A 72,089-nucleotide genomic window follows, 5' to 3' on the forward strand; every position below is an offset into this window, starting at 1 on the left:
AAGATGTAGGATTGCTAGGTCTCAAGTAAAGTCTTGAACACACTCTATGATCCTAGTTAACATATAATATCACATATATGTATCCAATTAGTCTTTAAACAACTAATAAACAAAGTTAAGACACCCTAGGACATGCTAAACACCTTATACAAGTGTTATAAGTCCCAAGGATTACATCTAAGTGTTGTAGGGAAAGGCTAGTGTCTTTGGGGTTCAAGGAAAACTCCATTAGGGAGTTTACGGTTTTGTGGTCACAAACAAAAGAGTTTACGGTCGTAAAATCTTGAGTTTACGGTCGTACACTCACACACTTTTGACCATTTGTTGTTTGAAGCCTTAAAAGTCCCTAGAAGCTTTTCTACTTGAAGTATGTGACTAAGGAAGGAACCAGGGCACCATTTCACTCCTATTTGGAATTTACGGTTTCTAAACCATTTTCCTTTGAGTTTACTACCTTAAACTCATAAAGTTTATGGTATTTTGGGGGGTTTCAAGTCCTTAGCTCATCAAAGAATGAACCATGCTAGTTATTAAGGCATAGGAAGGAAATTAGGTCATTTATACATACTTTGGGGTGTTTACGGTTTTGGGAGCTCCCCAAACCATAAACACATATAAATGGGAGATTTGTGTGCATTTTTACGTGGTAAACACATCAAGGAAGGATCTAGACATGTCCCCAAGGAATTGTGAAGGACTAAGGCACCTTAGGGCACCCTTTGGCACCTTTCTTGGTGTTTACGGTTTTGGGAGCTTCCCAAACCGTGAACACCTTGTTCTTGGTGTTATTGGGACATTTCCTTGATGTAAAGATGTATAACAAGCTTTATAAGACTCTAGGATAGAAGTACTTACTATATGGAAGCTTGAAATGAGATAAAAGTCCAATAACACTAGTGTGTGTTCTTGGTGTTTTGGAAATCTAATCAAAACATGAAATTTGATGGATTAAAAGATGCATAATCACTAGTTGTTATGATATAACAACTAATCAAGCCAAGAAGTACTTACATTTCTCGGGAAATTGGGTGAAAGACAGGATGGTAGTTGAGAGTTTTTGGAGTTTGCTCTTGAGATTGCAAGTACGAAGTGATGTATTTTGGGGAGTAAACTCATGCTTAAGGCATGATCTTAGGGTTTTGGATGAATTTTCGGCCCAAACATAAAAGTTTGGCCGTGAATTTCTTAACTATGTGGTACTTGTGGTTTTGGAATTTCAAGATTCGAGACAGCACTTCCTTTCAGCTGTTCGTTTAAAGAATAATTATTAAAATAATCAAACGAACTTTAAATTTGCTAAAAACAAATAAAAATGAACTTGACTTGTAATTTGAAGTGATTGACTTTAAGGTTTGACCGAACGAAAATTTCAGGTTGTCGCAGGCACCACTGAGATGATCTTCATATTACACCGACATTTTTCTCTGTGGACACCCGAAACCACATAAAACTTCCAAAACCAAAATTTTAACCAACTCTTTCATCGCTAAAATACTCCTCCCAAATACTCGGAAACTCTAGTGGTCTGACCCGTCGCCATACCGCTCACTTGAGCAATCACCCTGATATCCACTCCTCGAATATCAACCCTGTTTACTCACTGACTCTCTGATTCTCATAAGATCAATCCAACAATTGACTATTGCTCGCCCCACTGGTCATGATAAATCATCCGAATCATGCCCCAGGAACGAAAGGGCTCACACCCCATCGAGGCATATTCACTAGACTGCTATTAGAACCCACCTGAACAAAGTATCCCCTACACTCTGCCCTTGGACATAAAAGAAATAACCACGCTTGCTCGGAAGTGTCCTCAGACATCACCATAATTAGCTTTAGTTCATTTCTCATATCCCCATTGATACTGAGCACCACGTCAACTTTTGACTCCACAACTGAACCTCCAAAGGTCACCCATAACATGATCCAAAATATCTCACTAACTTCCTTCCCGCATCAAGTATCTCGGCCCAATGACACACAACTCACAAAATTCTCTTTTCCTCATATGAAAACTATCATCCAACCGAGGATTGACTCTACCCTGACCTCTGATGTCTTCTGCGCATATCACCTGCGCAACTCGCGGTATCCCCGTACCCGGGTACTATCTTATGCAGGTTTTAGACGTCCGACGACAACAATACCCCTCATCCAAGAATTCACCTCAGAATTCTAGAATCTCATCTCATTTACCCACACGCCATCAATGCCAAACTCAACTCAAGAGTTTGGTTCGTCCTAAAGTTGGAACCTCGTGTCCTAATGAAACATTCATCTCATGACTCAACCTGCTCCCCGCACAAATACCACCTTTCCAATCCCCTTATGTTGCGACGATCACCACTCAAATCAAAATATAATGATTCCCGTCAAAGACGAAGACCCCAGTCTCGCAACGACCAGGCTCTAAAACTCAATACTAGGGCTACTCAAGCCTAAAACTCTTTTGCATCATCCACTGATCGTAGAACACTCCATGATCACACTCTCTTGCCGTCTAGTGAGTACTATGGCTCCCCGCAACATCACGATAACCTCTCGATGACTAGTGAGTACTACGGCTCTCCGTAGTATCACAACACCCTGTGACTAGTGAATACTACGGCTCCCCATAGTATCACAACACCCTCTGAATAATGAATACTACGGCTCCCCGTAGTATCACAAAACCCTCTGACTAATGAATACTACGACTTCCCGTAGTATCACCACTCCCTCTCTCTGATTTTGTGAGCACTACGACTCCCTGTAGCATCACAACACCACACTACGTCCACTATCGCATGCTCGTAGACTATCATAGATAACTACACATACTCAATCCCAAATATGCATCTCGACTCTACCGGAAACCGTCATAACAAAATACCTACCTCTACAGAGATCCAAGTTCTTAAATAATCCCTCTTGATGTCAATTCTCGAAGGGCTCCCACCGGAGTCGTAAATACATGATACACCACTAGTCGTCTCAACTAAAGATTCTAAATAATTCCGAAAGCAAGACACTATACCCGGATACCGCGGAACACCATTACAGAACATCACAATGTCCTGCCTCAACCACTGATCTCCTACTCCCAACATCATACAGATACAACAATACATTCCCTCTGAACCCCATAATTAATTCTTCATTTTACCCGATTCGCAACTTTGGTATATCCAAACACTCAATTGGAATACAGAGAAAGCACTAACGATTCAGAACACGTTGATGATCCTCCAAAACCCTTTCCTCTACATCTCAAAATCCAAGTAAGAATACATATACCGGCCTGGAAGTTGGCCGCTCGATCATCTTCTATCTACCCCAAAAGGTCATACATCATCAATACTTTGACTCAGAAGTTCTCATCTACCAATACCATCCTTACGAGCCTCCCACTTGGAGCAGTCCTGACCCCCACCAAGTTCTTGACCATTGGCCACCTGCGTGGAGACACTCACCCACATTCATCATCTCGCTCTGCACATCTCCTCGACCACCAATAACTCTGTTCTCATGAATTCGTACCGCAGGTATCTAAATACCACTTTTTAGAACCGCTCTTGAACAAATATCTGCTCCCTTCAATACGGTATCTGGTTCTCCCCCACTTAGGGTTCAAACCATCACCAACTGGCGCATAAGCCATCCCACCAACTGTTTCCACAAGATACATTGCCCCAGCCCTTGGATGGTGCTACACAATGCTCGATAATCTCTTTTAAAGAGATCAAGCAACCTCAAATACTCTGAATCTCAAATACTTTGAATCTCATATGAAATCCTCGGTAAGTTTTCATCACAGCTGCCTCTACTCGTTCAAAGTCTCATAACATCCCCAATACCGAACGTCTCAACTGTCCAGTAATATTACTGATTCTTAGACTGAAACAATAAGTCATCATACTCCTCAATCTCGACTTCTCAACCCACGTTCCAAAACATGAATCATCACAAGAACAAGGATTCTATTCCCACCCTCAACACCCCTCAAGACAGAAGAGCCACCGCCCTGATATACTCGTCTGGATTACCCGCTGATCCCGCTACCACACGCCCTACCATACTCAATTAGTGTGTAATGTGGTCCTTGAACATCTTAGTCGCCACTGACTACCTGCTCATGGTAAATCATTTCCTCGCGGCAGACATGCTGCCTGATACTCTGGTGGGAAAAATCATCATCAATGTCAACCTGCAGGGTTTACTCCTAAACCCTAAACTGAAATCTCACGGCTCTCCTGTTTCCCACAGGAAACATAAATAGCTCCCCTCAGTCACAGAAGGTGACATCTCCTCTATCGGCTGATTGATCACTCGGACAGCAATCCCCCCCATAAACGCCGTCTCTACTAATCCCTAAGTCTTGCGACTACATTTGACATCTTACCAAAAATACTCTGAAATGCTCTCGACCTCCCTCTCAAGGGATGCCTCTTCGAACTCAATCATGGCCCTCAGGCCTAAAACCCCATCGCATCCCATTTTCACCTAATTAATCGTTACCGGATAACCGAAGAACCACAAGTGTCATTCACTACAAACCATGATACTCGGCCCATGACATCTCTTATCAATCTGCTAAAACGTATGGTACCCGAACCATAACATCACTCCTCAATCCTCTCCAATGTATAGTACTCGTACCATAACATCACTCATCAATCTGCTCCGATGCATGGTACTCGAACCATAACATCACTCCTCAATCCGCTATGGTGCATGGTACTCGAACCATTACTCCTCAATCATCTTCGATGTATGGTACTCGAACCATAACATCACTCCTCAATCTACTACGATGCATGCTACTTGAACCATAGGATCAGTCCTCAATCCGCTACGATGCATGGTACTCGAACCATAACATCACTCCTCAATCTGCTTTGATGTATGGTACTCGAACCATAACATCACTCCTCAATCTACTATGGTGCATGGTACTTGAGCCATAACATCACTCCTCAATCCACTATGATGGATGGTAATCAAACCATAACATCACTCCTCAATCTGCTCCGGTGTATGGTACTTAAACCATAACATCACTCCTCAATCCATTACGATGAATGGTATTCGAAGCATAACATCACTCCTTAATATGCTCTGATGCATGGTACTCCAACCATAACATCACTCATCACTCTACCACTTAGAACCTTCAGAATACTCCCTATATCGAGTATGGGTCCTCTGCTTTTGGTAGTACGGGCCCATACTACCTACCACATCTACCCATACTCTCCACACGGACCATCCCAGAGCTCGTAAGTAGCTACTCAATCTTATCGTTCACCAATTCTGTCACACATGCTCGCTCCATAGCGAAAGGCTCTACTCTACCAGCATACTCATCTAACTAAGATTACTCCATAGGCTCTTCCTAGGTTCTCACACTTCTCCGCCATCAGCTGCTGAAGAACTCCTAACGATGCCAGCCATTTACCTCATGAATATCATCATATTCACTTAGTAGTTGTCTCCCATCATCGAGAGTTCCACAAAGCACGAAGTAAGCAACATTCGAGCATCGAAGTACCTCCTCCAGCACATAAAACCTCTTTAGGTTATTGTCCACTCGTCCTCCTCATACTCGAAGGATATCACCAAACTCAACAACTTCACCCCACGTGGGCATCGGGCTACCCTCTCGGCATGCTCCTCCAATGCTCATATAGATACATCCTCTAGATTTCTCCTCTACTCGAATCCCTAAAGGATTCCTGTTGGATACTCTTACTCATCACATACTCAAAGCGCATCACAAATAATAGCAACTCCTAGGCTAAGGCATCATAAATCAGGCCACTCTAGTCCTAAAATATGAATTACCTAGCTTGTCTCTAGCATGCATAATATCTCATAAAATGTCTTACAAATATCTCATAACAAAAAAGTAAAGGTATTTTGGGAAATCACCGTTCGGGCTCTGGCTGACTGTACACACTGCTCCTTCTCGTTTTCTCTTTGAACTGTTATTTGCTTTAGAAAAATCATTTCTTTGAAAATTTTCTCAATTTCTCAGTTTGAGTCCATATTTACCCGAAGGTGCATCCGAATCTCTCAAACCAAGGCTTCGATACCAACTTGTAACACCATAAATTTCAAAAAAAAAATCATTTAAAATAATCGTTTAATTCTTAAAACACTTTCCATTGAAATCTCATCTCTGTTTAATTTACAAAACATAACTCCATATTCAATTGCATAATAAACCAGGATCCTCAAAACATAACTCTTCCTCTTGGGTATACAATCGAGCTGGTGATGTCCCGTGATCCTGAGAAAACCTGAAACACATAACACATAACACGGTAAGCACGCACATAACACGGTAAGCACAAAGCTTAGTGAGTTCCCCAAAATACCACACATAACACATACTAGCCACTCGAGGCTATAACTCTGTGGGCCCTTGGGCCGTGACTCTGTAGACTTTCTGGTCCTAACTCTGCGATCCTTCTGGTTCTTACTCTGATATACACACGACATAAATCACATTAAAATAATGCAGTGCAACACATCATATAGATAGCATACAAGATACTCTATCAAATAACTCTGGTTACCTACTCAAGGTAAAGTACAGTGAGAAGACTCACCTCGGATACTCGGTAAACCTCATACTCTGAAATACTGTGCTAGCCTCCGCCTATTCACAAAAATAATTTCTCTAATTAATACAACTTGTAAAGGCTAGGCTAATCCTTCTCTATAAGTCCTCTAAGAAGGGTAAAAGACCATTCTACCCCTCTAATGGCTCATAAGAACAAATGATTGACCGAACCCTAAAAGTCAATGAATTCAGCTCTAGTCAACGGTCAAACTTTGACTAGACTCGTCGAATGCACATGAGTGACTCAGCGAGTCCATGCTGGTTCTCTGAATCCCTTTTGGAACCTCTCAGGCACGACGAGTTCCCTATCTACTCGTCGAGTTACTCAGCAATGAATCACGGGGCAACCCCGACTCGACTCGTCGAGTCTGCCAATGGACTCGGTCAGTTGCTCCCATGACAACACTCATCTGACCTTCTGAGGTTAGATCCGTTCCTCTAATCCATAGATCTGACTTCCCTATTGACGGGTTTTATACAAACAATCCTATGTGTGCATGCAACCCTAGATTTGGATCTATGTTTTCACTATTAGATATACAACTTATGAACACATGAATAAAAACCTAAAATATGTTGCTATTTTCGAAATTCACATATAAGGTTAAATTACATATCTCTTGTTGCTATATTGTAATAACAACTTAAATCTTCAAACCCTAAGTCTTGAAAGCAAGAACCATAAGTGTAGTGCGTCTAATGGCTCACAAACACCACAAGCAATTGGAGAGGCTATAAAGAGAGATGAGGAGAGATAGAAATTGGCCTAGGGATCTCTTGGAACAAGTGGGACGATTTCTCAAGGCCTAGGGGTCTTTATATAGGTTTATGATTAGGGTTTCGGTCCTTATCCTTATCTAGTTATTTGCCCACCAAGCAACCATAAGATAAGCCTTGAAGAGCACTTATCCCTTGGACCATCGACGATTTTAAGGATATCCTTATCCTTGAATTCGTCCATCCTTTAACAAGGATAACCATTGGCCTACTTTGCAACTATCATATAATTACAATTCCGCCCCTCTAGTTTAATTAATTACACTTGATCACAAAATTAATTCCTAATTAATTATTGACCAATATTAATTAAACAAATATGATTTCTCCTTTAATATATTATTCTTATAACATATTAATAAATCATAATAACCTCTTTCTCTATTTATTTCTCCATTCAAGTTGCTTTTGTGAAGGCAACCCAAAAGGACCATGCATAACCGGGTCAAGTATTTACCAAATATGGTTACAGGCTTAGACACTAATCCAACAGTCTCCCACTTGGATTAGTCTAGTAACCACACATATAACATACAATTCGATTAGCAATCGTAGCTCTCAAAGACACTGTCGTACTCTGATCTTATCAGTAATCTATCCTTTAGATAAGGGATCGTATAGTCCTCTGTTTAGATATTGTGCGGACAATTTCATGGAACTTATTGTTAGGCATTTAGTTTCTCGATCTCAGATTCATTTGACATAAAACTTAATCAATCTTAATTTAGTTTCATGCACTATTCGAATAATTCGATTATTCTTAATAACTCAATTATTTAGGAAGTCAAAACATGCAAATTTGAAACAACAGTTAAACAATTGACATAAGACAGTAACCTTACTTATAAACTATACTCCTTTATTTAATCATCAAATGTCAATTACATTTATCCATTATACGTTTCTAAAACAATCTAATCTAAACTAATATCATCCTTCAGCCCAATGCTCCTAGCGTGCTGCAAGTGCTTAACCCTACTCAGTCCCTTCGTAAGCAGATCTGCTGGGTTATCTTCTGATGATATCCTGTTAACCACGAGGTGTCCTTTTTCTACTCGATGTCTAATAAAATGATACTTTCAGTCGATATGCCGAGATTTACCATGATCCCTCGATTCCTTGGTCAAGGCAACCACTCCTTCATTATTACATAAAATTTCCACAGGCTCCTTTATGGCAGGCACAACTCCAAGGTCACCAATGAAGTTCTTCAACCATATCGCCTCCTTGGACGCTTCGCTCGCTACAATGTACTCTGACTCACACGTTGAATCGGCTACAGGTCACCAATGAACTTTTCCAAGTCACTGCTCCTCCATTTAGGGTAAAGATCCAGCCTAACTGTGAACGGTAGTTATCTCTATCAGTCTGGAAACTTTCATCACTATACCCTCGCACCTCAAAGTCATCACTCCCTCCGACGACTAAAAACCATTCCTTAGTCCTCCAAAGGTACTTAAGGATATTCTTAACCGCAATCCAATGAGCTTTGCCCCGGGTTCCCTTGATATCTACTGACCATGCTCAAGGAAAAGGCCACATCAGGTCGAGTACAGGTCATAGCATACATGATCGAGCCAACTACGGAAGCGTAGGGTACTTGGCTCATCTCTGCTATCTCAGCTTCGGTACTCGTACTTTGAGTCTTACTCAACTTGGCATTACTCTGTATCGGTAGTTCTCCCTTCTTTGAGTTCTCCATACTAAAACATTTTAGCACTTTATCCAAGTAAGTGTTCTAACTAAGTCCTATTAGTCTCTTACTTCGTTCTCTCGCTATCCTTATTCCCAAAATATAGGAAGCCTCTTCGAGGTCCTTCATAGTGAAGCACTTCCCGAGCCAGGACTTAACCTCCTACAGAGTCGGGATGTCGTTTCCTATGAGCAGTATGTAACAACATACAAAACGAGGAAGCTAACTATACTCCCACTGGCCTTGACATACACAGATGATTCATCTTCGCTTCGTACAAATCCAAACTCTTTGACTTTCTCATGAAAGCAAAGATTCCATCTGCGAGATGCTTGCTTAAGTCCATAAATGAACTTCTCAAGCTTGCACACTCTATTGGGATGCTTCGTATCGAGAAAACCCTCTTGCTGAGCCATGTAAACATCCTTAGCCAACTTCCCATTAAGGAAAGCGGTCTTGACATCCATCTGCCAAATCTCATAATCATGAAATGCAGCAATGGATAGCATTACCCTAATAGATTTTATCTTGGCAACTGGTGTGAAGGTCTCATCATAGTCAACTCTGGGAGTTTGAGTAAAGCCCTTTACCACCAATCGTGCTTTATACGTATACACATTCCCATCCATGTCGGTCTTCTTCTTGAAGATCCATTTACACCCAACCTTCCTACGTCCGGGAACATTGTCAACCAAATTCCAAACTTGGTTTTCATACATGGATTGAATCTCGCTGTCCATCGCCTTTTTGCATTTAGTAGACTCCGGGCCTGCCATGGGTTCCTTATAGCTATTAGGTTCATCTAGATTTACTAGTGTATCCTCACTAATATACGTTTCTCCTTCGGTGGTAATATGAAAACCATAAAAATGGGGTTGAACTCTAACTCTTTCAGAATGTCTAAGAGGTAAGGATTGGTCAATTGGTTCAACCGGAGTTTCTTCCTCCGGTTGAGCGCCAACGTTAGAGGTTCCTTCATCGCTCGATTCTTGAATCTCTTCAAGATCGATTTGCCTCCCACTATCTCCTTGGCTTATGAGTTCTCGCTCTCGGAAAACCCCTCTTATCGCAACGAAGACAACATTGTCACTCGGTCTATAGAAGAGATATCCAAAGGATCTCTGCGGGTAGCTGATTAAAATACATCGCTCACTACGAGGTTCGAGCTTGTCGTGAGTATCTCATCTTACGAAAACTTCAAAACCCCAAACCTTGATATGTGTCAACGAGGGAGCTTTCCCTATCCACATCTCGTGAGATGTTTTGGAAACCTTTTTTGTAGGGACTCAGCTAAGGATATGGGTGGCAATCTCTAAGGCATACCCCCAGAATGAGATAGGTAGTGAAGCACGACTCATCATAGAACGAACCATGTCTAACAGGGTTCGATTACGCCTTTTTGCCATACCATTCAATTTTGGTGTCCCAGGTGGCGTCAATTGCGAAATTATTCTGCACTCCTTGAGATAGTCGTGGAATTCAAGACTTAGGTACTCTCCTCCTCAATCGGATCGAAGCATCTTGATTTTCCTGCCCAATTGATTCTCCACTTCTTGCTTGAATTCTTTGAACTTTTCAAACATTTCTGACTTGTGCTTGATTAAGTAAATATACCCATATCTACTATAGTCATCGGTAAAAGTCACATAGAAGCGGTTTCCATCATTTGTGGTGGATCTAAAGGGTCCACATACATCGGTATTTATGAGATCCAATAAACACTCACCCCTTTCACAAGTGCCAGTGAAGGGTGACTTGGTCATCTTTCCAAGTGAACAAGATTCGCATGTGTCATCTTCCCTAAGGTCGAATGACTCCAACACTTCATCCTTTTGGAGTTGGGCTATGCGCTTCTTGTTAACATGTCCAAGACGACAATGCCACAAAGATGCTTTATCCATTCTATTGGAAGAATCCATACACAACACATCATTTCCTAGGTTATCTACAACCATAACAGTTTCATAAATTCCATTACAAGGCATTGCTTCAAAATATAAAACACCATTTAGATAAGCATAAATAGAACCATTCTCATTATTAAATGAATATCTAAATCCTTGTCTAAACAAACCATGAAAAGAAATGATATTTCTTGCCATATCTGGCGAGTAGCAATAATTATGTAAATCTAAACCTAATCCATTACTAAGCACTAAAGAATACAATCCAATCTTGGTGATAGGTGACGATCTTTTGTTTCCCATGATTAGATTTATCCTTCCATACTCCACATCCCTATTTCTTCTTAGCCCCTGCAAATCAGAACAAATGTGGTAACCACATCCTGTATCAAGAACCCAAGAAATAGCATGAGTTGAATCATTAGATTTAATAGTGTATATACCTGCATAAGATGGATTGATCTTTCCATCCTTGATGGCTTGCAGATATTTCGGGCAGCTTCTCTTCTAATGCCCTATTTTGTGGCAATGATGGCACTCTGCCTCCTTTGGGTTAGAGTTAGGCTTAGCAGGATCAACCTTGGTCCCACTAGAAGAGGAACCTTCTTGAGACTTTCCCTTGTGGTGGCTCTTTGACGGAGCCTTCCTCTTCTTGCCTCTTCTTTGCCCAATTGTCAAAACAGCAGCAACGGGAGGATTAGGAGTTGGTGCAACAGACTTGTCCTTTAGGTTGCTCTCAGCAGTCCTTAGGAGCCCTTGGAGTTTGCTTAGGGTGACCTCTTCCTTGTTCATGTGGTAGGTCATCCTAAATTGGTTGTAGCACGAGGTCAAGGAGTGAAGAACAATGTCGATAGCCAAATCTTCCCCAAAGTTGACATTCAAATTGCGAAGACGATCAACATACCTTTGCATCTTTTGCAAGTGCACGGTTAGAGATTCTCCACTTCCCATTTTAGCAGTGATCATATTCATAATGATTGCATAGCACTTTTGCCTTGTTCTTTGGTGATATCTCTCCATCAAGTCTATATGCATCTCGTAGGGATACATGTACTCATAGGACTTTTGGAATTCGGAGTTCATTGTGGCTATCATGATGCAATGGACTTTCGTTGCATCACGCTCATGCGTCTCAAAGACAACCATCTCTTCGGGAGTAGCAGTTTCAATATTGATCTTCTCGAGATTCTCATCGAGAACATACTCTTTGTCCTCGTAATGAGCGATAGTGCAAATGTATCTTATCTATTCGCCAAAGTTCGATCCATCAAAAGTCACTTTTTGAGAAAGGCTCATTAGCGTGAATGAGCTAGTAGCAGCGTTGTTTGCATTAGACATCTACAAATAGAAAGGATAATGTTTGATTAGAATTGAATCCCTAATTAAACACCCAAAATGAAAAATTAGGGCTAGGATCCAACAACATTATTCACATATTAGAAAAGGGATGCCATAATCCAACACGCAAATAATTTGGAGGTAAGTGAATGACGATTCACTAATTCTTCATCATAAAAAACATAGGCTTAGGTTTTAAATGTATTGAGAATTCCTAGATTTTCTTGGAGATTCATTGAACTTTTCAATGGTATGTTTAAATCTCGATATGCCCCTCTCGTTTGTGATTGGGATGTCAAGGATCACAAAGTGGGTGTGAATAACCATGCAAATCTACATGGTGCCTTGATTGTTACAATCACCTATTCAATGTGCCGGTAAACCACACACGCTCCATCGATATATGACAAACAATAAATCACCCTTTACCACCTTTGCTTAGAACCAATTAGTGTACCGGTAAACAACACACGCTCCACTAAATTCTTAGTAAGGGTGCAAAGTATAATTTCATGGGAATGCATCAATTTCACGTTTGCCTAAAGTAACTAGGATTGAGAATTTTTTTAAAAATGTTTAGTTACTTTATTTATATTAATTATAATTATTAATGAGGAGAGGATTTCCCTATCCTACCAATTCGGCTAACGACCCTCCACCAGTCAAGCAAGCGGTGGGGTGTGCGTGTACACCCATTAAGCGCCATTTTATAGGCAGCAACCTTATACCCACCTTATAGATCGGCTTCGAGAATGAGGCCAATAACGCCAAGACTAGCATTTTAATTATATATATATATATATATATATATATATATATATATATATATATATTAAGCTTGTAATAATATAATAGTATAGGGTGTATTTTAAACATTTCAAAATACTAGGGTTTTAATCATCTTCAATTTAAAATTTTTGAAACTTAATACCATTCAAATTAAAATTTTAAACATTGAAACTCTTGATTTAATAATTATCTCCACTTAAACTATTAATTAAAATTATTAAATCATAAGGGATTATTAAATCTTAAATGATACTTGCCAATTAATAAATCAAATTATCCTAATCCCTTTTATCCCTCTAATTTTCAAAAATAATGGGAGGGGATAATTCAAAATCTTTAATTACTATATTTAACAATTAAGAGATAATTACAAGATATGGGATTATTCAAATCCCTCAAAATTAGGATCTTATCTTGGGGAAGGAGGAAAATCTCCAAATCTAAGGGCTTGCAAACCCTAGAACTCGAAATCTTGAGATAAAAGGAAGGGATTCAAAAAACCCTTCAAGATTTTCGCAAATTAGGGTTAGGAAACCCAAATCTTGAAATCTTTAACCTCCTAGGGTTTATTGGATATAAACCCTAATTTTTCAAGTTCATACCATTGAATAATACTAATTGAAAACAAGTTAACCAAAGGCTCTGATACCACTGATGGGTTTTATACAAACACTCCTATGTGTGCATGCAACCCTAGATTTGGATCTATGTTTTCACTATTAGATATACAACTTATGAACACATGAATAAAACCCTAAAGTATGTTGCTAGTTTCGATATTCACATATAAGGTTAGATACATACCTCTTGTTGTTATATTGTAACAGCAAATTAAATCTTTAAACCCTAAGTCTTGAAAGCGAGCAGCACAAGTGTAGTGCGTCTAATGGCTCACAAACACCACAAACAATTGGAGAGGCTGTAGAGAGAGAAGAGGAGAGGTAGAAATCGGCCTAGGGATCTCTTGGAACAAATGGGATGATTTCTCAAGGCCTAGGGGTCTTTATATAGGGTTAGGATTAGGGTTTCGGTCCTTATCCTTATCTAGTTACTTGCCTACCAAGCAACCATAAGATAAGCCTTGAAGAGACCTTATCCCTTGGACCATGGATGATTTTAAGGATATCCTTATCCTTGAATTCTTCCATCCTTTAACAAGGATAATCATTGGCCTAATTTGCAACTATCACATAATTACAATTCAGCCCCTCTAGTTTAATTAATTACACTTGATCACAAAATTAATTCCTAATTAATTATTGACCAATATTAATTAAACAAATATGATTTCTCCTTTATTATATTATTCTTATAACACATTAATAAATCATAATAACCTCTTTCTTTATTTATTTCTTCATTCAAGTTGCTTTGGTGAAGGCAACATTAAAGGACCATGCATAACCGGGTCAAGTATTTACCAAATATGGTTACGGTCTTAGAAATTAATCCAACACCTATGACCAATAACCATGTAAAGTTCGAATCTTGGTACACATGCAAGGCTCTCTATGCTTATTGTGGTGAAATCCTTCATATCATGACAACCCTAGCTCATAACTCCAAGGAAAAGGCATAAAGCAGAATGGAAGGGACTCGCTGGACCTCTTAAGGTCTAGATCTAGGAATCATATCACCATGGGACCTCTCATACTCTAGATTCAAACTAAATAAAGCATGAAGAAACCCTAGATCATGAAATCTACTAAACAAACGAAGATGGACATGACTCCTTACCTCTCACAGCAGCTCTGAACGAAATGATGGATGATTTATGTTCCACAAGATAGCCTAACTCGAAATCCATCCTTCCCTTTGCTAAAGCACACCAAAAGATTATGAATTAGCCTTCCTCTTTCACCACATGCTTCCTCTATACTCTTTAGAGTTTCTCAGGGTGTAATGGCCGCAAATGAAGGCCATAAGGAAAAGTGAAATTTATGTTTTTATAGGGACCAAACATGTCCTACTTTTATAAAAAGAGATTTTTATGATAAAAATACTTTCCAAAGGGTCAAAAATGTAAATTTTAGCTTAATAGGCCAAATTTATGGGCCTCGCGGTTTTGGGCCCAAAATTGCAAAAAAATGAGGGTTTGGGGATTAAAAATGTAAATTGGCCAAAGTTTGAATCATAAATGTAAAGAAACCAAGTTTTGGGGTAAAAACCAAATTTATTCCTAAATTGGACCAAAAATGTAACTTTTCTCAAAAATTGGACTGAAAGTGATAACTTTTGCAAACAAGAGGCTGAAAATGTAATTTTCTGCAAAACTAGGCAACAAATGTCAAAATATAATATTTTGGATTAGATTTGTGAATTTCTAAACATTTGGGATAAAATTTCAATTTTTTATAAATTATGGACTAAAGTGTCATTTTTACAAAACTTTGGGCCATAATTAAAAATTGGAGGATTATTGGCCAAAAGTGTCATTTTTACAAAAAAGAAAACTTCTTATCATAAATCTAGTAAACCTCGAGCTAAAATAGATAACAGAACAAAAGAAATGAACGAAATACATCGATAACTATTTATTGGTCCTAATATTCACGTTCCTTGACCATTAGACCCTAAGGGCCCATTTAAGTGTATATTGAGCCCAATGTTTTCCATGACGTGTTTATTGGGCCTCACAACCCACTTACATGTTAATGTTTGCCTAAGTTATGGATTACATGTTTATTGGGCTTTTGTGGCCCATTTACATGCCTATTGGGCCTAAATTACCCTCTTACATGTTATTGGGCTTGGAATGGAAATTCACATGCTAGTAAACCTTAACTATACATTTGCGAAATCATTAAGCTTCCTATACTTATATATGTACCTTTCGAATACGAAAACATACCACACATACGCAAACATTAAACATAGTACAAAAGGGGTTGAGAATCTAGTGAGACATGTCAGTTAGCACCTCTGAGTGTACAATCATAGCCTGTAGTTATAATCAGAGCTTCCTGGAAGGAAAGCAGGAGTTTGTATATAGATCTATACGGGGTGAACCCCCACGCCTTAGTTGTTCGCTACAGCTAGACTAGGCCAGTCTAGGTAGACAAAATCTTGAGCAATACTAACATTTGAAAAAATGCCAAGATAGGCAACCTAGTCATTATCATGCATGGTTATAACGGCTCATATATGGATTCAATACCAAAAATTTAACCTTTCAAAGATAAACTCTTCGATTGTGTCAATGCAAAACGAATTATTTAATGATACAAAAATCTAGACGTTGTTATAAAGCAAAAAATATCGAATTTTCTGGGGAAATTATTCATATACATTTATCACTTATTTACAATACAATGAATCTAAACTACACTCATATAAGTTATAACTATTAAATTCACACATGCATTTATACTTGATTTTCACATCATTTTCAAACTATTTACATAAAATATCGGATTTTCTGGGTTTTTACGAAAGATACAAAGGCTTTTATTCAACCATACATATGAACTCACAAACATTATATATGTTGGCCGTTTTTAAAATAACTTGTATTCTTAGGTAATTGTTAAGCAGGAAGGATTTGCAAGAATGCATGGATTTATTTTGTGTAACATCATTTATCGTACTTTTAAAACTTGAAACTATGTAACTTATAACAATGTACTTGATGTGAACAATGCTGGTTGTTATATGTAATGTTGGTGATGAATGTGTTATGTTTCACGTATATTAATTGTGATGATAATTCAATTGTTAGTCACACGAGCCCCTGGACGTTTCCGCCGTCTGGTTCGGGGGTGTGACAGGTCGATAACTTTATGACGATAGGGGCCTAGAAGAGTTCAGATCTAAAGTTACAACTTCAATTCATTCCCAACTTCCAAAGATAGGTCCAAAATGGGCTAAAAAGGCCCTAATCTCTTGAATGGAGAGATCTAACCAAAGAAAGATCAAGGTAATAGCTTTTTACCTTGAAATGGTCACTACAACTGAGTAGATGTTGGATCTATAATCTCTTCCTCGTTCCAAGATCTTAGATACTTGAGTTCTTCAAGAAATGTACCAAACACACACTCTTTAGCCTTACACACACTCAATATGGATGATTTTCTCGATTAGGGTTTGCTTCTAGAGGGTAAAGACGATGAGGGTGGCCACAAATGGACCATAAGTTCTTTATATAGGGCGCACAATCAGGAAAATTAGGGTTTTCCTTTCGAGCACCTACTCGTCGAGTTCGACCTCCCAACTCATTGAGTATGGTTGTTAACCCGCGTCCAGAACAATATCTATACGATGAGTTAGAGCTCCTCAACTCATCGATTTCCTATCCAAAACCCTGAAACTTGAAAAGAAAATAAATATTACCTGGATCAAGTGTCACACCCCTTAACCAGAACGACAAAATCGTTCGAGGGCAGATGACTTCATGTAGTATTGTAACAATTTAATACATAGTAAAGAAAGTAATACAACCATCATATATATAATTTAAAAGTTTACATTGTTGAAAGGTACTTGTTTCAAAAGAAATTACAATATGATGTCAAAATGAAACTAAACTGACGCCACAGCGTCGCTTCTTCAAAAGCTGTTTGTTTACCTATTTAACTGAATTCCTGAGAAATACAAGTAGTTTTGAAATAGTAGATCAACATTTAAGATAGTGAGTTCATATGTATTTATTAACAATGTTTGTATGAAATAGAATGTAATGGTTTGTAGATGTTTGAATATTCCTCGAAAATCCCATATTTTCTACTATAGTAGATGGTAGTGTAATTGTTCCAAAACTTGTAATGCAATAGTGCTTTTCATGCCTAAGATAGTAGGTTTATGTATAAATCGCTAAGGCATTTGAAGAACCCGTAAATCAATGTGTTTTTAATACTCCATTCGAGTCTTATAACCATGCTATTTGACCAGGATGCCTATAACAACATTCTTCAAGCATTGGAAAGTTATGACCTTTGACACCCTAGGCCTGCCGGCCTAGTTGTGGCTAACAGCTTAGGTGTGGGATTGTAAATCCCGTATAGATGTATACACAAGTATCACACTCCCCTACAAGGGATTTTGGTATATAATACAGGAGTTAAAATTCATACTCGAAAGTATGTGAAATGTCTCACAAAACTTAGTATAAAACATATTTACGTATGAAAATGTCCACTTGTTCTTGTGTATGAAAATATCTCTTTGATATAGTATTTCTAGTATGTAAATGTTCATGAGTTTCTCGTAAACTATACCTATTATAGTTCTTCAAAATGGGTGTTTCGTTCGTATAGTAAACCTTAGTGTAATACTCACTTGTTATGTAAAGTATAACAATTATAGTGACATAAATGATCACATATACTTAAAGTACAAATAAAGTGTTTGATTCGTCTATATGTATAAACATGTTTTATCTCCAAAAGACAAGATGTTATTGAGATCATATATTGCATACGAAAGTTCCCATGTAGTAATTATGAATCACATATGATTTACTTGATAAAAAGTGTATATAGTGAACCTTTATGTTACACACGATAACCGTGTGTTTAGTTGTATCCCCCCCCCCCCCCCCGCCTTAAAGTGTATAAAAGGCATTGATAAAACATTTGAAAGTGTAGTTTATAGGGGTATGATCTCACTTGATTGAAGGGAGAAAGCGAGATGATAATCGAGCAGAACTTCTACTTGGAAGAGTTGATTTTCTCGGGATTCTCGGGAATCTCAGGAATCTCGGGAGTGTAGAACCTTCCTTTGGAACTTGAGTGTGAAAATCAGGGCTTCTGGATGGCTTATAGGAGCATTTCTGGTGTGTCACGTCCTAGCCAACTATGTCACATCGTGGTGAGCAAAATCTTATCTTCTTCCGTTGATGGGACGGCTTCAGTCACTTGTCGGGTCACTGCAAACTGTGTCACGTTGTGGCAGACCTAACAGCCGCAGATTTTTAGCCTTAAACTTGTAAAATCCGTAACTTTCTCGTATGAGCTCCATTTTCAAAATTCTTTATATGCACGCGTAGGTGAGAATATACTCTACAACTCTCATCTAGACATCATCAACTAATTTTGAACTTATTTTTAATTATTTAGTTTTAACAGGCCAAGACTGGAAAAACCCATTAAAAATTCATAACTTCTTCATCCGGTGTCCGTTTTTGCCAGACTTTATACCATTGCACTTCTTTGGTTGAGACATTCGATTCTTATTTAGCTTGTTTCGGCCAAAAGTCTCTCGATCTCTATTTCGAGTTTTTAGTTGTCTACTACTATATCCGGGTCTTGGAAAAATCATAACATCCTTATACGAAGTCAGATTTGGACATTCCTTTTATGTACGCTCGAGGTTTAATGATATCTACAACTTTCATTTAGATACTTAAGGCTAAAAGCTATTGTATTAAAACTTTGTATTTTTCATTTAATCGGTGTTGTTGGTTTTGTCGGAAATCGTAGAATGGTCATAACTTCTTCGTTTTAACTCGGATTTTAGTGTTCTTAGTAGTACTGTAAATCTTGACACAATATCTTGCATAGTATGTAACCCAATAGAGACTTTTATGCATTTTATTTTCAAAGTTAATTTCATTACTTCAAAAGTGGTTACAATACTTGACTTTTTAGGTCATTACATTCAGTCTAAATATCAGGTTGTCACATCATCCCCTCATTAGAGGGAATTTCATCCCGAAATTTAACGTAAGAAAATACTTGTGAATTAGGGAAAAAAATGTGGGTACTTGTGTTTCATCTGATCTTCGCGTTTCAAGGTGTATTCAGGTCCTCGCTTTGCTTTCCAGCGGACCTTCACGATGGGTATGCGACTTTGTTTTGTTCTTTTAATTTCCCTATCTGTGATTTCAATTGGTTCTTTTATAAAGCATAGACTATCGTTGATTTCGATTTCGTCTAAAGGGATGACGAGGGTCTCATTGGATAAACATTTCTTCAAGTTTGACACATGAAAGGTAGGATGTACGTTATCGAGTTCCTGCGGTAGACGAAGTTTGTCGGCTATCGGGCCAATCCTTGCAAGGATCTCGAATGGTCCGATATAAAGTGGGTTTAGTTTCCCAAATTTTCCAAAATGTATTAGTCCTTTCCAGGGCGATACCTTCAATAGCACTTGGTCCCCAACCTGAAATTCCAAGGGTTTTCATCTTTTGTCTGCATAACTCTTTTGTCTGTCTCTTGAAGCCTTTAGTCGTTCCCGAATTTGTACGATCTTCTCGGTTGTCTCTCTTATGATCCCCGGGCTAGTGAGAGTGTTATCGGGTACTTGTCCCTTGGCTAGTTACATGTCACCCACTTCAGCCCAACACAGTGGTGATTTGCACTTCCGTCTGTAGAGGGCTTCGAATGGAGCAACTTTAATGCTGGAGTGATAGTTATTGTTGTATGAAAATTCGACTAGTGGTAAATGGATATCCCACACTTTACCAAAATCGATTACACAAGCTCTTAGCATATCTTCCAAGGTCTGTATGGTTCGCTCACTTTGACCGTCGGTTTGTGGATAGTAAGTAGTGCTCATGTCTAGTTTCATTCCAAGAGATTTTTGTAGCGACTGCTAGAACCACGAGGTGAATCTACTATCTCTGTCAGAGATAATGGATATTGGCACACCATGTAGTCGTACAATCTCTCGGATGTATGTTCGAGCTAGCTTCTCCATCTTATCGGTTTCCTTCATGGGTAGGAAGTGTGCAGATTTTGTTAATCTATCTACGATTACCCAGATGGTGTCTAGCCCACCTGCTGTCTTGGGTAATTTGGTTATCAAGTCCATGGCTATCCGTTCCCACTTCCACTCGGGTATATCAGGTTGTTGTAGCAATCCCGATGGCTTTTGGTACTCTACCTTGACTTTGGCGCAAATCAGACACTTGACCACATAGGTAGCAATCTCTGCTTTCATGTTCGGCCACCAATACAGTTTCTTAAGGTCCAGATACATCTTGTCCGAACCTGGGTGCACCGACTATCGAATCTTATGAGCATCATCTTATCCGATCCACGAAGTAACGAACTCCGTCACCCTTGACTTCAAGATTCTTATCCATTCCGCTTAAGGCTTCACTTGCCACGTTCTCTATTCTCAAGGCTTCCTATGAGTTTCCTTGATTTGTGTGGACAGGTGTGAATGGATCGTCATGGTTAATGATTTCACTCGGCGGTCGGAGTATTCCTTTCGACTAAGAGCGTCATCTACTACATTCGCTTTTCCTGGGTGATAGCGAATCTCGCATTCGTAGTCATTCAGCAGTTCAACCCATCGTCTTTGCCTCATGTTGAGTTCCTTTTGATTGAGAATGTGCTGGAGGCTATTGTGATTGGTGAAAATCATGCATTTCGTGCCATAGAGGTAGTGTCTCTAGGTCTTTAGCGTGAAAACAACTGCTCCTAGTTCAGGATCGTGTGTAGTGTAGTTGACCTCGTGTGTCTTGAGTTTTCTTGAGGCGTAGGCGATGACCTTTCCTCGTTGCATTAGAACACATGCAAGACCTTGATTAGATGCATCACAGTAGACCACGAAGTCTTCTGTTCCTTCTGGTAAGGACAATATAGGTGCGTTGCATAGAGCTTGCTTCAGTGTTTGGAATGCAACGTCTTGTCTTTCTTCCCAATTGAAAGTAACACCCTTTTGGGTCAGGGTGGTAAGTGGTTTCACAATTTTCGAGAAGTTCTGTATAAACCTTCATAATAGCCAGCAAGGCCTATGAATTGTTGGATTTCCGTTGGGGTTTTAGGAGTTGACCAGTTCTCGAGTGCCTTGATTTTGGAAGGGTCCACGTGTATCCCGTCTTTGCTAACCACGTGACCTAGGAAATCTACTTTCCAAATCCAAAATTAGAACTTTGAGAATTTTGCCTAAAGCTTTTCGTTTCTTAGGGTTTCCAAGATTTATCGGAGGTGTTGACCATGTTCTTCTTTACTCTTTGAATAGATGAGTATATCGTCTATGAACACGATCACAAATTTTTCTAGGAATGAACGGCACACTCAATTCATTATATCCATGAACACTGCCGGTGCATTTGTTAACCCAAAGGGCATCACTACAAACTCATAGTGACCATAACGAGTTCGAAAGGCTGTTTTGGGAACATCTCCTTCTGAGACTCGCAACTGATGATACCCGGATCTAAAATCGATCTTCGAGAAATAACTCGTTCCTTGGAGTTGGTCGAACAAGTCGTCAATGCATGGTAAGGGATATCGGTTCTTCATAGTGAGCTTGATGAGTTCCCGGTAATCAATGTACATGCGGAAAGATCTATCCTTCTTCTTTACGAACAGGACTGGTGCTCCCTAAGGTGAGAAGCTTGGCCTGATGAATCCTTTATTGAGTAGTTCGTTTAATTGGCTAGATATATCTTGCATCTCAGTTAGCGCCAGACGATATAGCGCCTTGGATATTGGGGTAGCTCCAAGAATTATATTGATCCTGAACTCGACTTGTCGTTCTGGTGGGACTCCTGGGAGATCTTCAGGGAAGATATCGGGAAAATTGTAGACTTCCGGAATGTCTTTGATGCCTTTCGTTTATTTTTCCTTATCTACCACGTGGACTAAGAACGCATGGTACTCCTTACGTAGGTATTTCTGGGCTTCGACGCAGAAAATGATATGTAAATTGGAACCGGGTTTGTCAACATAAATTACAAGGGTTTTGCCTTTTGGCAGATTTAGGTGGACGGCCCTTTCGTGACATAGTATATCGACATGGTGCAGGCATAACCAATCCATACCGATAATGACATCAAAGCTTTTTATGGTGATTGGCATTAAGTCGATTTGAAATGAATGTTCGTTTAGAGTTAGTGTGCAGCCTAATTGCCGTGGGATTAGCTATTGCTTTGTTCTGCCCAATTGCCAACACCCTTCCTATGCCGCCACCATTCCTTGCCTTAGGGCAGTCTCTCTTGTAGTTTCCAGCCTTACCGCATCCATAACATGCCTGGCCTACCCTGACTCCATGGACTTGGGTGATTGGTCATGCCGGTGCCTTACAGAAACGGGCAGTGTGCCCTTTCTTGTTGCAATTGTTGTAGTGCATTTCCTGATAATTTCCATTGTGATGGAAATTACATTTGTTGCACTTTGGTAGATTCCCCGTATATTGCTTCGCTGGTGTAGGGGTAACTGGAGCAGCAGTGGGGGTAGTAGCAGCATGGACTGCCACTAGTTATTGTTTCTTGAAAGGTTCCTGTGAAGACTGACCCTTCCTCTTGTTCCATAACTTCTTCTTGTTGTTGTTGTTGGTACTGATGATGTTGTTGTTGTTTCCTATGGTTTGCTCCAGGACAGCAGTTGCGAAGCCTTGACAGATTCCATGGTCAACGAGAGCTTGTGCCAATTGTTTGGCGCTATCGAAAGTGACACTTCCTCGAATCTGGGGTGACAGTCCCCAGATGTATCTTTCGATCTTCTTGCTCTCTAGAGCAACCATCCCTGGGCAAAGGATTGCCAAATCACTAAACCTATTGGTATAGGTTGTGATGTCCGAGCCTAACATAGTAAGGCCCCAAAGTTCCTGCTCTAGCTTTTGTACTTCGCCCCTTGAACAATACTCTTGCATTAGCAGTTGTTTTAGATTCTCCCAGCCCATAGAATATTCCACTACCAGGGTTAGTGACTTGACGTGTCCATTCCACCATATCAGGGCTCTCTAGGATAATGTACAAGCGGCAAATTTTACCTTGCTCATTTCCAGACATTCACGGATCTCGAAAACTGCTTGTGTTTTCTCTATCCATTGTGATAGAGATATTATCCCTATGAATCTGTTAAAAGTCATGGGCTTGCTATTGGTGAAGTCCTTGAAGGTACAATCCCCTGAACGACTTGGAAGTTGGCCATTCGTAAAGCTATTCACTCCTCCTCCCAACCTAATATTACTCATCTGTGTCATTGTTGTTGTTACTGCAGCTGTTAGAGTAGCAATCAATGCAACATTTTCTGTCAAAGCTGGTGGTAGTGGAGGTATCATGCCCAACCTGGGTCTTAGGTTTGGACGAGGAGGCATCGTGCTGCCAAGAAATAAGAATAAAATATTATAAGTTTTGGTGGTTAAGAGTTGAATGATAACGAGTTAAATATCTTTAATAGTTCAAGAATTTGGTTTGACCAACACAGGGCTTTGAGTTTGATTCACCAATGGAGTTTGAATAACAATAACCAAACTCATGAACTCGAATGAAATGCATAGAATTAACACTCGGAAGAGGTATGCTCTATATATATATATATATATACATATATATATATATATATATATATAACATATGGTTTTGTTACATCCAAAGTTAGAAGATTTTGACCTTTCTAAAGGTCTCTGATTACAGAAAGCTAAAGAAGGTAACACTTTTAGCCGATGGTCCTATTCTATATCAAAATTTGGGAGTTAGGTGAGCATTACTTGCTGCGCGGATTATGCTTGGAGCTTGACTCCGCATCCGATTGCTTGGTTCCCATGAGACACCTGCTAAAGGCAGCTTGTTGCTCCCTTAATTCTCTCATTTTAGAGAGAGCTGCAGTCATGTATAGGCAACGGATATCAGCTGCGTTCTCTTCCATCCTTATGTCAACTTTGCGAAACCGGTTTGCTTGGACTTCGGATTGATAAGCCTAATTGGCAAGTTTGCCTACCACAACTGGGAGTGATCGATCAGCTGAACTTCCTCCGTTAATTTCGTAGAAGTCCTGACACATACCGTAAGGAGGACACAGTGGATGTGGCTTCCCCATACGGGAGTTGGTCCTTGAAATCCCATCCTGAAAGGAGGTCGAATCGATGGAGGTCGGACGGCTGACATATTGATTACCTCGGTAAAAACGTTTTGTCAGAGACTTTGAGTCCCTATGCATTTATAGTTTGTATATCTTATGTGGTTCGATATACTTAGTTCACTATAAGCAATGCTCTGATACCAATCTGTCACACCCCAAACCAGAACGGCGGAATCGTTCGAGGGCGGATGACTTCATGTAGTATCGTAACAATTGAATACATAGTAAAGAAAGTAATACAACCAGCATATATATAATTTAAAAGTTTACATTGATGAAAGGTACTTGTTTCAAAAGAAATTACAATATGATGTCAAAATTAAACTAAACGGACGCCACAACGTCCCTTCTTCAAAAGCTGTTTGTTTACCTGTTTTACTGAATTCTTGAGAAATACAAGTAGTTTTGAAAGAGTAGATCAGCATTTAAGTTGGTGAGTTCATAAGTATTTAGTAACAATGTTTGTATGAAATAGAATGAACTGGTTTGTACATATTTGAATGTTTCTAGAAAATCCCATATTTTCTACTATAGTAGATGGTAATTTAATTGTTCCAAAACTTGTAATGCAATAGTGCTTTTCATGCCTAAAATACTAGGTTTATGTATAAATCGCTAAGGCATTTGAAGAACCCATAAATCAATGTGTTTTTAATACTCCATGTGAGTCTTATAACCATGCTATTTGACCAGGATGCCTATAACAACGTTCTTCAAGCGTTGGAAAGTTATGACGTTTGTCACCCCAGGCCTGCCGGCCTAGCTGTAGTTAACAGCTTGGGTGTGGGATTGCCAATCCCGTATAGATCTATACACAAGTATCATGCTCCCCTACAAGGGATTTTGGTATATAATACAGGACATAAAATGCATACTCGAAAGTACGTGAAATGTCTCACAAAACTTAGTATAAAACAGATTTACGTATGAAAATGTCCATTTGTTCTTGTGTATGAAAATATCTCTTTGATATAGTATTTCTATTACGTAAATGTTTTTGATTTTCTCGTAAACTATACCTATTATAGTTCTTCAAAATGGGTGTTTCGTTCGTATAGTAAACCCTAGTGTAATACTCACTTGTTATGTAATGTATAACAATTATAATTACATAAATGATCACATATATTTAAAGTATAAATAAAGTGTTTGATTCGAGTATATGTATAAACATGTTTTATTCGCAAAAGACAAGACGTTATCGAGATTATATATTGCATACGAAAGTTCCCATGTAGTAGCTATGAATCACATGTGTTTACTTGTATTCCCCCCCCCCCCTTAAAGTGTATAATAAGCATTGATAAAACATTTGAAAGTGTAGTTTATAAGGGTATGAACTCACTTGATTGATGGGAGAAATCGAGATGATAATCGAGCAGAACTTTGACTTGGAAGAGTTGATTTTCTTGGGATTTCTCGGGAATCTCGGGAGTTCAGAGGCTTCCTTCGGAATTTGAGTGTGAAAAATGGGGCTTCGGGATGGCTTATCGAGGTAATTATGTAGAGTAACAACACTTAGATGGAAAGAGATGAGCACCAAACCCGGCCCCATTAAGCTTCTATTTATAGGAGCATTTCTGGTGTGTCATGTCGTAGCCAACTGTGCCACGTCGTGGTGAGAAAAATCTTATCCTCTTCCAATGATGGGACGCCCCCAGTCACTTGTCGGGTCACGGCAAACTGTGCCACGTCGTGGCACACCTGATAGGCTCGGATTTTGAGCCTTAAACTTGTAAAATCCGTAACATTCGCGTACGAGCTCCATTTTCAACGTTCTTTTCATGCACACGCAGGTGAGAATATACTCTACAACTCTCATTTAGACTTCATTGGCTAATTTGATTTATTTTTAACAGGCCGGGACTGGAAAAACCCGTTAAAAATCAATAACTTCTTCATCCGCCGTCCGTTTTTGCTAGACTTTTTACCGTTGCGCTACTTTGGTTGAGACCTTCGATTCTTATTTAGGTTGTTTCGGCCAAAAGTCTCTCGATCTTATTTCGAGTTTTTAGCTGTCTACTGCTATATGCAAATCTTGGAAAAATCATAACTTCCTCATACGAAGTCAGATTTGGACGTTCTTTTTATGTACGCTCGCGGTTTTATGATATCTACAACTTTCATTTAGATACTTAAGGCTAAAAACTATTGTATTGAAACTTTGTGTTTGTCGTTTAATCAGTGTTGTCGGTGTTGTCAGAAATCTTAGAATAATCATAACTTCTTTGTTATAACTCGGAGTTTAGTGTTCTTAGTTTTTTTATAAACCTTGACACAATATCTAGCATAGTAGGTAATCCGATAGAGACTTTTGTACATTTTATTTTCAAAGTTAATTTCATTATTTCAAAAGTGATTATAATACTTGACTTTTTAGGTCATTACATAGAGTCGAAATATTGGGTTGTCACACCAAGCGCTACATGTAGGCATTAAGTTGAGATATAGTTGTGAATATATAACTTTTGTGTATTAAATTGTGAATTTATTGTATTAAGCTGTGAATTTTATGTATTAAAATATGAACTGACTAAACTAAAATGTGAATTGCCAATATTAAGTTGCGACTTTATTGAATTTTGCTCAGACTTTTTTTTATAAAATTTGTGTAAAAATATGAATGATTTATGTATGAATTTTTGTATTAATGTTCTTATGAAGACATTCATTTTGTGTGTATAATTATGTAAAATGCATTAGTTTTTATAATTACTTTGTATTAAATTCAAAATGAGTGAGTTAATAGGTTTATTAAACTATGAATGTAACATTTAACATGTCATTGTGTGATTATATATATATATATATATATATATATATATATATATATATATATATATATATATATATATATATATATATATATATATATATATATATATATGATTTTGAAGGAAGACTGGTTGCAATGTTGGTGTAGGTGGTTGGTGGTGACGCCTAGTGGTGGTAGAGTTGGGTTTGAGTTCTCTGAATTTGAGAATTAGTATAAAATGAATTGTATTAAGTTGGAAATTTTATGTATTAAATTATAAATAGATTGTATAAAGTTATATTTCATATAAAATTAGTGTTAAAATATAACCGAATGATCATCTTCTTTCGGTCGTACACAATTACACAAAATCCCACAGGTCCATCCCTCACAATTCTAAAACTTGGATCTTTTTCCCCTTGTACACGATTATATCATGTCTTCCCCCTTGGTGTATGGTTATATATATATATATATATATATATATATATATATATATATATATATATATATATATATATATATATATATATATATATATATATCTTCCCCCTTGGTGTATGGTTATATATATATATATATATATATATATATATATATATATATATATATATATCTTTACTACTTATAAAAGAAATCTAACTATTTCTATAAATAGATTGAATATAATAATATTATTTTTTTAAGACGTACAAACGATTAAGCTAATATTACAAACAACCATTAATAAAATAATATTAAATTTTAAATTTGTTTTGATTCCTTATATTTCTCAGCAAAATCCTAATTTCATGGTCATTCAAAATTTAAAACCTTTTCATCCTAATACGCTTCAACAAATATCCTTTAAATGTTGCATTTGCAGCTGATTAAAATATCTCATAGCAGACGTGTGTTTGTTCTCTCCACCTTATAAACCCTGCTATAAATCCCACTGCCATGAAGTATTTCCCTTATAAACCCTAATCGTTTTTCTCCCTCTCTTAGACGAAGACAATGTGTTTTTTTAAGAAAAAAAGTTTGAAAATATTCCAATTTCTCAAAAAAATTTACCCTAAATGCAAAACTGGGTAAAATTTTCCATTTTGCGAAGACTACAGGGATGCGAAATGAAAATTCTGCACTTTTGTCTTTTTATGACCCCATTTTGCGAAGTTGGACCACTTATATTATTTCTTGAAAAGATCAGGTGCCAAATGCGAAACTCTAAGCTTTCTTCCCCAATTCGCATTTATACATTTAAAACTTCGCATTTTCATTCAAATTCTTCGCATCTTGCATCCATCCGTCTTTGAGTTCATTCGCATTTCATCGCATTAACTGAGAAATTAATCAGTTGTCTCATATTCGCATTTCAGTTGTTTGAGAAACCCAGATACGAACCCAAATGCGAAACCCACTGATTTCAAATGCGAACCAACCAAAAATCATCAACCACGTACTTGTGTCACCAAATGCGAACTGAATATCACCATTAAATTCTCCTCGCATTCTATAGATGCGAACACAATCCAGATCTCCGACTCCAAGCTTGCGAAATCAAAATCAATTAACGTCAACAAATCGTGAACTTCTTATGCGAACTGTTTTGACCCACAAAACCAAATGCGAACTCAATTGATGTCATATGCGAACTGATTTCATAGATGCGAACACAATTGATTTCATATGCGAATCCACATCCATCGATATGAAACCAATACCAGTTACAAGAAATTAGTAGCAACCATCGATCCTCTAATTTTCAATTACTCAGCCTTCGCTTTTCATACAACCCGTCGACCCTGAAAAATCGATAAACACCAAATGTCTCATTTTTAGATCGATTTTCTGATTAAATGTCATATTTGAAGAATGATTGATTTTCTGATTAAATGACCCCATTTTGCGAAGTTGGACCACTTATATTATTTCTTGAAAGGATCAGGGGCCAAATGCGAAACTCTTAGCTTTCTTCCCCAATTCGCATTTATACATTAAAAACTTCGCATTTTCATTCAAGTTCTTCGCATCTTGCATCCATCCGTCTTTGAGTTCATTCGCATTTCATCGCATTAACTGAGAAATTAATCAGTTGTCTCATATTCGCATTTCAGTTGTTTGAGAAACCCATATACGAACCCAAATGCGAAACCAACTGATTTCAAATGCGAACCAACCAAAAATCATCAACCACGTACTTGTGTCACCAAATGCGAACTGAATATCACCATTAAATTCTCCTCGCATTCTATAGATGCGAACACAATCCAGATCTCCGACTCCAAGCTTGCGAAATCAAAATCAATTAACCTCAAACAAATCGTGAACTTCTTATGCGAACTGTTTTGACCCACAAAACCAAATGCGAACTCAATTGATGTCATATGCGAACTGATTTCATAGATGCGAACACAATTGATTTCATATGCGAATCCACATCCATCGATATGAAACCTCTATCCTTTCTCGATCAACTACCTCATCGTTTTTCAGTAATAAGTGTTTATCCCCATGAAACTGCATCCACTTCCAACTGGATTAACCTATATTCATACTAAAATTTAAAAAAAATAAATAAATGCTAAAAAACCAAATAGGTTACTAAAATAAAAATAAAAAATTCATACTCATAATTAAAGCTATATGCTACTTCATCGTTTTTCAGTGATAACTGGTTTTCGTCCATCAAACTGTATCCACTTCCAACTCTGATTAAATTATTAGACCTGTATTAAAAAACAAGGAAAAAGTAAGAGAATTTTATACGTTTTTTCATGCAATTCCTATCTATTTTTTTTAAGAATCTACAAAAATAATAATTAAAATTGAATTACATGTAAAACCAATTCAAAACAAAAAATCTTATTTTGTTTCCCGGGATAATTTTGAATACTTTTCAACTAATAAGATAAAAGTAAATCAAAATGGATTACGAATTTTCAAATTTTATTATAAATATACACATAAGTATGAACTATATGTAATCCTTTCATAACAAACTTTTAACCTATATATATATATATATATATATATATATATATATATATATATATATATATATATATATATATATATATATATATATATATATATATATATATATAGAGAGAGAGAGAGAGAGAGATATTTGCGTAGTAGATGAACCATAGGCGCCAATTGCAAACATATTCTATAATTATAAGTTAACATATAAGAAGGCTTCATCGGTTCTACAGTCTGCTACTGCGTATGTTTACTATTTACGATTTTTACTTTCTCGATTATACACCATTCACACTCACTTTGTGTTCCTTTGTACATGCATAAACTACATATATTCTATCGGCTTCACAAAAACCATCTGCTCTATCGGATTCATCAAAATCAAACAGGTATGTGTATTTAACTTTAAATTATCTCTTATTCAAGTACTATATGATGAAAAAGTCTACTATTTATAGTATTTTTTTAGTTAGATGCAACGTGTTTCAAAGTAATTAGCTTCACCTAAGAAAAGAAGTATCATCAAACCAATATATGTCGGCAACTCAAGCATCATCTCCTTATAGACCATTCACATTACCAGAAACACATAAATAAAATCTGGTTTTGATCTAAACTATTATAACAAAAACAAATGGTAATAAATTTCGTATTTGAATAATCATACTTTTTGATTTGTTATGTATAAAATAAAGTATACATTTTTTTGTGTGTTTTACAGTTTGCAATGAGGTTTGACGGTAAAGAAAATAAACATAATAATGTTATCCAAATTGATGCAGAAAATACAAAAGGTATATCACATATTTACAATCATTATTAGTATATCATCGTTATACATTTTTCATTTAAAAAAATGTTGCAGAAAAACGAAAAGCATATAATAAGGCATGTTACGAACGACGAAAGGAGAAAAACAAAATGAGACGAATAGTTAATGGGGAAGGAAATAGTCAAAACACAACATTTTTGTCAAATGTGCCAACAGTAAATAGGAATCTGGTGGATATTACCAATGCATCTCCTACATGTGTAATGGATTTTGGTCAAAAAAAGTTGATTTATAATAGAAACCCTTATCAACGTCAGACGGAACCAACCATAACAAAACCAGGTAACTATGTCTGAAGTTATCATATTACAATCTAAGTAGTACAACATTACATTTAACCATAATCTTTCATAATTTACATTCTTAATGAGAAATTTTTGTTTATACGTAGGTATTCAAAGTCAGCCTGACGTAATACTACCTCCACGCGATGAATTGATAACTCAAATTTCAACATCAATAGGTCAGTATTTGATTTTTACCGAAAAATATCATATATATTGGCTAATAATTATGTGTAATTATTTTAATTTTATTTATATTACATTTAACTAATGAATAAAATGTCTACAGATCCACAAGGTTGTATCCATGGCAATGTCACTCCATCAGTACAAAATGGTAGCATCTCGGATGATCCATATAGTTTTGTTTTCGCCGGTATCCGTAAAAAACATCGTGTGGTGAAGTTCAATGATATATGTACTTATTGTGGGGCAAAACGACTACAATTTGAATCTGCTGGCTTTTGTTGCATGAGTGGAAAGACAAAGTTGGCAGACTCATCTATTCCTGACGAATTACACAATCTTTTCACCTCAGAAACAAAATTAGGCAAATTGTTTAGAAAGAATATACGTGCATACAACACCAACTATTCATTTGCATCAATGGGCGTAGAAGTGGATGAATCGATGGCCAATATGACATCTGGGGTATACACTTTTTGTGTGAATGGAGGGATATACCATAGAATCGATCAGTTAGTTCCAAGGAAAAAGGATGAACCTAAGTTCTTACAATTGTATTTTTACGATGTTGAAGCTGAGATGTCAAATAGACTCGAATGGAAGAATCTTGCTAAACCAATTGTTGAAATTTTGACTCGCGTTCTTGCTACAAACCCATACGTTGCAATATTTCGTAGCCTTGCTGATCTAGGACCGCTCGACAATTACAGAGTCACTTTAAATGCATCAGTAGAACTAGACCAAAGGGTGTACAACCGGCCAACCACATCCGAGGTTTGAAATTAATTATGTACATATGTTTTTGAGAAAAAAGATGTTTCATGTATTAAATATAACTATGCAAATTACGTACCAGTTTTAATCATATTTTTTTCTATTGTATAATTTCACAGGTTGCTGGTATTTGGATTGAAGGCAATGACAACATAACCGCATATAAAAGAAGTATTATAGTATATGGAAGGTCCGACAAACCAAAAACAATTCAATCTTATTGGGGATGTTATGACCCATTGTGTTATCCTTTATTCTTTCCAAATGGTGAGCCTGGATGGCATTCTAACATACTAAGGCAAGGGGTTTCATTCAATGAGATGGTTAATGACGACCAAATCTTCGATGAAGATCTAGAAGGTACGCATAGCCACAATTTTAATATTGTTAAATTTTACAAATGTAAAAATTGATATAATTTATTCAATTTAATCATTATGTAGAGACTGATATAAGAACGGGTAGGAAAACTGTAACTATGCGGGAGTACTACTGTTACAAGTTGCAGATTCGATCAAACTTGAACGTAATTATGTTAGGAGGGAGATTATTACAACAATTTGTGGTAGATATCTACATCAAGATTGAGACTTCGCGTTTGGAATTTTGTAGAAAAAACCAATCTACAATAAGAGCGGAGTTATACCAAGGTGTTGTGGATTGTGTCAATGCCGGTGAGGTACAAGCAAGTATGATTGGGCAACGTGTTGTTTTGCCAGCAAGTTTCATCGGAGGTCCTCGTGACATGCGACGACGATTTCTCGATGCTATGGCTTTAGTTCAAGATGGAGGGAAACCTGATATATTCCTTACAATAACGTGCAATCCGAATTGGCCTGAAATCCAAAATGAGTTACTTCATTTTCAAACAGCACAAGATAGACCAGATCTGGTTGCAAGAGTTTTTCGTGCTAAGTTACATGACCTTAAGGAACAACTCTTGAAGAGGCACGTCCTTGGTGTGGTGAGTGCATATGTTTATGTAATAGAGTTCCAGAAACGTGGTTTACCACATGCTCATTTTCTCTTAATAATGAAACCTGAATGAAAGCTCACCAATACAGACCATTATGACAAGTATGTGTGTGCCGAAATTCCAAACCCGACAAAGTATCCTATACTACACGATCTGGTCAAATCACACATGATACATGGTCCTTGTGGTACATTAAACAAAAAATGTTCTTGTATGCAAGGTGATCCACCAACCTGTCGTTTTAGATACCCTCGACAATTCAACGAAGCCACAACACAAGGAAAGGACACATATCCGGTTTATCGAAGGAGAGATAATGGAATTGCTGTGAATAAACAAGGTATTATGATGGATAATAGATGGGTTGTCCCATATAACCCAAAGTTGTTGATGATGTTCAACTGCCATCTAAATGTTGAGGTTTGCTCGAGTATAACATCAGTGAAATACATCTTTAAGTATATTTACAAGGGTCATGACAAGCAAGTTATCCATATTGATCCAGATGCACAACCTGTTGTTATCAATGAGATAAAACGTTTTCAGGATGCACGATACGTCTCCGCTCCAGAAGCAGTATGGCGAATTTTTAGCTTTTCTCTTAATCAAATCCACCCTAATGTGATCACTTTGCAATTGCATCTTCCAAACCAACAGTTGGTTAGGTTCACTGATGATGATGCAATGAAATCAGTTGTTGAGAGGGAGAAAGATAAGAGATCAATGTTGACTGCATTTTTCAAGATGAATAAAGATAACGTTAATGCAAGAGAATATTTATACAAAGATTTTCCCAAACACTTCACATGGAATAAAGAATCGCGTCTATGGAATCCTCGAAAAGTATCACGAGCAGTTGGTCGTTTGGTTTCTGCAAATCCTGCTGAAGGTGAGCGATACTATCTACGTGTGTTATTATGTCATGTTAGGGGTCCTACATGTTTTGAAGATCTGTACACAGTCAATAACGTAAGACATCCCACATTTCGAAAAGCGGCTCTTGAAAGAGGGTTAATAGAGACAGATGATAGTTTATCGCAGTGTCTTGTAGAGGCCTCCTTGTTTCAGTTTCCAAATGCTCTCAGAAGGTTGTTTGCAACGATATTAGTTTTTTGTGATCCTGGAGATGTTCGCAAGATATGGAATTCCCACTACAATTCTCTCTCCGAAGATTATAGTAGACAATACGATAATGTCAATCGAGTACAAAATATGGTCCTTACAGACATAAGCGTATTCCTACAATCTATGGGTAACAAGCTTGATAACTTTGATCTCCCGACTGTAAACACCGGTTTGAATTTTCAGTCTGGAGTTTTTCGAGAGGTACAAGAAGAATGCTCTATAATTGTGGAAGATGACCATTTGCGTGCCAAAGAGTTTCTCAATCCTGAACAAAAATATGCATATGATGAGATCATGAGGCATGTGTGTACTGATTGTACAGGAGTGTTCTTCATAGATGGTCCTGGCGGAACAGGAAAAACATATCTGTACAAAGCTTTACTTGCTAATATACGCAAACTTGGTCATATTGCACTCGCCACAGCTTCAGCGGGTGTTGCGGCTAATAACATGCCTGGGGGGAGAACAGCTCACTCGCGTTTCAAACTTCCTCTAACTCCAGATAATAACTCATTCTGTAGAATCCAAAAACAAAGCGGTACCGCTCAACTACTTCGGCTTGCAAAAATAATCATATGGGATGAGGCATCGATGGCAAAGCGACAGGTGGTGGAGGCGTTTGATCGGACAATGCAAGATATCACTGGGGTGGCACTCCCTTTTGGTGGAAAGATAATGGTTCTGGGAGGCGATTTTAGACAAGTATTGCCAGTCGTAAGACGTGGGACACGAGCACAAATTGTAGACTCTAGCCTACGAATGTCGCCTCTTTGGTCTTCGATTATAAAGTTGCGGTTAACAATAAATATGAGAGCACTTACTGATCCATGGTTCTCAAACTTTCTATTACGGGTTGGTGATGGAGTTGAAGAAACAGTGGACGGAAGTTTTATTCGCATCCCTGATGATATGGTCATTCCATACACTGATAAAGAAAAATCATTAGATTCTTTGATTGATGCAGTGTTTCCCTCATTGGAATTTAATAGGTCTGAATCAGATTATATCATATCGCGGGCAATATTATCTACAAAAAATGATAGTGTCGATGCGATTAACGATTACATGATCGATCGATTTCAAGGAGAAGAGAGAATTTACTATAGTGTTGATGAAGCCATAGATGATAAAAATGGCTTCTATCCGTTGGAATTCTTAAACTCGATCAGTGTTAGTGGTTTACCTCCGCATTAGGTTTACCTCCGCATTACCTTCGATTAAAAGTTGGATGTCCGATAATACTGTTACGGAATATTGACCCAGCAAATGGGTTGTGTAATGGCACCCGATTGATATGTAGAAGCTTTCAGCAAAATGTTATTGATGCAGAAATAGCTGTTGGTCAACATGCAGGAACAAGGATATTTTTGCCTAAGATTCCTTTATGTCCATCTGATGATGATATGTTCCCATTCAAGCTAAAGAGGAAACAGTTTCCTATTCGATTGTGCTTTGCAATGACAATCAATAAAGCTCAGGGACAAACAATTCCATATGTAGGTATCTATCTTCCAGAACCAGTATTCTCGCATGGACAACTTTATGTTGCATTGTCCAGAGGGGTTTCACGTTGCAATACAAAAGTATTAGTACAGCCTAACGAAAATTCAAAAGGTGATGGGGTTTATACAGTAAATGTGGTGTATAAAGAAGTATTGCACGATTAATATTTTGTGTCGTCTTGACTGGTTGCTTTTTATTGGTTATTTGATGCATGATGTAACAAATAACACAATCCAGATCTCCGACTCCAAGCTTGCGAACTGAATATCACCATTAAATTCTCCTCGCATTCTATAGATGCGAACACAATCCAGATCTCCGACTCCAAGCTTGCGAAATCAAAATCAATTAACCTCAAACAAATCGTGAACTTCTTATGCGAACTGTTTTGACCCACAAAACCAAATGCGAACTCAATTGATGTCATATGCGAACTGATTTCATAGATGCGAACACAATTGATTTCATATGCGAATCCACATCCATCGATATGAAACCAATACCAGTTACAAGCAATTAGTAGCAACCATCGATCCTCTAATTTTCAATTACTCAGCCTTCGCTTTTCATACAACCCGTCGACCCTGAAAAATCGATAAACACCAAATGTCTCATTTTTAGATCGATTTTCTGATTAAATGTCATATTTGAAGAATGATCGATTTTCTGATTAAATGACCCCATTTTGCGAAGTTGGACCACTTATATTATTTCTTGAAAAGATCAGGTGCCAAATGCGAAACTCTAAGCTTTCTTCCCCAATTCGCATTTATACATTAAAAACTTCGCATTTTCATTCAAATTCTTCGCATCTTGCATCCATCCGTCTTTGAGTTCATTCGCATTTCATCGCATTAATTGAGAAATTAATCAGTTGTCTCATATTCGCATTTCAGTTGTTTGAGAAACCCAGATACGAACCCAAATGCGAAACCCACTAATTTCAAATGCGTACCAACCAAAAATCATCAACCACGTACTTGTGTCACCAAATGCGAACTGAATATCACCATTAAATTCTCCTCGCATTCTATAGATGTGAACACAATCCAGATCTCCGACTCCAAGCTTGCGAAATCAAAATCAATTAACCTCAAACAAATCGTGAACTTCTTATGCGAACTGTTTTGACCCACAAAACCAAATGCGAACTCAATTGATGTCATATGCGAACTAATTTCATAGATGCGAACACAATTGATTTCATATGCGAATCCACATCCATCGATATGAAACCAATACCAGTTACAAGCAATTAGTAGCAACCATCGATCCTCTAATGAGGAAACAGTTTCCTATTCGATTGTGCTTTGCAATGACAATCAATAAAGCTCAGGGACAAACAATTCCATATGTAGGTATCTATCTTCCAGAACCAGTATTCTCGCATGGACAACTTTATGTTGCATTGTCCAGAGGGGTTTCACGTTGCAATACAAAAGTATTAGTACAGCCTAACGAAAATTCAAAAGGTGATGGGGTTTATACAGCAAATGTGGTGTATAAAGAAGTATTGCACGATTAATATTTTGTGTCGTCTTGACTGGTTGCTTTTTATTGGTTATTTGATGCATGATGTAACAAATAACACCATAGTTTGATTATATTGTCTTCAACATGTACTTTTTTTTAACATAACAATTTTGTAATGGAAACATATCACCGAAAGAACTCACGTGCCCCGCCGCTTTGCGCGGGTAGACGGCTAGTATATATATATATATATATATATATATATATATATATATATATATATATATATATATATATATATATATATATATATATATATATATATTAGGATTTAGCCCCATCTATTACATGTGTTTATTTAAAAGAAAAAAACTAAATATAAAATTCTAAACATTTGAGAGGTTTAAATTTATAAGAAAAATATTGAATTATAAAAATTAAAGTGTTTTTTTTTTCTATAAATTCAAAAAATAATTTATATAAATAAATAAACGAAATTAATGAAACTATATCTTATTAATTTTGAATTTAAAAAGAAAGTTCACTAAGGAAATTAATATGTATTTATTATTGCTTTTAAATACTATGTGGAATTTACTAAAATAGAAAACCATAAAATGACATGTGAAATAAAAATTAATTCAAAATAACCATAGAATGACAATTTGCAAATTAAATGAGAATATGACAAGTGGAAAAAAAATTATTTATTACAATAGATAAATACATACACACATGTACACACAAATAGGTAATGTATAGTGAGTAATTATTTTAAACCATGGAACTAAAGAATGAATCTTATATGTGCAATTTTGTCATCTATGGTATACATGTTTGTACCGGGTCATAAGCAAAAAAAAATCATTTCATTATTTTGTTTTTTTATATTTATGGCTGCTCTTTTATCGGTAAAAGATGAATATGTCATAATTTTTAATTTTTTTTATCAGTTTCCTTATACTTTTATATTAATATATAAAAAATAAAACTTCATTTTATCTTTATTTTAAGGTTTTATTAATACGTAATGTTGAATCATAAAAGTGACCCTCTTGAACTCAGCTACCGCAACCATCTCTCTACCGCAACGGTTCATCACCCGCAGCCAATCCAACACTCGGAGTCAATTCTTCATCAGCAACCGCAATCAGTCTTTTGCTACCGTAGTCTACTTATCTAGATTACTTAGGGGGGTGTTTGGATAGGAAAAAAGAGGTGCTTATTGCTTATTCCCACAATAAGCTAATTTGAGTGTTTGGATAAAATTCAGCTTATTAGGCTAAATAAGCTAATTTTAATAAGCATCCCTCCCCATGCTTATTGCTTATTGCTTATTCCCACCACAAATAAGCTATAATCAATAAGCTAAAAATCTAATCCAAACACCCCCTTATTGTCTTTTATGAAATACACTCTATTATTCAGTATGCCTTGCATGGATGCTTATAGAGTTGTAGTCTAGAATAGTTCAGAGTCTCTATAAATAAAGACTTATTCTCTTGTATTAACTACCTCTACACTCAATCACTGATAACTTGTGTATTATTCTGAATACATTTCTCCAAGTTATCTTCTTCATTTCTCTATCTTTCTATTTTTCTTACTTGCAATTGTTACTAAACCATATCTGATTATAACCTCTCTTCGGAGCAAGTCTTTAAGACTTAATCACTAAGTTTGATCTTCCTTATTAACTCGGAGTGATTGCATTCCTTGTTACGAATCAGCTTAAGTGTATTCTTGATATACTAATTGCTATCATTTATATTTCTTTACTTTCTGCAACTAACTCTCTAACTCTCTAACTATATTATTGTTGAGCTTTTAGATCCTTTGAGATTAATTATTCCGCAATATACTTGTTCTAACGTTTATTCAATTGTGTCTCCAAGTTTTTCTCTCAACAATTGTTATCAAAGCCAAAGTGGTTGCCTTTTGAATATCGGAACTCTGATTTTTCAAAAAGCCTTCTATACCACTAAAGCTCATTTCTTAAAAAAAAAAAACAAAACAAAAAAAAAACAAAAAAATAAAAAAAAACAAAAAAAACAAAAAAAAAATCTCAAATGGCACAATCGTTATCTCTGAATGTCTCCAACAGTGTTGGTGGTTCTAACCGAGCTCCAATACTGGTAGCAAATGAATATCATCACCGGTCACAAAGAATGGAGAGGTAGTTAAGAAGACTGGGAAGAGATGTATGGCGATCCGTAGAAGAAGGACCACATGTTCCAGTCCTTACACCAGTCCAAACTAACGGTGCTGCAACCAGGCGAGGAGGAGGTCAACCAACCATGAGCCATCCCACCAAGGATGATCTCGATAAAATGGAAAATGATGTTGTTGCTTTCTATTAAATTTCCTGCGGAGTTGCTCCTGTGAACTTCGATATTATTATAAACTGCAAATCAGCAAAAGAGATTTGGGATGTTCTCAAGAACCTGTACGAAGGCTTAGAACAAGCACAAGACAAGAAGCTCACAACCTCACGCAACGATTTCAACAACTTCAAAGCTCATACTGGTGAGAGTTTGGAAGACTCCTTCAAAAGGTTCAACCTAATAGTCACCAAGTTATCCAACGCGGGTACGATCCGCAGTAACCATGAAACCAATCTCCAGTTCCTTAATGGTTTTGGAAGACATTGGACTACGGCTAAGATGATAGTCAAAGGCGACAAGAAGATTCGCTCCTTATCACTCTACAAACTCTATGGAGAGCTTCAAGCACAAGAATCCACCGTACTCAAAAATTGTGCTGACTTCGGAGGACCACTTGCTCTCATAGCACAAGCTCCACCACAGTCACCCTACTCTTCATCGTATGACATTCCACCGTAGTCATACGAAGCAGATTCTGAGTATGATGATGAGGAAGAATTTCTGAAGGCTATTGCTCTAGTTAGCCAACAGTTCAACCGGATACCACCTCCTTCCTTCCGCAAGAATCAACAATTCAACAAACCTCTTGTCACACCATAAAAATTTGAACAATTTTTCACTTTTGAACCCATAAAATATCATTTGAAAACATAAACAAATTGTTATATCAACATTGTATCAATACAAAACCCAAGATCAAAATATAAAAAAAAAAACTCTAGTGAGCGTGTGTATGGATCATGCTGGCGCCTTCTCGTGATCGTCGTTGGTACCTGAAACACATAACACATAACACTGTAAGCATAAATGCTTAGTGAGTTCCCCAAAATACCACTTTAACACACAATAGCCACTCGAGGCTGTAACTCTGTTGACCCTCAGGTCTATGTGTCTCAGTGGGGCCCTCCAGCCCCAACTCTCTATGGGCCCTCTGGCCCTAACTCTGTGGACCCGAAAGTCCTAACTCTGTGGACCCGTAGGTCCTAACTCTGTAACTCTGAATCATACATAGCACATATCACAATAAATCATAGCACATAAATAACATGCAATTACACTTGGCATATAACTTTAAAATACTCTATCACATAACTCTGTTACCACACTAGGTAAAGTATAGTGAGAAGACTCACCTCAGGCGTCTCGGTAAATCTCTGACTCAGTAGGAATATTGCCTAATCTTCGCCTATTCACATAAAATAAATACTCGTATAAATATAATTCTCAAGACTAGACTCAACCTGCCTTTGGCACCCTCAGGAGGGAAAAAGGCTATTTTATCCCCCCTCTCAACACAAGTACTCCATTGACCAATCCCTAAAAGTCAACGGTCACACTTTGACCCTACTCGCCAAGTGCACTCTGGTGACTCAGAGAGTTCACACATGTCCTTTAACACTTTGTCCCGCTAGGCACGCCGAGTCCCTCTCAATGCTTGACAAGTCACACTAGGCATGAATCGCGGGGCCACCACAACTCAACTCGCCGAGTCTCAAGAACAACTCGGCGAGTGTCGCCTTGAACTCCAATCCTCTAACTGCCTTCTGACTCACTGAGTCATCCCCCAACTCAGTAAGTCTATGTACTGAGCAATTTACGTGAAACCTGAACCCTACTCGCTGAGTCTCAAGAACAACTTGGTGAGCTCATGCCATGCACAAACTCTACTGGCCTCCTGAGGTCAGATCTGTTTCCCTAAATCAAAGATTTGACCTTCCCAAGCATGAATGTCACATAATGCTCTAAACTTGATGTTGTATAACAACAACAAGGCATCAAAAGGTGATTTAGTCCCAAAAATGGCAAACTAAGTCCAATAACTCGAAACTAATCCATAAAGCTCCAAGGGTTAAGGTCGTTGGACCTCTTTGAGTCCAGATCCAAGGCACAAACTCGAAGAGGGACCATTTGCTCCACATAATCACTCTCCAAAGGGGTTAGAAAACCCTAACTCTATAGATCAACACCAAAACAGAAGGAGGTTCGAACCATTACCTCAAAATGAAGTCTCTGAATCCCTGGAACTGCTAGAATCGCACCTCCCCTCTTGCTCTTGCACCTCCTTCTTGCTTAACCAAAGATACAAGGATCAAAAGTGTCTTCTTCTTCCTTTCAACGATTTGGTTCACTTAGGGTTCTCTCAAGGGACTGGTAGCCACAATGAGAGGCTATAAGTGCCCTTAAATAGGCTCCAAACCCGGGGATTTAGGGTTTCATTAAACAGCGTGGACTAGCCGAGTCCACTCATGGACTCGCCGAGTCCAAAGCAAATCTGGATGAATAATCGCGACCTACTCCGCGAGTCTATGCATCAACTCGCCGAGTTCCTTTCCATAATTCAGAATAATTAATTAAAATAATATATACCTGGAAATCCGTCTGTTACACCTCTATTCAACCGTAACTTCAGTTCTCAAAACAACCATTCTCGATATCCCAAAAGTTCTCATCCACCACCGCAATCTCAAAACAATCAACCAAAGCAGGTACCACAGTCTCCTTAGACCACTTACTCCGGTACTTAATCAAAAGACAAGACTAATGTTGTAATTTGTCACAAATGCAACAAAGAAAATCACTTCGCAAGGGATTGTAAGGCCAGTGTAGTCAACGACAGAGAATTCTACCTTAGAATGGCTTAAGAGTTGGAAGAAAAGGAAAAGGCAAGAGCATATGTGGCCCATGTCAAAAGAGATCATCAAGTTTGGTCATCTGGAGACGAAGAATAGACCATCAGCAGTGTTAAAGGAAAAGGGAAAATCTACATGCTGGCCATTGCGGATATGATGGATCTACAATGCTCAACAAGAACTACTGCTACATGGAAAATGATGGGACTCTAAGCATCTTCAAACAACTAAAATCATGAGCCAAACTTTAGATTATAGTATGCATGACTATCAACCCTACATAGATGTTCTTAATGACACTTGTGTTGCCGTTCTTACAGACTATAACAAAGCCTTAGATGAGAAGAACATTGCGTCCCAAGAGATGTTCCATGTGAGAGGGCGACTGGACAACAAAAGACTTAAGATGGCTATGTAAGAGAAGGATCTAGAGTTAGAAAAAGATGTTAGAATGTTAAGCAAAATCCAATTAGAGATAGCTTTGAACTAGAGAGATTTAGCTCAGAGAGAAATTGTACGCTGAAATCTCTTAATTGAAAAATTGTTTAATGAAAGTGAGGCTATTGAAAATTTGGTAAACAATGGAACTGTGGACAATACATATAATTGGGGTTGGTCAAATGGATATCCTACTGTAATGGATTCTTCACCCCAGTTCAACAAAGACAGATTGTATGTCCCTCCTGATAAATAATTTCATTTCCCTATCAATGACAAGACTTTTCCCGAAGATATCAAAACTCACTTCGGTAGACTGCACAATTTAAGCAATAATTGTGTCATTGAGGAAATTGTGCCTAAGGTTTCGGGTCACACATGGGATCAAATTCCTATCTGTAGCACCATTTATCCACATTCTCAAACTTCATCCGTAATTGATGAAGAGATTGTTGTTGAGGGCCCCGAAGTCTGAAAAGACTTTCCATCTCTATCCTCAGACCATAGTGTCTCTCACTATAGTCAAATGCCCCACAAGTGTCCCACCGAAGTTCCATCTAAGACCTACTCTGCGGTAGTCAAGTCATCTCTACCGCAGTCATCAGTTCAAGGAACCACAATTCTTCAGCCAATATTTCATGAGTTACCCATAGAAAATTTTGAAGTAGGTCAACGCTTTCAAATCCCAGAATCCTCAAGTTCTGATGATTCAAGCCCACGATTTCAAAATCATTCAAAAGATTCCAGGAAACCGTAGTTGAATAACTATGACTGTGGTTCACCATAATCTTTGGGAAAAAAGGCTTTCAAAGAAGAAATTAGATCTCGAGGCACAAACAGACAAAGTTTTTCGAAAAATAAGAAACATTTCAGATTTCCAAAATCAAAGAGTCCAGAAAAATTTGTTTTCACAAACTACATTTCAAAAAACTCTTCTTTCATGAAAACAAACAAAAAGGAAAGTCCCATTTCAAAATTCATTCCTACTACTTCTGACATAACCCAAAAAGGTGTCAAGTCATTTAGAAACTACGATTTTTAAGACTATGCCTCAAATAACCCTAATTGGAAAGGAATTTTACCCACTCCAACACTTTTAAAATCACGACAAACTTTCAACAAATGGAAGGGTATCTTACCAAATCCACCTAAAGGGACTCAAATATTTACAGGTGCTAAACCTCATTCAAAACAAACTTTTCAGAAAGAAAACAACACGCATGTCAGAAGTTACCCACCTCGGACCGGTACTAAGTCCAATTCATTCTATAAACTGCTGACCAAGAAAAGTGTCAGTTTCAATGAAAAAATCTCTTTTTGTAAATGTCAGTGTAGGTGTCAAAAGGTTATATCTCATGTAAAATCGAATCACAGTCAGAAACCTCGTATTTTTTCAAAAACTCACAACAATCCAAATCTGAACAAACACCCAGGACTAGGTCTAAAAGTTGACAAGAGACCTGTCCATGCAACCTTGGACTATGCATCATTCAAAAATACATCAATTGTCCATGGCTCCAAACTTGTTTGGATGCCTAAACTATCCATATAATTCTCAGGCTTTGTGCAAGGAGGAACAAGAAGAAGAATGGTTAATTGACAATGCTTGCTCCTTGCACATGACCAGAAGGTTAGAGTACCTTCGAGATTTCAGGCCTATATGTAATGGTGGAAATGTCACGTTTGGCAACAATGCAAACGATGTCATCCGAGGTTACGGTGTTCTCACTACGGGGAACTTTTGCATTCAGAAGGTTGCTTACGTAGAAAGCCTTAAACACAATCTCATCAGTGTTAGCCAACTATTTAAAGCATGACATCATGTTGAATTTGATGATCAGTTTTGTTACATAATGACAAGTGATAGGAGCTCATGTATGATCAAATCTCGATCCGAAGGTACCATGTATCCTTTGGATGTCTCTCTAATCATTGGCAGACCGCAGTTGTGTTTCCTGTCCAAAGTTGTATCCGAAGTCAGCTGGCTCTGGCACCGCAAGCTAGCTCATCTCAACTTCTAGTACATCAACAATCTGGTCACTGGAGAACTACTCTGCAGTCTCCCTATTCTTAAATTCAGCAACGATATTCTCTATCTAGCTTGTGAATGTGGCAACCAATAGAAAGCAAGTCACCCTCTGATAATGGAATCTTCTATTTTTGAACCACTGGAGCTGTTATACATTGATCTCTGCGGTCTCTCAAGCGTAGCCAGTCTTCATTACAAAAAGTATATACTGGTTATTGTTAATGACTATACACGCTTCACATGGGTCTTCTTTCTTACACTCCAATCAGAGACACTGCAGATCTTCATCAACTTCATCAAAGAAATAGAACTCCATATCAAGCTTCCAGTTAGACGCCTTCACAGTGATAATGGAACCGAGTTCACTAATCATCTTCTCAGCAATTTCTTGGTTTCCAAAGGCATCTCTCACAACTTCTCAGCACCCAATACACCGCAACAAAATGGTGTAGTAGAAAGAAGGAACCGCACACTAGTAGAAGCAGCCAGATCCATGCTTAACTTCGCCCAACTTCCTCTCTACTTTTGGGCTGAAGCAGTAGCAACCACATGCTTTGTTCAAAACCTACGTATAGTGTGCAAACGCCTTAATAAAACACCATATGAGGGTCTCAACAACCGCAAACCAAATGTTCGCTTCTTTCATATTTTTGGATGTAGATGCTTCGTGATCAACAACAGAGACCAACTGAATAAGTTTGCACCAAAGTCTGAAGAAGGCATCTTCCTTGGTTATTCCACGAAAAAGGTTGCTTATCGAGTGCTCATCAGATGTACAAGGCTGATCATTGAAAGCTTTGATGTGAAATTTGATAATTCTCACATCCGCGATGCCCCTCCGTCCTCAGAAACCACCACGATCATGGAATGTGACATTCCTGCCTCTTCAGGACCCTTAAATCTAGTTGAAATCAATTATGATGATATTTTCGATCCTGTTGAAACTGCAAAACTATTCGAAGTTCTTGTGTCACCCGCAGCTCAACAACAACATCCTGATGATTCTGGACCATCTCTATCTGGAGTAGTATCTCTCAATACTTCCACCTCTCCGATTGAGGGGGAAAGCTCTACTCCAGATCTAGTCGCAACCATTGAGGTTCCAGTACTTGATGTTGTTCAATTTCCCACCCGCAGAGAAGCATTACCATCAAACACATCTTCGAATTCGGATGATGAACTCATAGAGAATATTGACACTAGAACCGATCCAAGGATTGTTACTCTCCCATCTGTAGTCCAGGGGGAACCTTCTCAGGTTCCATCAGAACTCCTGTCCACAATCCAGGGTGAAACTCTCCCGACTACTCAAGAAAATTATGTTCCAATAGATCAGGATGATTCAACAGGATGTTCTCAAATCCAGGGGGAACTGCCAACTCCAACCGCAGATTCCTCTGATATCCAAGATATTCCTTCTACTACAGCTGCTGATTATCTGCTGCCACGTCTTCATGTAAGTACGAAAGACCACCCACCAAGTCAAATCATCGGCAACCCATCTGTAGGTATCCAAACTCGATCTTCCAAGGATTTATCCGATCACTGCCACTATGCAGCATGTATGTCCTCGGTAGACCCCAGAACGATCAAAGAAGCACTGCTTGAACCGGACTGGATAGACGCAATGCAAGAAGAGCTTGAAGAATTTCAAAGAACAAAGTATGGCAGCTCATTTCGAAGCCACGCGGTCACTCCATGGTTGGCACTAGATGGGTGTTCAAAAACAAGCTGGATGAATCTGGTGCGGTAATCAGAAACAAGGCAAAGCTTGTTGCTAAGGGCTATAGTTAACTGGAAGGCATTTACTATGATGAAACGTATGCTCTAGTAGCATGCATGGAAGCCATCCGGATCTTTCTAGCATACGTAGCCCACACAAACGTCAAGGTACACCAGATGGACGTTAAAAGTACCGTTCTCAATGGGGAACTAAAAGAATAAGTTTATCTTTAGCAACCTCCAGTATTTGAAAATTTTGAATTCCCAGACCACTTCTACAAGCTTGAAAAAGTAGTCTAAGGTCTGAAGCAAACCCCAAGAGCTTGGTATGAGACACTCTCTGAATTCCTCATCTCATCCGTGTACAAGAGAGGAGTGATTGATCCCACACTATTCAGAAAAGCAAATGGTGACCATCTTATGATGGTACAAATATATGTAGATGACATCATCTTCGATTTGACTGATCAAGGCATTGTAGATGAATTTGCTAAGCTGATGACCAACAAGTTCAAAATGAGTATGAATAGAGAGATTAACTTCTTTCTAGGTCTTCAAGTGAAACGAGTACCACAAGGCATATTCATTCATCAAGAGAAATACACCACTGAACTATTAAAGAAATATTCAATGGACAATTTTTTTCTGCTAAGGTCCCCATGACCTTCGGTTATAAGATCTCTGCTGATCCCTCAGGAGAATATGTGGATCACAAGACTTATAGAGGCATCATAGGCTCTTTGATGTATCTCACCGTAAGCATACCAGACATTTCCTTTGCAACTAGTGTTTGTGCAAGGTATCAGGTTGACTCGGAGGCATCTCACCTGACCGCAGCCAAACAGATTCTACGGTACCTGAAAGGAAGCAAATCTTTTGGTCTATGGTACCCCGCAGGCAATGACTTCGGCCTACAAGCCTTCACAGATGCGGATCATGCCGAATGCAAGCTTGATCGAAAAAGCACTTCAGGTGGATGTCAATTTCTGGGAGAACGTCTCGTCAGCTGGTCTTCAAGGAAACAAAGTTGTGTCTCTTTATCAACTGCAGAAGCCGAGTATGTGGCTGCAGCCAGCTGTTGCTCTTAAGTCCTTTGGATGAAGACTCAACTAATGGACTACGGGTATAGAATGTTGCGGATACCGATATATTGTGACTCTGAAAATGCTATTGCTATATCTCACAATCTGATTCAGTACTCAAAACCCAAACATATTGAACTACAGTATCATTTCATTAAAGACAACATCTTGAAAGGTAACATTGAACTCATATTTGTCCCTTCTCATGAAGGAGATTGATGATGGGTTCACTAAAGCGCTAGACTCCACAAAACTCAACAGCTTCCTGCAAATGCTAGGGATGATGAATCCAGACCCACAATTCTTTTTGAATTGTTAACTACTGCAGACCATTCTTGGTCTCCGTTGCGGTTCTAACTGAGAATTGCATATGATAGATGGTTTTGGTACTGCAGTCTATGTACCGCAACCATATGTCATACGTATCTCTCATGGGTCCTAATGGTTTGTTATTACTAATTTTTGTATAAGAGTTTTCCTCTCAGTTCCTCAGTACAGTCTTTCCTTTGTTCATCCGCGATGACAACTCTCAACCGGAATGCTTTTTCATCTGCTATGAAGATTCTCAACCGCAATGACGTTTCCATCCTCAACCATCATGATAATTTTCCAACTGTTTCATCAACTCTCGAATCTTTGTGTGTTATTTAATAATCCTTCATTAAATAAAATAAAACATTCCCTTAAGCAAACTCTCACATTTTCTTTCTGTATAAACCCTGTGTCAGACCTATTTTAGGGATGATGACGAAAAAGAACGATTTTCCAATAAACTCATCCTTAATTTGTCCTTTCCTCTCCCTACCACGTCCCATCCATTACAACTTTCTCTCTCATCACCCCCACGATTTCCTGACGTATTAACATGCGTCTGACCTTACATTAAATGCAAAACCCCTTTTTGGAAATCTCCCAAAATCCTTTTAAACCCTTTTAATTTTGTGTGGCTGAGATTTAATCCAAGAAATCATAGTTTCCCCCCAAAAAAAAAACCCAATCGACGTTTTACCCTCTTCTACCCTTTTTTTACCTAGGGTTAAAACCTTTTCTTCCCCCTTTATAAACCCATCTTCTTCCCCAATAATCCTTTACGCTCTCTAATTATCGACTGTTCTCTCCCAACCTTCAAAACCCCCACAACTCTCAAGAACTCCCTTTTTCTTTTCTCACAATGGTGAAATCAGTTGCATATAAGAAGCAATCCAAGGCTTCAGTTCAGCGAATCCAACTGGTTCCGACTCTCCAACAATAGCTTCAAGCAATTTCAGAGCAGTTTTTAAAGATAACCGCTCATACAATGCCCCAACCAAGCTTATGGTCAAGTATATCAAAAACCATATTCTGTTTGGTCCATTTGATTCCTTTACATACGTTGTTCCAGTGTCAACACTCTTCAAATGTGCTTTTTCTGCATATCGTCCATTGGAGAACCCCCAAGAAGTGCATCTAAACCTCATCAATGATTCTTTGGTCATCTTGACCAAAGAGAAGTTCTTATCTGCCATTAATCTTCTGATTCACCCCTCCATTAAGATTTTCTCACCGTCAATGTCTGACGTCACAACCGCACTCTACCAGATGGGGTATCAGAAACCAATCCGAGGGATTGGTGAGTTTAAAAAGAACCAACTGCCTGCGGTTTGGCAGTTTGTGTGCCACTTCGTCATCCGCTGTCTCTCCGGCAGAACCGGAGGTATCGATAACATGGGATTAAAGCTGCTAGAACTGGTGTGGAGCATCTTCACATGCCACGATGTCAACTATGGGCAGCTTCTTTGGGACGATTTCCTTCAATATATCCCTAAAGAGCACCCAAGGGAGACCCCAACATAACTTACATTTGCTCGGTTCTGGTCACTATGCATATCAGACTTGCATACGGATGCTGGCATCAACATGGGCAGTGACATCAACTTCTTTGTCACTAAGGATCTAAAAAGGTACAACCCTTCTTCTGACCAAACTTTATTTGGACCGATCTGCATGCTTCCTACCCATATTCTTACTTTGCTTGGTCTTGAGATTGATGATGTCTCATACCACATTGAGGCTACGGAGGGTATTGCCCCATACCCTTCTACCCCGCCTCTTCCATCCGCAGCCCTTATCCCTGAGGGTACCACAGTCCCCTCTGCCACTACGCTATCCAACCTTTCTCAAATAAGAAAGTCCTTGGAATCCCAGAAGAAACAAAGCACACCTAAGAAGGATGCTCCAAAACGAACCGCACCCTCCAAGAAATGCAAGACAAAAGGCCACCTATCTCTATTCTCAAGAAAAAGGAAAACAACCAAAACTTCTAGCCATATACGCGACCGGACAGATGTTGAAGCCTCTCAAAAGGCTCCAGTAGTCCTTGGGGTGGCCTCACACCCATTTGATACCTCTATCGTTTTCGAGTCAGACTTAGAAAGTGAGTCTGATTCTCATATACCTGGAGACTTCCCCCCCAGTGAACTCCCAAGAGGATGACACTGGTTCACGCCCTAAGGTCTCCAGGGCTTCCTGACTGCATGTCTTTTCCACAGAGGAGTTGTGCTCATCCTTCTTTCTGTTACCCAAACACTACAAACACCTTCCCACCCGCAGGGAACTTCTTTTGCCCATGCCAGAACTAGGCCAAGGCCAGACTTGACCACGGGTCAAGGAGACCGAGGAAGCCCAGTAAATCCTACTCTGCTTTCATCTTTTCACAGGTGGTTTACGCAGGGTGAGCACAAATGTGCAAGGATCTGTGGACCCGAATGACACTTCGGTGCAATTTGAAGTATTTGACGGTGATAACTCAAATGACTCCTGGTTACAGTACAATCTAGTAACCGAGTTAGAGAAAAAGAAGTATGTTGCATTCAAGTGGTCCTTCCAAGCTTGCAAGGAGCAATAGATCAAGCAGCAACAACAAAAAGAACAGGAGATCTAGTATGTGGCTAGGTATTGGGCAAATGCCATCAGTAATGCCCATACCGTAGCCACAATCCAAAAGGTTCAAAACTGGACGGATCAGATGGCAGAAACTATGTTGAAATCTCAAGCTTTAGGCACAGACGCAGTTACCTCCAAAGTTCCTTCTACTCCAACTCCTATTCCATCTCCCACTCCTACAGTCAACCCATCACAAGACGAAGGGCCTGCAATCGAACTCAGCTCAGCCCCTACCTTCGGTCTTGATGATGAAGACATCCAAGAGGTCAACAAACCGACACCTTCAAATGACAACCTGATGATGTTTGAAGAAGAAGAGGAGTCCAATGGTTCTCAGCATTCAACTTCCAAGCCTAAAGAGAAGAAAAATAAGAAGAAGAATGTTGTCACCCAGAAAGAGTTCATGAGCTTTCAAGCCAAAGTAGATCAAATCTTGGCTGCGGTTAAACCCACTCAACCTCAACCTGAAGACACTCCAGGACCGTAGTCATTGATTGAAAGAATTGAACGACTGGAGACAAGGGAACGTATGGCAGCTTGTAACACCCGTAGATCCGGGCTAGTCAATTTAAAGATAATAGGGGTCAAAAACGAATTTTTGACAAAAGATTATTTAGAATAAATAATCTTAACCAAGTTTTAGAATATGTCTCAAGGGTTTCATACATATAAAGAGCGCCGGAATCCAAGTTATAACGAAGAACTTATGACCCATCGAAGTTTAGCGACGGAACCGGCACAGCACAGCGAAGACGTAAATAGTGAATTTATAATACAATGACTTTTAACCTTAGTAATCTAAATGAAAGTCGTAGAATATTTTAACCTCAGAATGTAAACAAAAAGAACGCCCAAATCTGACTTCCTATGAGGAAGTTATGATATTTCGAAGTTTCGACTTAGCGGTGTACAACCCGAAGTTCGAGTATTAGATCGAGCAGTCTTTAGCCGACACAACCTAAACGAGAATCGAAGATCTCATTATTAGTAGCGTAACGATAAAAAGATATACGAAATTGGACATCGGATGATGAAGTTATGAGATTTTAACGGACCAATCCTGTCCCGACCTGTTAAAAATATCACTTTAAAAATAAAGTCAAAATTAGCCGACGGAGTCTAAACGAAAGTTGTAGAGTACGTCTCCAACTACACGTGGATATAAATAACGTCAAAAATGGAGTTCGTATGAATGAGTTACAAATTATAATAACATATTTACGTATTAAAATAAAGTATAAATCATATATACGTAGGCATATATATACATATGTATATATCATTAGAAAGGTATCGACGATGCGGTCATTATAAGACTAATGTTGAGTTCTTTCGACATTAGTTTAGTAAAAATATCGTTAAATCTGATTAAAATAGTATTATAAAGGGGTGTTTAGTTTTTTATATAACTAAAAGACAATTAAGTAATTATGGAGGGTAGTTTCTGTAAATTCAATTACTATAAATAAGAGGCTTGGGCTCTCATATTTTTTGCACCATTCTCGTGATTCAAGAGTCTTTCTCTCCTTATCCGCCAAGCATTTCGATCAATCGTGACTCGACTTCTCTTTCTGTAGTTTTAGTATAGTAAGGTGAGCGCTAAAGCGCTGCACGAATCTTTTTTTAGAAAGATTCAGCGACGAAGTTCTACTGCTGCAGAGCCCGACTCCTAGCTAAAATCCTCTTGTAAGTAAGTTATGCTTACCCTATTTTAATATAGCTTATATTTGAAATTAATATTGTTATTATGAACTTATAATAAATATTTGAGCTATTATTATGACTTATATAAGTGTTGTTGTAATATCTTTTTAACTACGCGCGGTACGGGGAATCTGGTTTAAAGGGTCGCATAGGGTTGTTGGAATTCAGAAGTGCTATATGCCAAAATGGTCATGCCCTCCGGTGTTTTATGTCTAGCCCATGTCTGTACATAGTGGTTGGAAAGTATTTTTAAATGCTTATATAATAATAATAAGACTAATAATTAGTCACGGTAAATATTAGACTAAAACCTAATGGTAATAATACTAGGTTTCGTCAAAGGAAATTATTTTAATGTAAACGAAGCGCTGTCCGAGTACCAAGTCACCACCTTTTCAAGTGAGTGCATGGTCCCTTTCATCTTACACATAGAAATGAAGTATTTTATTATAAATTACGTGCTATGTGTGCATATTGTCTGAATACTTGTTGTCTATGCTGGTGAAAGATTTTTATACATGTTTTAAATTATGTAAAATGTATAAAGTATTTTATAGAGGAACATTAGTAGCATGGACCTAGTTCCCTATAGGTATACATTGGCAGCAGTGGACCTAGTACCCTATAGATGAGCACTGGCAGCTGCGCCACACCCCGTAGATGTTTTAGATCTACGGTAAGCGTCCTAGCAACTGCGCTCTAAGGAGAGTATCGGCAACTGCGCCTAATAGGGAGCCTTATGACCATGACAGTAGCGTTTAAAGGTCAATACTGGCAGAAGCGCCTCATAGAAAATGTCCTAATTCTGGAAGTTGTGCCTAAGTAACAGTATTAGCAGCTGCGCTTGACCAATGTGTCATTGGCAACAATGGACTTCATGTTGTTTCCTTAGGAATGAATGAATGAGAAATAGCTGATTCTTAGGGTAGACCCTTAAGAATAAAGAAGATAATGGGGATGGGTAATTGGGTTCATTGTATGATTATTTAAACATAATAATTATATTATTGTAGGTTTAAAACCCTATGTACTCACCAGGTTTCCCAAGCTGACCCACTCAATTTATTTTTATCACAGGTGTTGATATGAAGTCACATTACACTGAGAGATTTAAAAGAGATGTAGATCACTAGTGTAAATAAATGTAAGTTCTGTTTATGCTTATGTTTCTATATTGACGATGACATCCCAAATGTTTTAAAAGTAAATAAAAATATATTTCTTTAGAAATGCTTTGATAACGCGATTATCATGTTTTTATGGGAACAAATTCCGCGACATTTTTATTATAAGAGATACTCTGATTTTTATAAAGCATAAACAAAATCGGTCTTTTCTGGCCGTGAAAAATGGGGATGTCACAGTTGGTATCAGAGCATTAGTTTAAGCGAACTAGGAATATGGATTTATTTCTAGACTTAAACTTAGAATGCTAAGCGATGATTGTGAGGTGTGAGCACTAGATTATTTTAGGGATTGTGCCTAAAATGCTTTTATGTGCTAAATGCTTTACGCCTTATATGCTGATATTTATTCGGATCTATGGTTTGTTGCCGACCGGATCTGGAAACCTTATGTGTTTAGGATTCTAAGCGTTTAACTACGATATTAAGACTAGCATATAAACGTTTCGGGGTGATAAGGATGATTTAAACGACAATCCTAAATAAAGATCTAGATTCACCTTATTCGGTGTATAGATCAAGATGGCAAGGACCCGTAGCGGAAACGTGAATGAAAATAGGAACCGAGATCAGCCCCCAGTGATTGAGCAAATACCAGTTGTGGTAGCCGCTGCTGAGCCAATAACGATGGCCGGAGTGCAAGCGATGATCCAAGCGATGTTGGATCGTCAAATGGAGGAAACCAGACGTTTGCTCCAACAAAATCGAGAGGAAGCTACCATACAGATCGAACAGCCCGAGTTGAACGAAGGGCAGACTGAGGGGGGAAACTACAATGGAATCGCTGGTCAAGTCAACCCACCAATAGTTCAACAAAACAACCAAGATGACGGAGTCGAGAGGAATGGATGCAAGTACAAAGATTTTATGACTTGCAAGCCATCGACTTTCACAGGAAAGGAAGATCTGACCCGGGTCATGGATTGGATCTCGGAGATGGGGTTAGCTTTCATGACGTGTGGGTACAAAGGCCAACTACAAACAACGTTTGCGATACGCCAATTAGAGGAGGCGCGGTTCATTGGTGGAACACTCTAGGGAAGACTCTAAGCCCTAATGAGCCCCTACAACTGACGTGGGGAGAGTTTTTAGTACAGTTCAAGCATAGGTACTGCTCAGCCCAAAATCTGCTCGAGCTAGAAAACCAATTACATACCTTGAAGAAAGGAAGCATGTCTATTGATGAATACACCAAAAACTTCACAGAGAAGATGGAGTTCGCCTTACATCTTGTTCTGGATGAGCTGACAAAAATCAACAAGTACGCAAAAGGACTTCCATGGGAATATGCAGTACCACTACGTCAGGCACCTACTTTGGAGGCAGCTATCTGGGCTGCCAAGTCGATTGAGGAGATGATCAAGGGAAGAGCCGCCAACAAGACCGAGGTTAGCGAAAAGAGGAAGTTTGAGGGGTCTGCGAAGCCCGATGAGAGAAGCAAGTCCAGCACAAGGAAGTTTAGAGGAGGAGGGAGTGAAGAAAGATGGTGCAAGAAGTGCAAAAAGAAACACTCTGGAAAATGCGGTGAGGAGGTGACTTGTTTCAAGTGTGGGAAGCATGGGTATTATGACAACGAGTGTAAATTCAACAAAAGGGCGTGTTACGAATGTAATGAGGAAGGGCACTTCAAGCAAGATTGCCCAAAGAGAGAAGGGGAAACAAAACCAAATGTGCCGCCAAAACCAAAGGCGAGAGCATTTCAAATGATCATTAACGAAGTAGATGACAATGCGAGGATTCAGGAGTGAAGGCTTGACATCCAAAGGTCGAGTTATGAAGTAGCCATAGAATCATATGATGTAGCCTATTAGAGGCATAGTCTACGGTGAACTTGAACACCTATGTAATAGTTTCAAGGAATAATAAATCTTCGTTTTGATATTTGATGTGTTAAGCTGTTATGTGATTTTCTTGTATGCTGAATTGGAAAAAAAATTATGGGACAATTGTAACGACCCGTTTCCGGTATGTTAATTCCTTGGTATTTGTTTTGAAGTTTTGCAAGAGGGACTCGCCAAGTTCGTAGTCTGACTCGCCGAGTAGGGTCGGGATTTCGAGCACGTGTTAGCTGGAGACTCGGCGAGTCCATATTCCGGACTCGGCGAGTCTGTCCGTCTGGGAGAAACCCTAAATCCCCGGGTTGCCCACTATTTAAGCCACCTTATGGCCCCCATTCTCGCCTCCTTCACCCTCAGAAGCTGTGAGAAAACCCTAATTCATTCTTGAGTGATTGTAAGTGATTTTTGTGTGCATTTGTGAAGGGAAAGACGAAAGTTGATGATGTTCCTATTGTTCGAGACTACCCGGAGGTGTTTCCCGAGGATTTGCAGGGGATACCTCCTGAGAGACAGGTTGAGTTCAGGATCGACCTAATTTCTGGTGCGGCTCCGATAGCCAAAGCACCGTATCGACTAGCTCCCCCTGAGATGCAGGAGTTGTCTACACAGCTGCAGGAGCTGTCAAACAAGGGTTTCATTCGGCCGAGCAGTTCGCCTTGGGGAGCGCCGATCCTGTTTGTGAGGAAGAAGGATGGGTCGCATCGTATGTGTATTGATTATCGGGAGTTGAATAAGGTAACGGTGAAGAACCGTTACCCACTTCCAAGGATAGATGATTTGTTTGATCAGCTTCAGGGAGCGTCTTGGTTCTCCAAGATCGATCTACGCTCCGGTTATCATCAGATGCAGGTTAGAGATGAGGATGTACAGAAGACTGCTTTCAGGACCAGGTATGGTCATTATGAGTTTGTGGTGATGCCATTTGGGCTCACCAATGCCCCAACCGCGTTCATGGATCTCATGAACCGCGTGTGTAGGCCGATGCTGGATCGCTCAGTGATTGTATTCATAGATGATATCTTGGTATATTCCAAGACGCAGGAGCAGCACGAGGAGCACCTGCGGGAGGTGCTGGAGGCTTTGAGGAGGGAGAGACTTTTCGCAAAGTTCTCCAAATGTGAGTTCTGGTTGCACGAGGTGCAGTTTCTTGGTCACCTCGTCAACCAGAAGGGTATTTTGGTAGATCCGGCCAAGATAGAGGCCGTGATGCAGTAGGAGGTCCCGAAGTCTCCATCTGAGATTCGGAGCTTCCTAGGGTTGGCAGGGTATTATCGGAGATTTATTCAGGACTTCTCCAAGATAGCAGTGCCGCTCACCCGACTGACCAAGAAGTCGGTGGTATTTCGTTGGGGGCCTGAGTAGCAGGCAGCGTTCGAGACCCTCAGACAGAGATTGTGCGAGGCTCCAATCCTTACCTTGCCAGAGGGAGTAAAGGACTTCGTATTCTAGTGTGATGCTTCGATCACAGGTATGGGAGCAGTATTGATGCAGCGAGGCCATGTGATAGCTTATGCCTTGAGACAGTTGAAGCCTCACGAGGCTAATTATCCTACCCACGATTTGGAGCTCGCGGCAGTTGTGTTTGCCCTCAAGATTTGGAGGCATTACCTTTATGGGGTCCGTTGTACTATTTACACGGATCACAAGAGTTTGAGGTATCTTATGGATCAGCCGAGTCTGAACATGAGGCAGAGGAGGTGGTTGGACGTGTTAAAGGATTATGATTGTGAGATCCTTTATCACCCAGGGAAGGCTAACGTGGTGGCCGACGCCCTAAGCCGCAAAGTGTCAGCGGCCCCTATCAGAGATCTGTGTTTGAGGATGACAGTGATCACTCCATTGTTGGAGCGGATCAAGGAGGCTCAGATGGAGGGCCTCAAGGAGGAGAGGCAGAAGTGTGAGAGGATAGTGGGCCGAGTAGCCTCGTTTGATTATGACAGTCGGGGATTGCTGATGCTTCACGGGAGGGTGTGGGTACCGTACTGGGGTGGAGTACGGCAGGTATTGATGGACGAGGCTCATAAGTCTCGATTTTATATCCACCCAGGGGCGACGAAGATGTATCGAGATCTTCGACCTGATTATTGGTGGCACTGCATGAAGCGGGACGTCGCCTGGTATGTTGAGAGATGCCTGACCTGCCGGAAGGTCAAGGCAGAGCACCAGAGACCTCACGGCAAGATGCAGCCGTTAGACATTCCCGTGTGGAAGTGGGAGGACATCACCATGGATTTTGTCACCAAGCTCCCCAGGACCGCACGAGGGGTGGATTCGATATGGGTAGTAGTGGATCGGTTGACGAAGAGTGCCCATTTTATTCCGAACCATGAGAGTATATCGGCGGAAAAGTTAGCCGATATCTATGTGCGAGAGATTGTGGCACGTCATGGAGTGCCGATATCGGTGGTGTCAGACCGAGATGTCCGTTTCACATCCAGATTCTGGAAGCGGTTCCACGACGAGATGGGTACTCGTCTCCATTTCAGCACCGCTTTCCACCCTCCGACTGACGGGCAGAGCGAGAGGACGATTCAGACTCTTGAGGACATGCTTAGGGCATGTGTTTTAGATTTCGGTGGCAGTTGGGATACGTATCTTCCGTTAGCGGAATTCTCGTATAACAACAGTTATCATGCGAGCATTGATCGACCTCCTTTTGAGATGCTGTATGGGAGGAAGTGTAGGACCCCGATTTGTTGGGGCGAGGTCGGTCAGCGAGTCATCAGGAGCACAGAAGTGGTGCTCAAGACGACTGAGTTGATCCAACAGGTCCGTAGTAGGCTGGAGACTGTGCAGAGTCGGCAGAAGAGCTACGCCGACAGGAGGCGTTCGGACTTGGAGTTCCAGGTGGGAGATATGGTCCTTCTAAAGGTCTCACCTTGGAAGGGTGTCATCAGGTTCCGGAAGAGGGGCAAGTTGGGCCCCAGATTTATTGGTCCTTTTAGGGTTTTGGCCCGGGTGGGTCGGGTTGCTTATCGCTTAGATCTTCCTGAGGAGCTTAGTCAGATCCACAACACTTTCCATGTGCCTCAGTTGAGGAAGTGTTTGGTGGATGAGTCAGCAGTCATTCCCCTAGTGGATATTCAGGTTGATAGCAGCCTGAATTATATTGAGAGGCCGGTCGCGATTCTGGACCGGAAGACCAAGACCTTGAGGAACAAGGAAATTCAGTTAGTGAAGGTGCAGTAGCAGCACCGGAAGGGGTCTGAGTGGACGTAGGAGGCTGAGGAGGAGATGAGAGCGCACTACCCAGAGATATTTGCAGATTCAGCCGTAGCAGACTTTGAGGACGAAGTCTAAGATAAGTGGGGGAGAATTGTAACGACCCGTTTCCGGTATGTTAATTCCTTGGTATTTGTTTTGAAGTTTTGCAAGAGGGACTCGGCGAGCTCGTAGCCTGACTCGCCGAGTAGGGTCGGGATTTCGAGCACGTGTTAGCTGGAGACTCGGCGAGTCCATATTCCGGACTCAGCGAGTCTGTCCGTCTGGGAGAAACCCTAAATCCCCGGGTTGCCCACTATTTAAGCCACCTTATGGCCCCCATTCTCGCCTCCTTCACCCTCAAAAGCTGTGAGAAAACCCTAATTCGTTCTTGAGTGATTGTAAGTGATTTTTGTGTGCATTTGTGAAGGCTTGAAGAAGGAGAAGAAGAAAGGAGCAAGGAGAAGGATTGTAGAGCAGAGATTCAAGGGAAAACAAGAGCTCTTTGAGGTATTCTTCAGATTTCCTTCCCTTTTATGCTTTAAAACCTTTTTTTAGATCTAGTTGATGCTTTTCTCAAGCCTTATGTTGATATGGAAGCCCTATTATGCCGAGATATCTTTAGATCTGTTTATTTAGGAGTTGTAGAGCCCAGATCTATTGCCTTTATGGAGCTATTTTGCATATTAACCCTAGATCTACCCCTTTTAAGCATCTTTTAGCCTTTATTCCCTTGTTTATGTGTTTGTACACGTAAAGTTGGAAACTTTACGTGGTAAACCATCTTATTGGACTCAGATCTATCATTTGTATGTTTTGGATTCGAGCAGAATCGAGTGTAGAATAGTTGCATGGCGGTGACTCGACGAGTCGGAAGAACGACTCGGCGAGTCGAGTCGCGAGTCCCCGATTTCTTCCTTTTGAGCGGTGTCTGTCAAGTGGGACCAGTGAGTAGTGGGGTGGACTCAGCGAGTTGAGGATAGACTCAGTAATGGAGGGACTCGGCGAGTTGTTCATACAACTCGGCGAGTCCAAGGAAATCTTCTTAAGCTCAAGAACAACTCGTCGAGTTGTTCATATGACTCGGCGAGTCGGATGAAGATTGTCTGAGTTCTTGGATCGAGAGGGTACTCGTCGAGTCGATGCCATACTCGACGAGTAGCAGCGAGTAGGGTTGAGGAGTGAGAGTAGGGACTCGGCGAGTTGGCGGCCCAACTCAGCGAGTCAGGTCAAATGAGAGTTGACTTTGACCAAGGGTAAAAGAGTCATTTTACCCAAGTGCAATGTTTAGTATTTGATTGAGTGTGTTTATGGACTTGTAGCCGGGGAGATACCGGAGCATCAGCAGTTAGCTTCCAGAGCCATACACTCAGCAGCCAGTTTACGAGGTGAGTTTCCTTCCCGTAGTTAGAGGGCTTGATGTCTTTGTGATACAAGCATGTTTGTGTTATGTGTTCCGCACTCCGTTTTGATGCAGTATGCAGTATATGTGATTATGATAGTGTTATGTTTTATGCTATGCCATGATCGGTCAGTTCCGGACTTCGGTCCGATGCAGTCAGTTCCGGATTTCGGTCCGATGCAGTCAGTTCCGGACTTCGGTCCGATGCAGTTAGTTCCGGATTTCAATCCGATGCAGTTAGTTCTGGACTCTGGTCCGATGCAGGGGACAAGGTCCCAGTCAGTTCCGGACTTCGGTCCGATGCAGCTAGTTCCAGACTTCGGTCTGATGCAGTGGGCAAGGCCCAGTATGTGCTTATTTATATATTGTATGGTATGTGGTAGTTTGGAGGAGCTCACTAAGCTTCGTGCTTACAGTTCAGTTTTGGTTTCAGGTACTTCCGCAAGCAGAGGGAAGAGCTCGGGGTGATAGCATCGCACACACCAGAGCTTTAGCTTTTATCCTGGGAATTGATTTAGTTTGTTTTGATTTGACATAGTATGATACAGTTTTCCGCACAGTGTTTTCTTATTATGTTGGGATACATCACGTATGGTTTTATGATATGACACTCAGATTATGATTTTGGTTATATTGAAAAACAAAATTTTTGGGTCGTATTTTTGGGTCGTTTCAAGAATACTTGCGACGAGTACGAGTAGGTGTAAAAGGTAGTAGATGCATATACTACCGGAAGCACAGGACTTGCGCTTGGATCAGCGAAAGTCACAAGGTTACCAAGAAGCCAATAATTAAGTCCGTTTTATTCAAGCGTGTTGTTACCAACATTTCGGTAATGACTAAGAAGATTGTTGTTATTCAAACCCTAGTGGTCATATCAAATAGAGTCCGACCACGCTGAGTATGTTACGTCATTCAGAGAACCAAGTTTGATGTAGCATCTGACTTAAGCCAGAACATTGAAGTGAGAGATAATCAAGCGATTAATAGAAGTATCACGCTAGTTGTTAATGAAGTTAGTAGCTAGAAACGCTACATATTAAAATGTGATTCTATCACATTACAGCATGAAGGAGGGTATATTCCATTCTGGAAACTTATGATGAGAGGTCATTAGAACATGGCCCATCAGTCTATTATGATAATCGAAGGAAGAAACTTATCTCAAGTTTGTTAAAAAATAGAGTCTCCAATAAAGATCGAGATCACGACATAAATATCATGATTGGAAGTCTAACATGAGATAGAGAGCGGGTCCAAGATCGGGAACCGCCTGCAGTCAGGAAGTCTTAGAGTTAGATACTCATTCGAAGAAACATCAAAGTTACGGTTATTACTTAGGATGAAGAGATAACGTATGGAGTCATCATGTGAGTGTTGTTTCGTTGATGATTCCGAGACGTAATCATCCTAAGGGGGAGACAATTGTAACGCCCGTAGATCCGGGCTAGTTAATTTAAAGATAATAGGGGTCGAAAACGACTTTTTGACAAAAGATTATTTAGAATAAATAATCTTAACCAAATTGTAGAATATGTCTCAAGGGTTTCATACATATAAAGAGCACCGATATCCAAGGTATAACGAAGAAGTTATGACCCATCGAAGTTTAACGACGGAACCGGTACGGCACAGCGAAGACGTAAATAGTGAATTTATGATACAACGACTTTTAACCTTAGTAATCTAAATGAAAGTTGTAGAATATTTTAACCTAAGAACTTCCATAAAAAGAACGCCCAAATCTGACTTCCTATGAGGAAGTTATGATTTTTCGAAGTTTCGGCTTAGCGGTGTATAGCCCGAAGTTCGAGTATTAGATAGAGCGGTTGTTAGCCGACACAACCTAAACGAGAATCAAAGATCTCATTATTAGTAGCATAACGATAAAAAGACAGATGAAAATGGACATCGGATGAAGAAGTTATGAGATTTTAACGGACCAATCATGTCCCGGCCTATTAAAAATATAATTTTAAAAATAAAGTCAAAATTAGCCGACAGAGTCTAAACGAAAGTTGTAGAGTACGTCTCCACCTACACGTGGGTATAAATAACTTCAAAAACGGAGTTCATATGAACGAGTTACAAATTATAATAACATATTTATGTATTAAAATAAAGTATAAATCATATATACGTAGACATATATATACATATGTATATATCATTAGAAAGGTATCGACGATGCGGTCATTATAAGACTAATGTTGAGTTCTTTCGACATTAGTTTAGTAAAAATATCATAAAATATATTTAAAATAGTATTATAAAGGAGTGTTTAGTTGTTTATATAACTAAAAGACCATTAAGTAATTATGGAGGGTAGTTTTTGTAAATTCAATTACTATAAATAAGAGGCTTGGGCTCTCATATTTTTTGCACCATTCTCTTGATTCAAGAGTCTTTCTCTCCTTATCCCCCTAGAATTTCGTTCCCTCGTGATTTGACTTCTCTTTCTGTAGTTTTTAGTATAGTAAGATGAGCGCTGAAGCGCTGCACGAATCTTTCTTAGAAAGATTCAGCGACGAAGTTCTGCCCCTGCAGAGCCCGACGCTTAGCTAAAATCCCCTTGTAAGTAAGTTATGCTTACCCTATTTTAATATAGCTTATATTTAAAATTAATATTGTTATTATGAACTTATAATAAATATTTGAGCTATTATTATGACTTATATAAGTGTCATTATAATATCTCCTTAATTACTCGCGCTACGGGAAATCTGGTTTAAAAGGGTCGCATAGGGTTGTTGGATTTCAGAAGTGTTATACGCCAAAATGTTCCTTCCCTCCGGTGTTTTATGTCTGGCCCTGTCTGTACATAGTGGTTGGAAAGTATTGTTTAAACGCTTATATAATAATAATAATAAGACTAATAATTAGTCACAGTAACTATTAGACTAAAATCTAGTGGTAATAATACTAGGTTTCGTCAAAGGAAATTATTTTAAAGTAAACGAAGCGTTGTCCGAGTACCGAGTCACCACCTTCTCAAGTGAGTGCATGGTCCCTTTCATCTTACACACAGATATGAAGTATTTTATTATAAATTACGTGCTATGTGTGCATATTGTCTGAATATTTGTTGTCTATGCTGGTGAAAGATTTTTATACATGTTTTAAATTTTGTAAATTGTATAAAGTATTTTATATCTACAAAATATGTTGGGTAAAACATGGGTAGATGAATGATGAGGGATAAAAGCTGAAATAGAGGAACATTAGTAGCATGGACCTAGTGCCCTATAGGTATACATTGGCAGCAGTGGACCTAGTACCCTATAGATGAGCACTGGCAGCTACGCCACAACCCGTAGATGTTTTAGATCTACGGTAAACGTCCTAGCAGCTGCGCTCTAAGGACAGTATCGGTAGCTACGCCTAATAGGGAGCCTTATGACCATGACAGTAGCGTTTAAAGGTCAATACCGGCAGAAGCGCCTCATAGAAAATGTCCCAATTCTGGCAGGTGTGCCTAAGTAACAATATTAGCAGCTGCGCTTGACCAATATGTCATTGGCAACAATGGAATTGATGTTGTTTCCTTAGGATGATCCTTAGGAATGAATGAATGAGAAATAGCTGATTCTTAGGGTAGACCCTTAAGAATAAAGAAGATAATGGGGATGCGTAATTGGGTTGATTGTTTGATTATTTAAACATAATAATTATATTATTGTGAGTTGAAAACCCTATGTACTCACTAGGTTTCCCAACCTGACCCACTGAGTTTATTTTTATCACAGGTGTTGATATGAAGTCACATTACACTGAGAGATTTAAAAGAGATGTAGATCACTAGTGTAAATAAATGTAAGTTCTGTTTATGCTTATGTTTATGTATTGATGATGACATTCCAAATGTTTTAAAAGTAAATAAAAATATGTTTCTTTAGAAATGCTTTGATAATTTGATTATCATGTTTTTCTAGGAACAAATTCCGCAACATTTTTATTAAAAGAGATACTCTGGTTTTTATAAAGCATAAACAAAATCGGTCTTTTCTGGCCATGAAAAATAGGGATGTCACACTGCTGAACGCATCTCTCTCAAAGTAGGAATGGGGATCCGGTCCCTTGATAACAACCACAGTGCTGACCATAAGGGCTTCATGGCTGCAACGGAACGCCTCATTACTGAGATGACCGCAATCAAAAAGGATCTTCAAGCAGCCATCGTGGATCAAGCTGCTCAGTCTCAGAAAGTGATAGATAAGACTCGTACTTCTTATGAGTCCGCTATCTATGTTCTTCACCAAACCATTAACAGACTGCAGAAATCCCTTACCTCCAACTTCCATGGCCCTAAGATCCTCGAGCTTACCAAAGAAATTCACAAGCCTCTCTTCAACTCCTCTACTCCAAAAAATTCCTAATTGGTAGAGGCTATCAAAGCTCAGTTTCAAGAAGTCTTTGCCAAGGTGGTTGGACATAAACAATGGCTTGAGGAAACACCGGCGTTGCATTCCTTAAGAGGGGGAAGTGAAGAAGAAGAAGAAGAAGTCCACCACTCTGATACATCTATCCATCATAGTCCGCCTCTCACCACTGAAAAAAATTGAACATCGTAGCCCTCACCGCAACCATCACACCATACTTCATCTCCCCACACTTCACCTCCAAAATATACTCCCAAAAAGCCTGAGACTCCTCCTCACTTCAAAAATCTTGAGGAGAACATGTCATCCGTAAGCTCCACAGACTCCCCTACCCCAGCCCAAAGAAAACATGATTGGAAGGCAGCCAAGCTTGCTGAACTTATCTTGAGAGAATACGGATTTGACACTATGATAGATGAGTCTTTGATTAACTTATGGGTCAATCCGCACCACAGGCTATTGGATGAAGACTACACCACACACCTCACATATGCTGAACCCCCTGATGATGGATATTGGGATATTCCAATTTCTCCAAATGCCAAGTACTTTGTTGTATTTGAGTCATTTGACTGCAGCCTTCCTGCTCACAAATGATTGCCAATGGAGTTTGAAAGACATAACCAATTTTATGCCAAGCATGGCTCCTCCATTGAGAATATATGGTCTAACGATAGACCATCCGCAGTCAAGAACTACAAGATGCGGAAGTTCATGAAGGCTGATTTCATCTAGTATACTCTCACCAGAAGGGAGCATGACTACATCCGCACCCAGGCAGACTTCCCTTGCATGAATCCGGAAGAAATCTTCCTTATTGCCAAGGTGTTCCAGAACAAGGCAGAAAAGTACCCTAAGATGCAAATAGCGCTTGAAAAAGCCAACTCTTTTCTGAGGGATACAATCTGTGAATTTGCCAAAATAGATGCGGATATCTACCCCACCATCATCAAGAAGTTTGATCTCCCACCACTTGAACCTGTGCCAATGCCTACCGAAGGCTTCGAAGAAAGATCACTAAGCGCAACAAACTTCCCTAAACATCGAATCATATTCAAACGAAAGACTAACAACGTCAAATATTTCATTCCGATGAATGCCATGCACTGCTTGCCCAAGAAACATCTTGACATCGGCCGGACCGCAGTTGAAAAATCGAAGCATACTACTGCAGAAGTCAAGTTTGAAATTTCGAGAAGAATCACATGGCTGGAAAATGTCCGGAAGTTCTGGTGGATTTTGATCAAGTTTCTCAAACTTGATAGCTGAACCATAGTTAAAGAGGTCACTTAGGAGGAAACTGTTGAATCATTAAAGTGACCCTCTTGAACTCAGCTACCGCAACCATCTCTCTACCGCAATGGTTCAGCACCCACAACCAATCTAGCACCCGAAGTCGGTTCTTCATCAGCAACCGCAATCAGTCTTTTGCTACCGCAGTCTACTTATCTAGATTACTTATTGTCTTTTATGTAATACACTCTATTATTCAGTATGCCTTGCATGGCTGCTTATAGAGTTGTAGTCTAGAATAGTTCAGAGTCTCTATAAATAAAGACTTATTCTCTTGTATTAACTACCTCTACACTCAATCACTGATGACTTGCGTATTATTCTGAATACATTTCTCCAAGTTATCTTCTTCATTTCTCTATCTTTCTATTCATCTTACTCTCAATTGTTACTAAAGCATATCTGGTTATAACCTCTCTTCAGAGCAAGTCTTTAAGATTTAATCACTAAGTTTGAACTTCCTTGTTAACTCGGAGCGATTCCATTCCTTGTTACGAATCAGCTTAAGTGTATTCTTGATATAACAATTGTTGTCATTTATATTTTTTTACTTTCTGCAACTAACTCTCTAACTATCTAACTATATTATTGTTGAGCTTTTAGATCCTTTGAGATTAATTATTCCGCAATATACTTGTTCTAACTTTTGTTTAAGTGTGCCTCCAAGTTTTTCTCTCAACATGTAAGTTTATTTTTTATGGAAAAAATAAAATAAATATACATATGAAAATTCATAATTTTTTGTACTCTTTAATTAGACATTCACATTGATGTATAAAAAACTATATTTTTTTTCATCAAAGTTTTCCTTAGAATCACATTATGAATGCTTAAAAATGAATTACAAATAATTTAGATTCACCGTATTGATAAATTTACTTACAAATCTTAAAAAACTGAATTATGAATAATCAAAATCTTAAAATAGTTTAAAGTTACTAGAAAATATAACCCTGTTGACATTTAATGTGAATATTAATTCAAATTTAGATGTGAAAGCAAGTAATTCTCTTTTAAGTTTCACGAAATTAATCTGTCATTGATCAAATTGTTATATGATAACAATAAGTCAGTTCATATTATGAATACTAAAAACTGAATTATCCAATATTCAAATTCACAATGTGAATAATACATGATCAAGGTGAAAACAAAAAACTAAAAGTTTTATCAATCGATATAGATGTTTATTTACATAGAAAAAAAATTGAATCTTGGTATATTAATTTTTTGTTTTCTAGAAAGCATAAATATTAAAAAAAAAAGACAACAACAATATTAACTAAAAAGGTTTTTGTGTAAAAAAATTAAATATTAAAATGGATCTAAGAAAAGTATAAAAATTATGAATTTTTGTATATGCCGATTTTTTTTCGATAACAAATATATCCTAAAAGTTTTTTTCTAAAAAAAAAATAGACAAATAGAAGAAATAAGTTTCGTATTTTGATCCTGCGGGTAATCGTCTAACTTTTAAATGTAACCATTATTTGGTTCTTCAACATTTTGTTTCTAACGACCAAAATTTGTTAATGAGTTTTATGGTTTAATGTGTTTATTCATTCATATATATATATATATATATATATATATATATATATATATATATATATATATTGGATAATTTACATGTAGTTCATTGCATCAAAGGCTTAAAATTAAGGCTAAGAGGTACAACACATGCGTGCTCTGTTATCCAATATGGGATGCAAAGTTGGGTGGTTAGTTCAAATATTTTTAAAATAAGATTTGATGCATCTGATGGCACCTCTCCTGATGTGTCTCTTGGTTTTCATACTGTTAGCCTTTAACATGTTACCGCATTAGATTTTTTATTTCATATCATTTTTTTTTTTAAGCTATATAGGTTGGAAGTGTGTTAGCATCCAAAATGTAAAAATTTAAGGAGTGTTAGTTTGTTAGTTTAATGAATTTTTTTTTTTTTTTTTTTTTTTTTAAAATTAAAATAAAAAAGTATAAAGTTTGACCAGCCAATAAAAACACAGTATTCATGTTTCTCTCTCCTCTCTCCTGTTGTTAAGCTTATAGCGAACCTTCCTTTAGCATTTTCTTGGCATTTTGAAAGGGGTGGTGTTTAGCACCTTTAACATTTCTTTAGCGAGGGTTTAACATGCCACTCCTTTCAACCTTATATTGCACTTGATCACATTTATTCCCTATCATTCACCCTTCCAGACAAACCCACAAAAGTGTCTCTATAATCTCCCCTCCACCGTTAACAAAAACACCACCGTTAGTAATGACCTCGCCCTGTTCTAGATTTCTGGTTTCAATACCCCATTGCCAACTTTACAAGCACTCACTTCGCCACCGGCATGACCCAGTATTTATATTATGTATATAATTATTTATAAATATGTATAACATTTTAGTTTCAATGGTTAAATCTTTATAATATTTATTATCGTTCTAGTTTTAATGGCTAAATATGTATATAAATATGCATAATATTTTCGTTTCAACGGCCAATATTTATAACAATTATTATCTATCTAGTTTTAATGGCTAAATATGTATATAATTATTATTGTTTTTGTTTTAATGTTTGAGAATTTAATTGCAATGTTGATTAAGTATCTTGGGTTGTGTTTTATTTGTAATAATATTTATTAAAATTAAATAATATTCAATCTGTTTTGAGATCGATTTTTACATGATCGATTTTGGTTTTCCTTGGTTTACATTACAGGTGTTTTGAATTCAATTTTAAGACGTTTAATGATCTTTTAATTTAGTTTTGAGTTATAGGATTTCAGCCTTAATAGGACTCTTCAAACAAGACTCTATTCAAGATTTAGACAAAATAACCTGATTTTAGATGGTTGTTGTCTGTTAACTTCTAAAGAAATACTAAAATGGTTTTCATTTACAAAAAGATATGGTTTTAGTGTTTATTATTGTAATGAACGTGCGTGTTATGCTTAAAGAGTCTTGAATGGCAGATATGGTTTACTATTTTTTTCATATATGAACCTAATGTTATGTCAATAATGATTCTCAGAACAAGAGGTTTTGGGTTCAAGGAAATAGATTTAGCTAATTGAAAACCTGTTAGCTCCACTTTATTGTTTATGAAGTATTTATTTTATGTATGGCTCTAATTTGATAGCATTTTACATAAAATTATGAACATATTGCCAGGTAAAACTTTGAAATCAAATTCAAAAACTGTGGAAATCGATTATTAATCGGTTAAAACTTTTAAATCGATCCTCAAATCAAGATTGGTATACCACAGGGCGTCATAAATTAGCTTTTAGTTTCAAAATTGAGCTTCAATAGGTTATTCTCTTTTTTCTAATATGGTTTTCTATGTTCATTTTTACATTCAAAACGATATATATATATATATATATATATATATATATATATATATATATATATATATATATATATATATATATATATATATATATATATATATATATATATATATTGTGGATACAATTGAAATAATTTGGCTTCTACATGGTGTTTTGTTACTCTAACTACAATATTGGCTCGTGAAGGGATTTTTACGAGACCTTGATATGAATTTACATTGGTGGGGTCCATACTCGATTGTGTTGTTTTTATTCATACAACTTTTGCTATATTCAGCTAATAGCAAAACCTTTTGCTGAGTCTCTCTATGATGCGGTGGTGCTTGCTTATCTTAAACCTCAGCAATGGAGTTGTTATATGCTTACTAATAAAAGGAAGGAGATATATAGTCTCACAAGAGATGCATAGTTAGGCTTTCATAATAGAGCACATGTGTTTATATTTGACAGAGGAGACGGGCAATGGGGACGCATAAGCTGAAGAGCTTAACCTTCCAATTAGCACATTTAAATAAATTAGATAATGAGATGATGAACATTGTGGCTTTTGTTGTTTCCTTTTGGTCCACATGTTATCTGTATATAGCATTGTATTTTTATTTTATGTAACTTGTTGAATTTTATTCTCCATTGTTTTTTTTTTTATTTTTTTTTTATTTTTATTTTTTTTTATTTATTTATTTATATATATATATATATATATATATATATATATATATATATATATATATATATATATATATATATATATATATATATATATATATATATATATGATTAGCATTGACTATGGACGAAGTACTCTTTCATATTATATTAGAAAATATTGTGATAATGTCAGTGTAGCACATAAAATTTTCATCAATTGGCTAAGTTGGTCCTTAAAGTTTTTTTTTTTTTTTTTTTTTTTTTTTTTTTTTTTTTTTTTTTTTTGGTTTGTACATTAGGCCAGTAAACTCGTAAGTGACCTTTTAATTATACCCTTTTATCAAGTTTTAGAAGATTTCTCGGTTGACCTTTTAATATATGTGAATTAATATATATTTTTTTGTCTAATCCAATGCTGTAAAAGAAACCGAGTTAAGGTTTTTGAAGCATCCCTGTGATCGAGCCGAAGAAACAAAGTAGTCGCAGCAATGGCACAATCAGAACCTAATGGATTGTTTGCGATGGTGGAACTGAACTACCAAGGGGTATTTAATCAAAATCCTTTCTCTTACACTGGTGGTGTCAAAACCATATTCACTGATGTTGACTTTTCTTCTAAGACTTATCATGAGTTTGTTAACTTCTTTGAACATTTCATGCATGAGAATGTAAAAAGTTTTACTATTGTGAACCAGGCAATTCCCTGATGGAAGGGCTTAATCCCATTTCAAATGATGTGGAATATGCTGCTTTTATTGTTGATGCTTATGGAACAGATGGTAAAATTTCAGCTTATGTGGATCATATTGGGGATGGTGTTGATGGGTGGCTTGATGATGAAGATAATGATGATGATGAACATGAGTCTTGTATTGATGGTAAAAATGAAGAGAACATAGATGAACTTAGAAATGTTGCCTTTGAATTTAATGAGGATGTAGTGCATATGAATACAAACTCATTCCATATTTAACGAGCTATTACACTGGAAAAAACAAAAACCAATTCTAAGGATGAGATTTAAGGGTCCAGGGCAAGTAAAATCAATGTTGTGTAATTATGTTGTAGCTAATGGATATCAATCGTGTTTTGAAAAAAATGATAGGACAAGACTTTTGGTGACGTGTAAGAAGGGTGCTTGCGCATTTAGATTATGGGCTTCCTGGATGAGTGATGAAGAGAGTTTCCAAATCAAGTCACTAAAAGCTTATCATAATTGTGCTAGGAACTTCAAGTTTGGATCCTTGGTGACATATGCATGGATTGGGAGTCACTATACCAAAGAGATTGTAGAAAGTCATAAAATAAGTGTAAGGAAGCTTAGGTTAAAGGTAATGGCCAAGTTTAGTATCCAAGTTAGTATGGGGCAATGTAGAAGAGCAAAGAAGTATGCACTGAAAGTTGTTGAAGGTAGCCTTGTTGAATGTTATGGTACGCTATGGTCATATGGTCATGAGATTTTAAGGACAAATCCGGGGTCAACTGTGAAACTAAATATGGAGGATGGTCCAGATGTAAAGAAATATTTTAGCAAGTTCTATTGTTGTTTTCAAGGAGTTAAACAAAGTTGGATTGAAGGGTGTAGAAGGGTAATTGGTCTTGATGGACGTTTTCTTAAAGGTGTTTGTAAGGGAGAATTGCTTTGTGCTATTGGGAGGGATGCAAATGACAAGATATATCCTATTGCTTGGGCAGTGGTTAATGTCAAGAACAAGTAAAATTGGAGTGGTTTTTAGAGCTTCTCATTGATGATCTAAACTTGAATTTAGGCAATGGTTTCAGTTTAATGTCACACTAACATCAGGTTAGTATTTGTGACAATCCGAAAACTTTCCGTCACTATAACCCGTTCTCGTTAATAAGATTGTTGCGTTCCAATTAATACGTTAACTTTGGTTTAAATTCATTAAATTAGGACTTCTTATTTCGACATCATAAGTGTTGGAACACAATGAAAACACGTGAAAACATCCCAAATTGTTATTTGGAAAATTTCTAGTTTCGACCACGTCGGGTTATGACAACTAAATCGGGTACGACCAAAAGCCTCGTTTAACGTCGGTATCGGGTAGATTTCCACTGAGCCTCAAACTCAAACCATATATAAAGTTGAGTGGGCTTCATTTGAATCTTTTTCACTCTCTCTCTCTACT

The 72,089-nt window shown here is 38.3% G+C and overlaps 1 protein-coding gene across 1 annotated transcript; it reads left to right on the forward strand.

The window, feature by feature from the left end:
• The first annotated feature begins 33,803 nt into the window (after positions 1-33,803).
• On the forward strand, positions 33,804-35,954 carry LOC145036324 (uncharacterized). The gene has a single exon (XM_078984771.1). It carries the CDS (start codon positions 33,804-33,806, stop codon positions 35,952-35,954), a length of 2,151 nt encoding a protein of 716 aa, XP_078840897.1.
• Positions 35,955-72,089: the final 36,135 nt, after the last annotated feature.

This window comes from Lactuca saligna, chromosome 3 (assembly GCF_052625555.1).
Source record: "Lactuca saligna cultivar CGN05327 chromosome 3, ASM5262555v1, whole genome shotgun sequence".
Classification (NCBI taxonomy): Eukaryota; Viridiplantae; Streptophyta; class Magnoliopsida; order Asterales; family Asteraceae; genus Lactuca; species Lactuca saligna.

Bases quoted from the DNA above. Each gene is read 5' to 3' on its own strand.
- LOC145036324 (XM_078984771.1), top strand. From the start codon at position 33,804: ATGATACATGGTCCTTGTGGTACATTAAACAAAAAATGTTCTTGTATG.